The 72,089-nt window shown below is 44.3% G+C and overlaps 1 protein-coding gene across 1 annotated transcript; it reads right to left on the bottom strand.

Moving 5' to 3' along the window:
* Positions 1–20,220: 20,220 nt before the first annotated feature.
* On the bottom strand, positions 20,221–47,757 carry DGAT2 (diacylglycerol O-acyltransferase 2). Its single transcript, XM_082246662.1, has 8 exons — positions 47,653–47,757; positions 32,048–32,176; positions 30,634–30,741; positions 29,169–29,239; positions 25,934–26,138; positions 23,373–23,547; positions 21,483–21,685; positions 20,221–20,611 (listed from the first exon to the last, which is right to left on the bottom strand). Exons 1-8 carry the CDS (start codon positions 47,690–47,692, stop codon positions 20,457–20,459), a joined length of 1,086 nt encoding a protein of 361 aa, XP_082102788.1. The 5' UTR covers positions 47,693–47,757; the 3' UTR covers positions 20,221–20,456.
* Positions 47,758–72,089: the final 24,332 nt, after the last annotated feature.

Here is a 72,089-nt window from a genome sequence, read left to right as displayed (position 1 = left end):
TAGGCGATACCTCTGGTTCTCTGAAGGAGGCTATGGAGGTTATTACTACGTTTGGCTCGTTTTCGGGCCTGCTTATTAATTGGTCCAAATCCTCCTTGATGCTGCTCGATGATCCCGAGGGTTCCCAGGAAGTGGGGGTAACGGGGATTCCTGTCTCCACTGAGTTTCGTTACTTGGGGGTGCAGGTGACCCCACAGCCCTTAGACTTTGCCCGTCTTAACCTATCTCCCCTCCTCGCCCGCTTTAGGGATAAGATAAAGGTCTGGTCGAGGTTGCGCATGTCACTGGTGGGCAGGGCCAACCTCATAAAAATGATTCTCATGCCCCAGCTGCTCTACGCCCTTCACAACTCCCCGGTCGTGGTCCCCCTGAGACTGTTCCAGATTGTCAATACCATTTTTAGATCATTTCTGTGGCTGGGCAAGAGCCCTCGTATAAAGTTGGAGCACCTTCAGCGACCTAAAGAGCTTGGGGGTCTAGCAGTTCCAAATCCCTGGCTGTACTACTTAGCCTCCCAACTTCAGCATATTGCACGGGTCATGAGTGAGAAGGGAGAGGGGTCAATTGCAGGCCTTGTGGCCCACATTGTGGGCAGGGGAGATGTGGCTGCCCAATTGGAATCCTTGCGATTCGGGAAGTCTAGTAAGCGCTATCCGACCTATGTCCTTATGCAAAAGACCTGGAACAAGGCTCGTCAGCTGCAGCAGGTACTGGGATATACGGACTATAGCCCTATCTGGAAGAATGCCAGATACCCGGAGCTGGCTGGATTGCAGTACGGAGCTAAGTGGCTGGGACATGGCATCTCTCATATGACACATATATTCAGCGGTGGGGTGCTCAGATCTTTTGCTGCACTTCGGGAGGAATTTCGTCTCCCCAGGTCCATGCACTTTTATTATGTACAGTTGGCACATGCCGTTAAGGCCCAGGGGGGGGATGATCTTTGGACTCACTTTCCCGCCCCGATATTTCATTTTATGTCTACGGTTTCTGATTTTAGGGGGTTTATTTCCCATTGTTATTCTCTACTAATGAGCTCCTTCATGGATCGACACCCTCTTCGAGTGGTTCCCCGGTGGGAGGCGGATGTGGGGGTATTTGAGGATGAACAATGGGAGGAGGCTCTACAGGCTGTGCAGCTGAGCTCTCTGAATGTGGCTCAGAGATTGTCTCAACTATACATTTTGTACAGGACTCATTACACACCAGCCCGGCTGTTCAGGATGGGGAGGAGAGATTCTCCCACCTGTGGTCGATGTATGCGGGACCACGGAGACTTAATGCATCTTCTATGGCGCTGCCCCAAACTTCATGTCTATTGGAAGGGAGTACTCTCGACGCTCTCGGGGGCCTTCGGGGTTACGATACCGGAGGACCCTAAGGTTTGTCTGTTGGGTGTTCTTGGGGGAGTTCAGGCCCCGGAGCTGGCCCTGCAGGCCATCGGGCGAGCTCTGTTTCAGGCAAGGAAATTGATACTGAGGCGATGGATTTCACCAAGGGCCCCACTGGTTAAGGAATGGGTTGCGGCTATGGGTGACACACTTAGATTAGAGAAGTATATATATCAACATAGGGGCAGCGTGGGTAAATTTGACCGCCTGTGGGCACCGTGGCTGGCTGTGCCGGGGCTTGCCCCGGTGGAGTTGGTTCTGAACAATCTTTTGGCGGGGGTGAGGTGAGGCCCGGGGACCATTGTTACACGAAAGATCACTGTCTGCTCTGCTTGAGGTTGCTGTATCTGGTGGGGGTGCGGGGCAGTTGGGTCGGACTATTGTATGTTTTCCTGTCACATATGGGGATCTATGTTGGTAAATATGTATGCTATTACTGCAAGTTTTTTCATGCACTTGAGTACTGTACGTATTCTGGACTCTGTATCTCTGTTCTTTTTTTTTGTGTGTTGATGTTTTGTTTGACATCTTTAATAAAGTTTTTGCCTGATTTAAAAAAAAAGAAATGTTTCTAGGCATGCTAGAAGAATGGGGAATCACCAAAGACCAAGTGATGCTTGTGCTGCGAGACAGTGGAGCGAATATAGGCAGCAGAGTGGTGTAGTGGTTAGCACTTTCACCTAGCAGCAAGAGGGTCGCTGGTTCAAATCCCAACCATGACACTACCTGCCTGGAGTTTGCATGTTCTCTCTGTGCCTGCGTGGGTTTCCTCCGGGTACTCCGGTTTCCTCCCACACTCCAAAGACATGCTGGTAGGTTAATTGGATCCTGTATAAAAAAAAAAATTGGCCCTACTGTGTATGTATGTGAGTTAGGGGCCTTAGATTGTAAGCTCCTTGAGGGCAGGGACTGATGTGAATGTACAATGTATATGTAAAGCGCTGCGTAAATTGACAGCGCTATATAAGAACCTGAAATAAATAAATATGGTGAAAGGAATGAGACTTGCTGAAGTGTTAGACCTCAGTTGCATGGCACACACCCTTCAACTGGTGGTAAATGATGGTCTGTCAAACCAGAAAGCTTTGCCGGACATTATTACAATGCTGAAGAAGTGTGCAGGCCATTTCCACCATTCTGTTCTTGCCAAACAGCGACTGAGGTGCATTTAGGAAGACCTTGGCCTACCCAAAAACAACCTGATACAGGCTGTTCCAACACGATGGAACTCAACGCTACACATGTTACAAAGGATGCTGGAGCAGAAGCGAGCTCTCACTATATATTCTGGTGAATATGGACTTGGAGGACATTCTTGTTCTACCGCAGATCAATGGGACATAGTAGCCAACATTATAGAGACGCTCGTACCCATTGAGGAAGTGACACTGATATGCGATTGGCGAAATATCGGTATCGGCAACGAAAAACTGATATCGGTCGATCACTAATGTACTCAATCCAGACCCCTGCACTATGTACATTACCCAACCCAGACTCCTGCACTATGTACATTTCCCAATCAAGACCCCTGCACTATGTAGGTCACTCAACCCAGAACCCTGCACTATGTACATTACCCAACCAAGACCCCTGCACTATGTACATTACCCAACCAAGACTCCTGCACTATGTACATACCCAACCCAGACCCCTGCACTATGTACATTACCCAATCAAGACCCCTGCACTATGTACGTTACCCAACCCAGACCCCTCCACTATGGACATTACCCAATCCAGAGCCCTGCATTATGTACTGTACATTACCTAACCAAGGCCCCTGCACTATGTAGGTTACTCAACCCAGTCTCCTGCACTATGTACATTTCCCAACCCAAACCCCTGCACTATGTACATCAATAAACCCGGTCCCCTGTACTATGTACATTACCCAGCCAAGACCCCTGCACTATGTAGGTTACTCAACCCAGACCCCCTGCACTATGTACATTACCCAACCCAAACCTCTGCACTATGTACATTACCCAACCAAGACCCCTGCACTATGTACATTTCCCAACCCAAACACCTGCACTATATACATCATTAAACCCAGACCCCTGCACTATGTACATTACCCAACCCAGACCCCTGCACTATGTACATTACCCAACCAAGACCCCTGCACTATGTAGGTTAGTCAACCCAGACCCCAGCACTATGTAAATTTCCAAACCCAAACCCCTGCACTATATACATCATTAAACCAAGACCTCTGCACTATGTACATTACTCAACCCAAACCCCTGCACTATGTACATTACTCAACCCAAACTCCTGCACTATATACATCATTAAACCCAGTCCCCTGCGCTATATATGTTACCCAACCCAGACCCCTGCACTATGTACATTTCCCAAACCCCTGCACTATGTACATTACTCAACCCAGACCCCTGCACTATGTAGGTTAGTCAACCCAGACCCCTGCACTATGTACATTTCCAAACCCAAACCCCTGCACTATGTACATCATTAAACCCAGACCTCTGCACTATATACGTACATTACTCAACCCAAACCCCTGTACTATGTACATTACTCAACCCAAACCCCTGCACTATGTAGGTTACTCAACCCAGACCCCTGCACTATGTCTGTTACCCAACCTAAACCCCTGTACTATGTAGGTTACTCAACCCAGACCCCTGCACTATGTACATTTCCCAACCCAAACCCCTGCACTATGTACATTACCCAACCCAGACCCCTGCACTATGTACATTTCCCAACCCAAAAACCCTGCACTATGTACATTACCAAACCAAGTCCCCTCCCCTCCATTATGTACATTTCCCAAAGTGGACCCCTGCACTTTGTACTTTGTACATTTCCTAACCCAAACCCCTGCACTATATATGTTACCCAACCCAGACCCCTGCACTATGTACTATGCACATCACCCAACCCAGACCCCTACGAGTGTTATATACTTCTTGCTCCTTCACTTTGTACATAGGATCAAGTCTTAAGCCCAGGCCCGGATTGGCTAATCGGGAGCACCGGGACTTCTCCTGGTGGGCCGGTCAGTGCGAGGACCGTTCTGATTCTTGTTACTTAGTAATTCACAGCATAGTCTTTTAAGGCTGGAGGGGTGGAATTCATATGTCCTGGGTAGGCGGAGCTGGAGCGCAGAAGGCTGGAGGAATCTGGAGGGGCGGAATTCATATTTGCTGTGGAGGTGGGAGGCGGATTTCCGATCAGCTACCTTAGATTTCAAAATGGTCCCGCCCGGCACCAACATGTCACCGCGCATGTGTCCCGCCGCCGCTCGGGAAAGGCCGTACATGTTCGGCTATTTCCGGGAATAGCCGAACGTATACGAGCTTTCCCGAGCGGCAGCGGCACATACACAATGACATGTTGGTGCCGGGCGGCGCCATTTTTAAAACTATGGCACCTCTGGAACAGGAAAGTGAGACTCCTCCACAGCCGCACTACATGCCATTATGTGGGGCTGCATGCATACTACAAGAGATGTAGTGCTGCGGGCATGGTACACCTGTACCATGCCCACAGCACTGCATCTCCTGTAGTATGCCCATAGCCCTGCATTCTCCTGTACCATGTCCGCCACCCTGCATTCTCCTGTACCATGCCCGCAGCCCTGCATTTTCCTGTACAATGCCCACAGCCCTGCATTCTCCTGTACCATGCCCACAGCCCTGCATTCTCCTGTACCATGCCTGCAGCCCTGCATTCTCCTGTACCATGCCCGCAGCCCTGCATTCTCCTGTACCATGTCTGCCACCCTGCATTCTCCTGTATAATGCCCACACCTGTACCATGCCCGCAGCCCTGCATTCTCCTGTACCATGCCCGCAGCCCTGCATTCTCCTGTACCATGCCCGCAGCCCTGCATTCTCCTGTACCATGCCCGCAGCCCTGCATTCTCCTGTACCATGCCAGCAGCCCTGCATTCTTCTGTACCATGCCCGCAGCCCTGCATTCTCCTGTACAATGCCTGCAGCCCTGCATTCTCCTGTACCATGCCCGCAGCCATTGCAAACTTATATTCTGAGGTTTTAATTACATTATTTTAATATAGTCAGTCGTGAACTAAAGTGGGCCGGTCTAAGGCATGAAACTCCAGGGCTGAAAATGAGTCCCACTCCGGCCTTGCTTAAGCCCCTCCCACTGCATGCACAATTTTGCCACACCCACCATTCACTGTGGTGTACTATTAGCCCTGCCCATAACTCTGCTGCCATTCTCAGGAATTCTGATTTTGTAAAACTTCCCAGGTATGATCATCACCTGCTGCATGGCTACAGTCTCTGACAGCTTGCTGTAGCATTACATTCACTGAATATCCTGTGCAGTCCTTTGGCGACCTCAGAAGCCGCACTTCAGACCCCTTATATAATATCATGAAACCTGACTACCAATATTCTAACCTCTAAAATAATAAAAACAAAATTGGCTTTGGATATGCTTTAAATCTGTCATACAAACAATATCCACTAGATGGCAGCACAATACTGTAACACTCTCATTGCATAGACTGCCTGTAATATTCGCCATCTGAATTTGCCCTCATTTACTATTTCACAGTTTAATATCCTATATACAGTATACCTTCTGGTTACAAATATGTTATAGCTTCTCATATAGAATCTTGGAATCTTTTGACAATAGTATGTAATGTAGATGATGATATATTTAAAGTCTGCAATTTTACGTTGAGGAGCATTATTCTGAAATTGTTTGATCATTTTTAGATGCAGTTGTCACAGATTGGTGAAGCTCTGCCCATCTTTACTTTTGAAATACTCTGACTCTCTAAAGGCCCGTACACACGTACCGATCGTCGGCAGACAAGCGTCGGCCGACGAACGATCTGCCGATTGTACGCTTGTTAGTATGATGCCTCCGACAGCCGTCAGCGCACATTCTGCCGACAAGAATCTGTCGTGCAGGCATTAAAATTTTTGTATGCCGACACCAGAACGGCCGATTGTTCGCCAGTCAGTACAGATTTCGGCCGACAGACAGCAGATTTGCAAGACTGGGCATGCTCAGAAAAGGAAAAACACAGGGAAAGTTAACCATCACATGACATCACTTCTGCAGTCGGCTGTAGACGGCGGACAAAATTCTTGTGCAGTCTTTTTGACAAAAGACAGCCGATCGTTCACCGATGATCGGTACGTGTGTACGGGGCTTAAGATGCTCTTTTCATTCCCAGTCATGTTACTGACCTGTTGCCAATGATCCTAATTAGTAGCAAAATGTTCTTCCAGCTGTTTGTTAGTACCACTAAGACCCCTTTCACACGGGCTTTCTGATCAGGTCCGCCTGTCAGTTTTTCAGGACCGGACCTGATCGGATGCTCCATGCACCCCTATGGAGCAGCGGATGTCTGCGATGACATGTCCGCTGACACCCGCCGCTATCCGATCCTGTCTGTGAAATCCGGATGGATGGAAACCCTATTTTCCTTCTGTCTGGAGGATCGGATCGGATAAGATCGGATGAAAACAAACAGGAGAGGAGGAGAGCGGGGATCTGACAGGTCTGTGTCTGCAAAGTAAGCAGAGATGGACCTGTCATGTGCCTGCTCAGCGGGGATCGGTGGATCGATCCCTGCTAAGCAAAATGGAGTCCGCCGGGCGGAAAGCCCGTGTGGAAGGACCCTTACTTTTCCAGCTTTTTGTTGCCCCGTCCCAACTTTTTTGATACTTGTTGCTGCCATCAATTTCAATACCTCTTTTTTTTTTTTTTTTATAAATGGTACATTTGATATGTTTGCTATTTCCTATTGTGAAAAAATTATGGGTTTATGAGATTCTCAAATCATTGCATTCTGTGTTTATGTAGATTCACAACTTTTTTTGGAATTGGTGCTGTATGCAAAATCTCAAGGCACGCCAGTCTAATATGTAAAAAAACAGAAATGTTACTTATTGATGGGAAACCTGAGTCTGGGACAATGCAATCAAACTGCCTTGATGAAATTAATTGTTTGTTTTTGGCTAATATGAAAGTATGACAGTTCTCTTCATGGTGACTTTGGTGCAACTTTGATCCGACTTTACGCTTTCTGGCACCCAAGTAGCATCAAAGTAGCATCAAAGTAGTGCAGGAACCTTTATGCATTCAAGGTCGCATGTTAGGGTTAGAGTATCTTATCCCACTGAAATGAACAATGGAGTTTATTTTAGGCCTCATGCACACTAGACGTTTTTGCAGCTGGTTCTAGGGCCATCCAGGGTTTTTCTTTCCTGTCTTCCCTCTAGGGTTGCCACCTCATCCCTTTAAATCAGGACACATATTAATTACACAGGTTCTGAGGCTAATATAATGCACATAAAACACTAAGGGCTCTTTCACACTTGTAGACTGTCAAATGGACTCCGCTTTTCTCAGCGGGGATCAATCCGCCGATCCCCCGCTGAGCAGGAGGATGAAAGCTGTGTCTCCGCGCTGTGTGCGGAGACACAGCTGTCAGTTCCCCATGCATCTCTATGGGGGAAATCGGATGGGAACGGACCGTCGGTGCGTTCTCATCCGATCCCATCCGATCCGCTGGACGGATGGAAAATAGGGTTTCCATCCGTCCAGATTTGGCGGATCGGATCGGGTCGGATGTCAGCGGACATGTCTCCGCTGACATCCGATGCCCCATAGGAATGCATGGGGGGACCGTTCAGATCCGCCAAAAAAACGAACAGGCAGATCTGAACGGTCTGCCTGTGTGAAAGGGGCCTTAGTAAGTTTAATTGCCACCTAAGGGTCCTTTCACACGAGCTTTCTGCCCGGCGGACTCAGTTTTGCTCAGCGGGGATTGATCCGCCGATCCCCGCTGAGCAGGCGGATGACAGGTCCATCTCCGCTTACTTTGCAGACACAGACCTGTCAAATCCCCGCTCTCCTCTATGGGAGATGGGATGAAAATGGACCACCTGATCCGATCCTCCAGACGGATGAAAAATAGGGTTTCCATCCGCCCGGATTTCATGGACAGGATCGGATCGGATAGCAGCGGGTGTCAGTGGACATGTCACCACTGACATCCGCTGCTCCAAAGGGGTGAATGAAGCATCCGATCAGGTCCACCTGTCAGTTTTTCCAGCTTCTTCTATGGAGCGGTGGATATCAGCGGGCAAATGACCGCTGCCACCTGCTGCTATTAGATCCTGTCCGCCAAAAACAGACAGATGGTGGTCCTATTTTCCATCTCTCTGGCGGAGCGCATGGCATCTGATGGAAACAGACAAGCGGTCTGTTTCTATCCGATTGACCTAAAGAGGAGAGCGGGACTGTGCGGAGCGGACATGGTCTTGTCCTCCGCCTGCTCAGCAGGGATCAGCTGAGGTCCTTCATCCCCCTTAATCATTTTTGTTGTCTTTCATGGAACTCTTTCCAATTCAACATTGTCTTTCCTGAGAACTGCTGATTAAAACTGAACTGCAGTTTGAAGATGAGGCCAAGACCATGCATCTAAAGTAGTAGAGTTAATCTCTTGAATGCATTCCCTTTTAATGCTATGACAGTATTTTGCTAGCTTTGTTAGCTGTAGCTTGCTTTGCCAGGTCTGTGATCTACAAGCACCCTGAGATTCTTTTCCATCACAAATTCTCCCAGGGGAGCCCTCTTAATGTGTATTTTTGGAACCCAAGTGTTTAACTACATTTCTCAATATTGAACCTCATCTGCCCAACCTCTATTTTAATAAGGTCTTCCTGTAATGATGATACATCCTGTCCCGAATTTGGTTATCAGCCACAAACACTGAAATTGAATTCTTGATTCCAACTTTTATATCCCTGCGGGGGAGGGACTTGTGCTCTTGATGCCATTAGCAAGTCCCGTTACATGCTCATATCATCACCCTGCTTCCTAGTCATTTCAGTCTGTTAAAGGAGCGGAGACTTTTCCTCATCCGTTGTTAGAGGGCCTAAAACAAGTGTATTGAATTCAAATTCATTGAGAGACGGTCAATACAATGTTCTTCAAGCAGAGGTCCGAATCTCAGGTTTGTGCAATGACTCAAGTCCTTCGCATCACGGCTCCCCTCTAGAGGCATAGCTGGAACGATCAGGGCCCAGGGGCAAGAAACCATGAAGGGTCCCTAGGACCCCTGGCAGGAGCCCTTCCCTTCAAGCCTGGGGCTTTTCCCACTGATCCTGGGGCCCTTTATTACGGTCCCACAGCGGGACCCTTAAACAAGTTCTGCAGTGGTCCCGCTTCCTGCCATCTTGGGGCCTGCCAGGTGGAATGCCAGGGCCCGGTCACAAGTGTGACCTTTGCGATCCTGGAAGTTCACCCACTGGTGTCAGTTTTTATTTTTTGGTATTTAAATTGTATTATTTTTTATCATTTTATTTAATTTTTTTACAATGTCACTGACTATGACTCTGTCCATTCAGAAAAGGAAGGAGCTGGTAAATTACATATTTACTGACCCCTTCCTGGTTCTCTATTGTGACACAGGAAAGGGAGCACAGTAGGGGGGGGGGGCGGCAGGGGAGCACAAAGGGGCCCAGAGACAGCAGAACACAAGTGAACTGGATAGGAGCGGCGGGGGCAGCATACAGAGGATCCAATCTCCTCCATTTTCCTCCTGCAGCAACAGGAGAAAAAGGAGGACAGTGATTTCTCTACATGCTGCCCCCACTATCCAGGTGTACATGGGAGCCGCAAACCCCCCTGGAGCATGGGACCCGGTTGCAACTGCAACCCCTGAAGTTATGCCCCTGCTCCCCTCTCTTCTTATGCTTGGTTCCCACCACTGGAGCTGGGGAACACACTGGAAATCGCACATGTGCCTCACCTTCATTAGAACACTCTGCACTTTAGCCAAAGCACAGCGCTGCAATTAATTCTTAATGGCACCTCCACCCAACGGCACCTGTGGTGCATTCTCGTGTACGCCAAACTGCTTGTTTCAGTATGAAACAGAAAAAAAGAATAAGTGAGGTTTTTTTCCGTGTTTATAATGAATGTGCTGACCTACCCACGATGTGTGCAGCAAATGCACAGATCTGAACCCCTTCTTACATCAGTGTCCCCAGTCCCACTTCACATTACAGTTGCCTTCCCCTTCACATCAAGATCCCTTCTTGATAAATGTCCTCAGCTCCTCCCCCCCCCCCTCCCCGTCCAACAGTACTGTTCTCTGCCCCTTTTTATGCCCCCCCCCTACGTTCAGTCCTAATCTCCTTTTCACATCAACCCCCCTTCATACTAGTGTCCTTAGCCCCTTTTAACTCAGCTATGAGGGTCAATTACATAGGCATTTACTCTGGGGAAGAGGCCCTTACAGGGTGGGTGGATGGTTGAGGGTACAGGGAGGAGAATATGATTATATTGTAGAAATACAGCCAGTATATCAAAGGTGACTTCAGTAATTGTAATAAACTGTTTACTCTAAGGTTCCTAAAGAGGAAAAAAGGTCCCAATTCAAGGTTTAACTCTTCATTGAGGAAAGGGTTCTTCACTGTTAGAGCAAGAAAAACATGGAACTCCCTCCCCAGGAATTGCTACTGGCTAAATGTGTCAAAAGCTTCAAAACTTTTAGATGTTTTCCTCAGGACATAGACTATACAGGGCTATGGGAAACTGGAGAATAAAAAAAAAAAAAAAAATCACACAATGATAGGTTAAACTAGACAGTTAAACTAGATGGACCCATGTCTTTTTTTTTTCCCAACCTTATATACTATGCAGATGTAGCCAGGTGCTGCCTAACTGTGCCTGTATCATCATGGTATGGTCTGTAACATCAGCTGCAATGAGCCTGTTTTCCTTCTAGGGTTCAGTCTGGACATTGTCATCATCTCCTGATTGCAGAGCAAGCAGGGACCACAGCTGAGAACAAGGGACGTTGGGATATGTGTTCCGAGGAGACAAGATTTGCATTGGAGCCAGACTGCTGCAGACTACATGTTCCAGCCAGCTGTGAGAGAAGAATGCTGGGTGAGGGCATCAACAGCTTGCTCTGAGTGGAGTTCTCTCTCTTGGGACCATGGCCTTCAGCTGAGAGCAGGGACCCAGCCGCTTCAGGGAATGAGAGCAGGCGCCACAGCCTAGAGCAGGGGTCTTCAAACGATGGACCTCCAGTTGTTCGGTAACTACAATTCCCATCATGCCTAGTCCAGTGGTGTATTTAGGTTTTGTGCTGCCCTAGGCCTGGCTAAACTTGTGCACCCCCTAATTTACATATGACCCACCCCTTCCTGTAAAGGCCATGCCCTTTACTGTTTACGACCCACCCTGTCATCTGTGGACCACAGACCACAAGTCTATCAGTGCCCATCAGCATAGCCTCATCAGTGCCACCTCATTACTGCCCATCAGTGCAGCCTCTTCACTGACCGCTTTATGGGGGTGCCAGACCAATTTGCTTCCTGGACTCTGCCCTCTGGCCCAATTCACCCCATAAGACTGGCGCTATATTAAAAGTGTAGCGCAAGGCGGCGGAGATGCTTTTCATGCAGGAACCGGGAGGAGGCTGTTTTTTTTTTTTTGCTGCCCCCCTGCAAAGTGCCGGCCTAGGCCAAGATACAGCACTGGCCTAGTCATGTCTGAATGTTAGAGTTTTACAATGCCTCATGGGATGTGTAGTTCTGCAACAGCTGGAGGGCCGTAGTTTTTAGGATCCCTGGCCTAGAGTCTACAGCAACTGAGAGAGCAGATCCACCATTGCCAGCTCCCTGTTGACCTAGTGATTGTTGGAGGTCCCCATCATCGTCACCAGTCAACCTTCACTGGTTGCAGATACTTTAAGAGCCTGTTCCAGGACATCCCATTCCCTTGGTATCATCATGATTGGTGAGCAGGCAGAAGCACACCCTGTGTACACACTACAAAGACACTGCATGCAGACACCTTTATCCCATCTCTTTACTTGAAAGCTTTCAAAAGAAACACTTTGCATACATTATTCTTTATTGCTGGTCACCATTGCACAGCCATCCCCATGGGCCGTTGAGCTAGCTGAAGACTTCTACACTACAAGAATGCCTCTACTCCCCCTCAAGGGCTCAGTTCATAACATCTGCACACATTAAATGGGAACCCTATTCAGATATTCATTACTGCATTTCCTACAAATTGTGCTGTAATTGTAACAATTCTGGGCCTGTGGTACCAGGCTGACACAGAAAAAGGTCATTCTCTTCCCTTTTATACCCCCCCCACTACTGGGAAGCAGAGGCGTTGCATGCGACCACCCATAGACCTGAATGGCTGTACACCGGTAGGTCAGTACTCCCGTAAACCCATATATAGCATACAGACTTATTCAAACTAGAGCGTATGAAGCCTTAGGTGTCCCAGTTTGGTTTGGAATTGTTCATGAATACATTGAGAGCAGACTGTTGGGAATGCATTCCATTCTGTATAAAAATTATAGCAACACTTCAGAAACCCAACAAGCCAATCAAGGCCACTGAAAAATGTGCAAGTTTAATCTAATCTAATGATCCACAAAACTTGGCAGTGTGTCCTCATGGGAGTTGGGAGTTAGGCTGACCAGTGATGAATTGAAAGTCAGGTGGTTCAGCAGGAACCAGACCAATTTCCATGTATGGCCAGTACGGTTAATGAGAAACCAATCTGTCAAAAGACTTCTGACTGGTTCGCTGGAAAATCTCAGTTTGATCAGCACTGATCTGTGTTCAGACAGGAGGTTCTCCCATTGGCAGATTATAATGACAGCAGGCAGCAATCTCACATACACACCAAATGTGTGATGGGGGGGGGGGGGGGGGGGGGATAGGTTAAGCTGGATACACTATACAGCTTTTGTTGTCAGATTTCCTTTAGATTTACCTTTTCTATGTAGTGCAAGGGCGCCTGCCCGATTGCATACAAATTGAAAGCGTTTAGGTTTGACCTCATATTATATGGTTTTGGCAAGCAGGAAAAAAAAAAATCGAAAGAAAATTGTATAGTGTGTATGGCCCATTAGGCTTTTTCAGCCACCTAGCTAAACAGAAAAATCTGAACCATGTATTGGCAGCCTTCCATGATCCTTTAACACTAGGAATTGCATGTGAAATCGCACAGGAACACTGCGTGCTTCCTGTGCAGCACGATTTTAGCCCATTCATTTTGAATGGGCTGAAATCACACCACTACTTTTGGAAAACGCACTGCAACCAGATCGCACGGTACCTCAGTTACCATGCAATTTGGTGTAGGCAAATGTACTGCTTTGGGGAGACCTAAAGGAAAAGTATAGCCAAAGCTTGTTTGCTGAAACTGGGTCACAGGAGTGCAGAATGAAGTAAAGCCCCCTTCAGCCCAGCTGAAGCCCACTGTCGGCTGACGTCAGCCTGTCCTGGCTTTGGAAAGATCGCGACCAAATGGTTGCGATCCGCCTACATACCTGGACCGGTGCCTGGCTCAGACTGACCTGCTGAGAGCCTGAGCCGGTCGCTCCTGCACTCTCCACAGCCCAGCACTCCAGTGAGTGCAGGGGGGCAGAGCAGAGAGCCGGTGAAGTCACCAGCTCTCTGCTCAGGGAGCTCCAAGAACCGAGCAATCCGTGGTGTTTGATTGCTTGGTTCTCAGCTTTAGAGTCAGCGGGGGCCAGATTTAGCATGCTGCATTCACCTAGGTTTGTAGAGAAAAAAAAAAGATTCCATACTTTAACTGCAAGGGCAGTGCAGAAAACCAACTTCCTGCACGGCATTGTAGTGAAAACCGGCCCAAAGCCTCGTACACACGCACCGATTGTTGGCCGGCCGATTGGCCGTCTTTTGTCCAGTGTTGTTCTGTTGGTTGAAATGTGCTCTAGACTGCACACGAATTTTGTTGGCCAACAAAAACCAACTTCAGAAGTGATGTCATGTGCTGGTTTACTTTCCCTGTGTTTTTTCTTCTCTGAGCATGCCCAGTCTTGCTCAACTGATTTCGTCTGCCGAAATCTGTACTGACTGGCGAACAATCGGCCGTTCTGTTGACGGCCAACAAAAAATTTTATAGCCTGCACACCAGATTTTGTTCGGCCGAAAAGTCGCTGTCGGAAGCATCATACTAACAAGCCGATAATCGGCCGATCGGACGGCGGCCAAATTCACGGCCAACAATCGGTGCGTGTGTACGAGGCTTTAGGGTTAGTTAGGATACATGTATGATATACCTGGCAAAGTGACATTTCTCATTTATCCAGGTCATGATATATCGTCTCAAAACACAACTGGACTTTTTCTGTAATTACATTTTGTAGTTTTTCCAAGCCACTTTTGCAGTTCTAATGAATTAAAGAACCAATAAAACTAAAAGTAGTTGCTAGGACAAGCTACAATCATCAGTCCAGTTCAATGTGACTCAACTACTAGAGGACTCCTGTAGTATATAGAAAATCAATTTATTATTGCACCCATGAAAAACACGAAAAACACTTAATGGTCTAGAAGACATTTTAATATATATTTATTTACATAGCATTTACTTGTACAAAAATACAGTGATACATGAGAACAAACCATTCTGAACAGGGCAGGCTTTATAAATACAATCATTAATACAGCTCAAGGCACATTAAATAATTAAGATGAAATCAGATTAATAGATCACATTGTATCCTATTCAGAAAAAAAAAAATCCATGTAAACACTTCTACAAAAATATCACCAATTTTCTGTTAACCTTGCGTAGTCCATCATTGGTATATACACATTGTCAGTCCAGTATTAAAATATCTAGTCTTTGTTTTTACAATCATGCTATTAACAAAAAAAAAAAAAAAAGAAGAAGAAGAATTGCACTTTTCCCAGAATCCCCCCCCCCACCCAATATTTACATATTAACACTGAGATTAGGATTCAGTCATTAACTGAACGACATTCATACTGCTGAATGGTGGGCAGGGGAGGCGAAGAAAAAAAAATAAAGTTATGGTCTAAGACAGTAGTCCTCAACCCTGGTCCTCAGGGCCCAACAGGCCAGGTTTGCAAGATTACTGAAATAAATCCCAGGTGATATAATTTGCTGCTCAGTGATTGCAGTACTCCAGTCTGCATCTCCCCAAGGTAATACTTAAAATCTGGCCAGTTAGTGGGCCCTGAGGACCGGAGTTGAGGACCACTGGTCTAAGATACCTAATTGCATTGGTTGTGCTTCAAACATAATGGGAGGCATGACTCCTTGTGCTTAGAAGGGGTTTGCCATGAGCAGACAGAAGAATAAAATAGCACACAGTAGAATACGACATTTGCCAAGAGATTAGGTTAAAGAGATTCTAGGTACAACAATTAAACACAGCCGACATGTGCATACATTTGCGGTTTTACCCATCAAAAGGGTTTGAAACTGTTTGGTCAGTCTTTGGTCTACCACCACCACCACCACCACCTGGTTCACCTCCCCAATTGGGCAGAGACGGTTTTACATAAAGGCTCCTTCATATTTGCCCATTTTTTCACCATACCAATGTGCATTCAAGAGTAACTCCATTTTGTTTTTTTATTTATTTATTTTTTCTTTCAACCAGACGATAAGAAACTTTGTTGCAGATTCCTAGAAATCACCATTTCTCTATGCCCATGTGGGAAACCGAGTCTAATGGGAGTGGTTTCATCATCAATCAGCTCTGCACCTGCAGGGCACTAGTGAAAATCTGCTGGGCCTGCATCCCTTTAGATGTGTTCCCAATGGGAGTATCTCACCAAAAATTACATTTTTGTTCCAAGGGATGCCAGCAATCTGACTTGTATCTTAGTGCAGACTTCTGGGAAAATTGGTGAGCCAATCACACAAGCAGGAAATGATGTTTCTGGGGTGTGGTCAGTATACATTCTGTGTACAGAACACCTCCAGGTAGCCATATTGCATTTTTAGAAAATTGCCGCGCTGCAGATTAAAAAGGAAAGGTGGTTTTTTTTAATAACATTCAATTAAAATATGACTTCTCAGTTGTATGCTATATATTCTCTTTGTCATTTTTACACCCTCCTACAAAAGTGGAATTAGCCTTTAAGGCAGCCCATTCATTTTCATGGGGCTGCCAATCCACACCATGTGGTACGTTCCATGTGCAGGCCGGCCCTTGGGGACTACTGTGCAGTTTGTTAGCGTGTCATTCTAAAGTGGCGCTGTAACACACAAGAGTGCCATAGGTTTTGGTAATTACATACATTCAACTATAACAAGTGCTGAGGTTGAAATGGTCAAGGAGTTTTTCAGAGCAAGAAAAGCTTAACATTCAAGGAAACAAAGGACCTCCATTTATTAAAAAAAAGACTACACTGTGTGCATTTACAAGGCAGCCAATAGAAACATTCAAAGCTCTGAATTAATTTTATGGAAAATTAAGTCTTGGGACCGTTTGCAGCTTTGCTGTGCAGCCAATTGCTCTATTAGGACAAACACACAACCCCCTATGGCAGTGATGGTGAACTTTGGCACCCCAGATGTTTTAGCACTACATTTCCCCATGATGCGCAACTACACTGCAGAGTGCATGAGCATCATGGGAAATGTAGTTCCAAAACATCTGGGGTCCCAAGGTTCGCCATCACTGCCCTATGGCAACAAAGATTTTGCTGAGTTGCTGGACAGAAAATTAGCTATGCTGGATATAATCAACCTTTACGATATTGTATTTAAATATATCTACTGTTTTGGTCATTTCAAATGAGTTTGCTAAAAGCAGAAGTGTGCGTTTTTTTTTTTGCATATGGACTTATTCCTATAGCACTCCTGGCTTCACTAAACTGGTCTCCACTACAGGCTTCGGGATGGCTTGGCTTAAGGGAGGGGGGGGGTAGGGTTAGTCAAGAGTTTTTCCCCACTCCGTGAAACATGGCAGTGGATAGATGTGGCAAAGTTCCACAGTCTGGGTAATCAAGCCATTAGTAGCCAAAAGTAAAAACCACATGATGTAGGCAGACAAGAGATATTGGAGTCCATACAAATCAATTGGCACACCAGGGAGCTGCAGTAAAAGGAACATTTTATCATTTCATCCACAAGGCTAAAAACTCAGAAAAATTTGGTGTTTCTGCCCAAAAGGGCCTTAGTCATAATGATGAAGGCCCTTTTGGGCAGAAACACGCTAAAATTTTCTGTGAGTTTTTAACCACGTGGATGGAAAAAAGGGTTTACTGCAGCTCCCTGGTGTGCAAATCTATTTGTATGGACTCAAGTTTCAACAGTAGTTTGCTGATGATCTGGCACCCTCTTGTCTGCTTCCATCTAATACTGGCTGTCAGGTTGTAGCACCACCCCTCTCTTCCTAGACAAGAGATTACTAACACAAGTAATGGGCACCATGCACCGACTCAAGTCGGACTTTTTAAAAGGTTTCAAACAACTAACAGGCTATGTTACCAGATTTAGAAGTGCTAGGCCTTGGAAACCCATGGAAAGCAGCAGAGATTCTGATGGCGAGCAATGTTGTACCGGAAAAACCAAAAAGTTGTGCCAACTCCTAATTTTGTTAGCAAACCCAATCACAAAGTTAAAGATTTAAAAAAGGGATTACATTTTACTCATCCCCTAGTGGTCTTTATTTGTTATACAAATATGAAAAGCCATTTAACCCAAAATAAAAAAACCTTTAAAAACACGCTCTCAAAAGGTGTGCCCAGCCTATTGCATTAGGGTAGGCACCGTAAAGCGGAAGCACACAATCTCCTTCAGCACTCTGAAAGAGATGCACAAGCACATCCCTTATGGCAGAGTCGTTAGATGGAGATCTTTCCCATCTTCCTGCTGGCACACAGAGAATGCTAGTGTGCACAGACAAATCCACCCTGCGCACACCTATGCATGCTCTACATAATGGCCAGAGCTTAGTTACATTACTTTACAAAAAAACAGGTAATTTCTAGATTGCCTGTTCAAGGCCTGGTAAATCTTATTCTATGAACATTTGATAATGCAGCCTAAAATATGAAACCTACAGTTAGGATTACCATTTGCTGTGCAAAGGAAAAGCTCACTGTCTATTGTAGTGTCCTGCAGGTGAAGGCTTGCCACTGTGATTACTAAAGTCAGATAATTTAGTCTATAGCTTCACTATGTATATTGTAGGGTCCTGCAAGTTGAAGCTTGCCATGATAAATACTAAAGTCAGGTAATGCTACCCCAAAACTTTAATGAAACCTTGGAATGCAATTTTTGGTTTAACGGGTGTCCTTAAAGTGCCTTCTGTGGGGAGGTCTCAGCACAATTTAAAATCCCATTTACTCTTTTGGTTTCAGGTACTTAAGTCTATACCTTTTCATTAAAGTTCAGACCTCCTTAGGTTTGTAAATCTGCAGCTGCAAGGAAGTTGGGAAGCTACGGCTGGTAAGAACAGCACAAAAAACGCACATATTCTTCATTAACTGATGAATTTTCGAAAAAGAAAATACACAAAAAAAGGTTTTAAAAAAGGTTTTAAATAATTGAAATGGCATGCAAGCCATGATAGGGCCATTAAAGAAAATCATAGCAAAAAAAAAAATTGTTAATAGAGTCTGACTTTACTGAGCTCATTGCTAGTTGCTTGGCTCAAAATGGATACATCAACCCAGAAGCACACGCTTAATGTAGTTGGGAGAAATACCAGAACAAACCCGATCTGTGCACTTGTACCTGGTCACGGGGGAAAGGCATTTATGGGTTTGGATAAACAACTTGTTCCCAGGTCAGCAGCTAGTCTCTGAAGCACGATTAGGGAAATAACTACTTGGAGGTTTGGGCCAGTATCGAGCAAAGTATGCGACTTTTTGACCAATACAAAATGCTCATCAACCCATCAGCAGTGGCCCCTGTTCCAGATGTTCTGCAGCAAACTCATGCATGGATCAGTGCTGGTGTAATTTGGTTTCAAGACAGTTACTTTGATCACACATTGGCCAGACACTGCAGAATACAGCCCATAGATTCTGCAAGAACCACCTTCATCACCCATTCCTTTGTTCCTCATAAGTATCCTAATATTTTGTAGGATTGTGTCACTTCATCCACGAGTCAACTAGTCCTCTGTTCCTCATAAGTATAATACTTTGTAAGAATGTCTCACTTCTCTATTAATTTCAGACTTGATCATTCTCAACTATATCCAACAGGTACTCTTGAAAGCTTTTTGAAGGGCCATCATACCTTGCACAAAAAAAAAAAAAAAAAAAAATGAACTATTCCAAAATCAATGCCTCGTTTGAGCTTCATAAGACTGCCAAATTCCTTAAAGCCAAAGTCTTCTCCGCCCGCTCCCCCAAAACAATTCCAGCTTATTTGTAAAAAAAAATCTCCTCAAGACTCCAAAGTTAGGCACTTATATACAATACTGAATAAGTCATAACTACACAACTTGTGAGGATTGCGTGGAGATTACAAACTCCTTCAAACCTTTTGATGCCATTATCATAGATTTGGTCTACCAGCACCTAATCACTGGAGCTAGAAGGCCAAGTCCAGCCAGAGCAATCAGTGACAACTGACTTCTGGTAAACAAATCCACCCAATGGCTTCCTGTACATCTCAGGGTTTCAGATCCTCCTGGCAGGATTCCCAGCTCCATCCATGAGAAGATTTGTAGGAGCCTAACTCACCTGGCTTCATTCTAAACATATGGAAAAAATGGCAACTGAATCTTAAATAACAGCCACAGTAGGACTGCAGATCTCATTGCCAAAATCCCAGAAGGATGAAAAAAAAAAAAAACAGTAAGCAAGTCATCCCATCAGCACCAATTCAAAATATTTTTTTTAGTGGACAGACCCAGTGATCAGTTCCAACATGAACACTGTCCCACAATTAAAGCACTATGCAAAAGAAAATAACTTGTGCACGTTGAAGTGCTGCAATGACTACCTATATTAAGTACAGTCTGAACTGGTTTAACCAAAATGAAAATATACTGAAAACAGCCATGATGTAAAATGGTTAAGTGCCAATATTTTGGTGGAAACAGCCATTATGTACAATGATTAAGTGCCAACATCAGTAGAACTATAAAATGTAGTCATATTGTCATTGAGAGCTTCGTGGGCAAAAATCTAAAAAGGACAATCAGGCCTTGTGGAATGATGCAGAGCAACCTGGGATAAGATTCCCACATAGGAGGGCATCTTTCCAAGAAGCACAATCTTATTGCAGTCAGTGACTGACAAAACTTCAGTTGATTTCCAGAACCTCTGACTCAGAGAGGCCAACCTTGGTCTTGTATTTATCAAAGAGCTTCTGTAGGGAGGTCAGATACATGCTGTGGTAGAGGTCCACATCCTTCTGGCTTGGCTGTTCTATTTTGGGGACAGTAATGGGTTCTCCAACTGAAAGGAAAGAAGTTCTGTTAGTCATCCAATCTACTTTGCATAGGAAATACTGAGACAATTGAGTAGAATCCGTGATCATTTTTAAACCTCAAGCATAATGCCTTGTACACACGCATCAATAGTTGGCCGTGAATTTTCGGCCAACATTTTCAGGCTTGTTAGTATGGTGCTTTCGACAACCGACTTTTCGGCCGAATAAAATCTGGTGTGCAGGCTATAAAATTTTTGTTGGCCATCAACACAACGGCCAATTTTTTGTCAGTCAGTACAGATTTCGGAAGACAAAAATCTGATGAGCAAGACTGGGCATGCTCAGAGAAGAAAAAACACACGGAAAGTAAACGAGCACATGACATCACTTCTGAAGTAGAATTTTGTTGGCCGAGAAAATTCGTGTGCAGTCTAGGCACATTCCAACCAACAAAACACAACTCTGGACAAAAGTTGGCCGATAATCGTTGCGTGTGTACGAGGCATAAGAAATACTGAAAATTGCAAGCAAAGTGATGTCTTCAGCTAAGGAAATGGTCATTGGCAACCTTTCCTCCTGAAGAGCCCAACCATTTGTGATGGTCAATACTCTAAATCCACATCCAGATAAGACTTCGACTTCTTGACTTGTAGATTTATAGTGCAGAAAGTACCAAATCCAAAAGATCAGCTAAACATTTTGGGAGGAAATACTACTCCAGCTTCCCCTTTTGTGCTGGGCTTGTGCAAAAACCAAGACCGCTATCTCAGCTGTAAGATAACACCACAAGTGAAACCCTGCAGCAGTATTTCCCCAGGAAAGTATTTTTGCTCTAATATGCTATATAACACATTAGTTAACATTTGATTACATGTAGACTCATTTCCATGAACTTACCAACAGTGGTGATTGGGTTGGAATATGGAACCAACCCCCAGCTCTCCGCAGAAAAGAAACCACAACCATGGAAGACACAAGGGGCAAATCCAATATATTTCTGGAATTTCTTTTGAACCCAGCGGCCCCAGGAACCTTCTTCAAACACCACCTGCTTATAAACTTCATTCTCCCCAAATGAGTAGACTGGCACCAGATCAGCACTGTAAATAGAGAAGAACTAAGCATAAGAATTGTACAACTACTTCATGTTTATAGATCAGATCTCAAAAGATCAGATGATAAAACGCCCCTTCCTTTTCAGGAAGAGGCTTTACGAGATCTTAAAGTGTACTTTGTTAGACATTGTGTTTGAGTTTTCATTGGTGTCTTTGTCCCCATCTCTTTAGCCAAAGCTCCCCAGCTATTCACTTGACCAATACTGCAAAAATGGATTTCTGACAACTGTATGCATGTGCTTATTTTTAGTATATCAACTTTTTTGCAAGCCTCTTGTCTCCACATTTACCTGGAGATTAAACTGAAATGTGACAGACAGGGGTGTCATTTTCCAACTAGTGATCGACCCGATGTTTTTTTGTTGCCGAAACCGATATTTTGGCCAATGCATATCGGCCGATATTTTTGTACTTTTACTTCATTTTTTTTTTTTTTTATTTGACAGGTACTCTTATGGAGGGATCTGGGGGGGGGGGGAGGGGCGGAGGGGCAGGGGTCTAAAACCCTTCCTCTGAACTTAAAGGCATTTAAATGCTGCCATATTTTTTTTTTTTATCTGGCGCCAGTACCCAGAAGTGATGTCATGATACCACTTCCAGGTTTTTCCATGGAGACCCGATCAGGGCGAAATGCCGCTTTGATCAAGACCGACGGCCATGCAGTCTGGTTGCCCGGGTCTCCTGGTGGGAAGGGAGACCCGGGTGAGCCGCGAATAAATGTCCCCTTCCGCTCCTTGTAATGACAGCCGAGCGGCTTCTGAGCCGCATCGGTCGTCATTACAAGATAGCCGACCTTCGGCTATGGACGCTGGTACCTAGCTGCAGACATCACTCCGGTACTAGCACTTTCCCAAAATATTGGCCACCTTGGTGGCTGATTCTGATATAATTGGGGGGAAAGTGCAGATCGGCCCTTATATAAAATATATATCGGCTTTGCCAATAAGCAGTCACTCTAGTTCTAACCCTTCCACACGAACCATTTTGGCTCTCAAGGTCTTAGGGTTCACACCATAGAAACAGTTCAGATTTACCACGTTCCAATATGGGAAAAAAATAAATAATAAATGCGCAGCATGTTCTACTTTTTCCCAGAACTGGAAAGGAATGGTGTGAACTACACTAACTGAAAACTATATAACCTACTATCCACGCATTTTTTGTGTGTCAAAAAAAAAAAAAAACAAAAACAAAAAAAAACAAAAACACATTGGACTGCATGTGGTGTGAACTAGCCCTTCAAGCATATCAAACCCAAGATCGATCAAAAATGTTATATATTGTAACTTAGTCCTTGGGTCTGGTGCTGCATTACATATTTTAATTTGGAGCCCAATAAAACCTCCTGTTCTAGGATGACAATGCTTACTTGCTGTATGGTTTCTATTGGAGAGCATGGCTTTCATCCCAAAACAGGAAGTGAAATGGGAATATAGATATTAAGTAGTCCTAACACTTCTGGATAACATGGTTTCTCAGAACTGCATATTTAACTGGTATTTTTTAGAAGAAAGAAAGAAAGAAAGAAAGAAAGAAAGAAAGAAAGAAAGAAAGAAAGAAAGAAAGAAAATAATAAGTTCATTGTAAAAAGTATTCTATATAAATATATTTTAAAAAAAACTAGGAGTAAATAGTGATCTTATTACAGACACCTCATGCATTTTCTGCTTACCCGTGCTGAAGTGCAATCTTCACAAATCCTTTCCTCTGCTTTAGAGTCACCACATTTTTCCCAGGCTGGCAGTCTAGGGATTCTGCAGCACCACCAACAACTATCACCACAGCATTTCCGGTCCCGTTTTTGGAGAGGATGTAGTCTATAGTGTCACGGTCCACTGGGCAAATTCCTGGTGAAAAAGCATCCCAAGGTTTATGTAGGTGCCAACATTTCTCACATATTACGACCAATATGGGTGAATAGCATTACTCTTGCTTGTGCTTTGGTCCCAGCCCCATCTCTGTTCAGGCATTGGCCAAGCATATGATCACTTTATGACTATAGGACATTCATTTTTCTTAGCATTATGATGGATTTGGTAATAAGGTATGCAATAAGGTATAATTACTAAAAAGGCAAGTCTAGCAATCTTGATCCAGGTTACAAAGGTCTACTTCATGACCTTGGACTATGCAGCAACACAGATCAAAGCTGGAGAATGGCTGGCAATACTCCAAAGTTAAAATACTCTGGGAAACACTGGAGCAGAGCCACAGCTGAAGGTCCTCTGTTGACTAGGGCTGCAACTAATTATATGCCTCACTTTTTTTTGGATTATGAAAATAAATTTAGTTTAGAAAAAATTACTGTTTCTTTACAATTATGAAGAACAGTTCTTCTGTGGCTTTGCAATTGCGCTACTTCAGCGTGATTTTAAAGCCGCAGATCAGTGAAATTTGGACCTCCGATTACACTGAAGCTTGTGACTTCATTTAACAGAACTCCATGGAATCGAAAAAAAAGGTATCAGGTTTTTGCATTGGAGCACCCTTTCCAGCAATCTATACAATGAAAAACCGGGATATTTAGTTCACGTATGGTCCATACAGAATTTGTATTGTTAATATGTGGTCACACCCCTTTAGCACTTGATAAATACATGAACAAGCTTTTGGGGTTTGAGCACAGGTATATCTTTTCTCACTATATAGCTGGTTAATTGTATTTACCACTGCATAGAGAGATTCCAGAATACTTTTTTTTTAAAACCCAAAACACAATTTATTCTTGAATCTCTATGCAGTGGTAAATACAATTAACCAGCTATAGGGTGAGAAAAGATACCTGTGCTCAAACCCCAAAAGTTTGTACATTTATCAAGTGCTAAAAGGGCATGACCACATATTAATACAAATTCTGTATGGACTATACGTGAACTAAATATTCGTTTTTCATTGTATAGTTTGCTGGAAAGGTTGCTCTTATACTAAAAAGGATACCTTTTTTGCGATTCTATTGACTTGCATGGAGTTCTGTTAAATGAAGTCACAAGCTGCAATGAAATCAGGGAGATCCAAATTGTACTGATCTGCGGCTTTAAAATCACGCTGAAGTAGCGCAATTGCAAAGCCACAGAATAACTTTTCTTCATAATTAAAACAGTAATAATTATTTATTTTTTTTTAATGAAAGAAGAAGTCACGACAATAAAAATAGGTATCAGTAATTGACATCGGGAGTGCTTGAGAAAAAGTATCAGTACTCGCACTTCTCTTCTGGGGTGCCCCGTCGGCGCTTCTTGCTCCTCCTGTCCTAAGAGTGCCCCTATAGCAAGCCACAAAGTATAATATAGAGTTCCCCTATAGCAAGGTAAAATAAAACTGCCTTTAGAATCACTTCCTTCTTGCCAGGACTACTTGTCCCATGAGGCATTGCTCCTCACATTCACAAGCTTACCGACATGTATGGAGGGTAGGAATGGGCTCGGGCGTGTTCTGGATCCCGCCAGGATGAAGACATTGCACACGGCTAATCGTAGGCAGTGAGACAGATCCTGATCCACAGCTGCACAGATCGGGAAAGGTCTCACTGCTTGTGACTAGCCGTGTGCAAGGTCAGCTTCCTGGCAGGATCCCGAACACGCCCGAGCCCATCTCTAATGGAGGGTGTACTGAGCTGTATGTGTGCTACACTGTGTATACCGACTTGTATGGATGGTGGTGTACTGAGCTGTAGGTGTGCTGCACTATGTATACTGACATGTATGGTGTACTGAGCTGTAGGTGTGCTGCACTATGTATACTGACATGTATGGTGTACTGAGCTGTAGGTGTGCTGCACTATGTATACTGACATGTACTGAGCTGTAGGTGTGCTGCACTATGTATACTGACATGTACTGAGCTGTAGGTGTGCTGCACTATGTATACCGACATGTACTGAGCTGTAGGTGTGCTGCACTATGTATACCGACATGTACTGAGCTGTAGGTGTGCTGCACTATGTATACCGACATGTATGGTGTACGGAGCTGTAGGTGTGCTGCACTATGTATACTGACATGTACTGAGCTGTATATGCGCTGCACTGGATTTTCTGATATGTAAACAAATAATGCATTCTGTATGCAGGTCAACTAAGCAATTGTGAAAATCGTTGACAACCATTTTCATAATCAGTTGTTGCAGCCCTGTTGACTTAAATCTTATTTTATTTTCAACTCTTGCTTAAAATTAGAGAAATTGGTTCAAAACCTCTAGGTAATGGCTTGATCTAAACACTGAAGTCAGGCTTACCTCCAGACATCAGGTAGTCTCTTAGCACTGGCATTCGGAAGTTACCAGCTAGCGTGGCAAGGTATGGCCTTATCCCAGGGAACTTCTTGGAAACACCAGTAGCCTCTGTGCCGAAGTTACAAAATGCACTCAAACACATGATACCATGAGGGTGATAGCCAAAGATGTAGTTGCGGCTGGGAAGAAGATTGTGAGTTTTCACAAGCTGAAAAAAAAAAAAAAAAAAAAAATTATTTATTATTATTATTATTATTATATTAATTATTATTATTATATTAATTATTATTATTATTATTATTATTATTATTAATTATCATTTTTATTTTTATTATTATTATTATTATTATTATAATATTCTTTAACCAAGAAATCAAGATAATATAAAAGTTGGAAGAGTAACTTTGCTACAGGAGTGATCCTGGTGCATGAATAAAACTGTCATTACTCAGTGTATGCAACATTTAGCAAGTTTGGATACGCTTTGCTACCCATAAGCCATAACCAACTGTTAAAATCACAATACAGTACAAGAATACAGTGACCACTAACCTAGCCTCTTTCACATGCTAAGAGTAATGAAAAAAGCCCTCTAGCAGTAAAAAGCAGAGCCTTAAAAGTATTCCTGGCAAATAATAATTGTGCCCTACAACCAAGGACCCAAATCGGTAGCACCTAGATAAGGACACATGTGAACCATTCATGGCCAAGTGGCAAAGGCACCTCTATGGAACCCTATTTAGCAGCATCTGTCATCAAGTGACAAAGTTCAACATCATAAAAAAATAAAAAGAAAAGCTTAAAAACAAGATAAGACAATTGCTCAACTTGGGAATTTCTGCCTTGTCCCGATAAAGTGCCACTGCTATTACACCCTATGTAGCAAGATGATGGCACCCAATATACAAAGTAGTAAGATGGCATCCAATATACAAAGATCAGAATTGACCACTTCAGCCGAAATTTAGATCTATTGGGCTGAAAAACACTTTCACTGCAGTTGTGTTGCAGTAAATGTCACATTAGACTATTACAGCTCCAGCACATGTTTTGCATCTCACCACCGTGCACGATGTTGCGGAAAATGGTGCGCATGCATTTTGTGATGTATTGGTGCATTGCCAGCCTATTCATTTGAATAGACTGCCTTAATGAAACATGTTTAATACATTTAAAAAAGACCCCAACAATACAAAAAAAAAAAAAAAAAAAACTCACCCTAGGTAAATGCTGCATCTGTCCCCCACCACTTCGAAGACTGAGAACTGAGCAATCAAAGATCACTGATCACTCAGTTCTTGGTCTACTCTTCACTGAGCAGAAAGCTGGTAATTGTCAAGTCACCAGCTTTGTTCTACCCCTCCAGCACTCACTGAATCACCGGGCTGTGCAGGGGGCAGGAGTGAATCGTGACTCAGACTGTCACACTGCAAAGACAAAAAAAAAAAGGAACATAGCCCTTTTTCACAATGTACACTACATGTGGTCAGGGCCAGCGCTACCAATAGGCGAACTAGGCAGCCACAACCACTGGTTTCCCCAAGACTGGGACGGGGGACACGTTGCCCTGGACGCAGCAGTTTCATTGGGAGGAAGGGGCCAGTGACCATAGGAGGATCTACCACCGGGGCTCCCCTGCCATCATTTGTTTCGCCTTTGTCAAGGACAAATCCGGGAGTAGAAGAGGCGTCCTCCCTCTCCAGCCTCCTCGCATCACAAGCAGCAAAAAATCCAGTCTGTTGGATCACCTGAACCCAGCACCCTGACAGACATCTGGTCTGCCCATACTGTGCGGTACGTGCCAGGGATTGGATGGGACGTCACCTGGGGAATTTTTATCCATGTGTGGAAATGAGGAGCTGGGACAGCTGTCACTCAGCAGCCTGCTGGATCCCCCATCTGGAGATTTGTCCTGGAGCAGTATGACACCACTCATGTCCCACGCTTAATTCATCACTCCGATGGATTGGAGCCTGCGTGAAGCTAGGTAAAGTCTCCATACACCAACACATCTCCCTGCAAGAAGGACACATGGCACAAGGCTTCACCATGGCTGCACGTGAAGTGCTGGGGGGGGGGTCACCTTTCATGTGTACTGCTGGGTGATCAGAGGCTGGGGACACCTTACATGTTTTCCCATTTTAATATTTTCTACAATTTTTTTGTGGTGTATGGTTGTGTGTTGGCTGCTGCATACTAGGACATGTGTTGGTGACCACCAGGTTATAGAACATTTTAAAGGCTCACAATAAATGGACCAGCATAAGAAAAAAAAAAAAAAGCTTCCAGATTAGAAAACTGTTCAGTGAACCTTGGTTACTTCCCCACCAGGCTAGTAGACCTGGGATGTATTGCAGTTACTTTGGGATGAACATGTAGAAGGAAGAGGTCACCTCCATAGCTCCCTTTTTCCACCCACTTGAAACCAAATCCCTATGTTCCTCCTAGACTTTGAAAAGGGGTTACTTGTTTGTTACACTACACCTTCCATCCAACCTCTGAAAACCAGTATTTAAGAAAGAAATTCCTCTTTGCAACATAAAGTGAAAAAGGAAAAAAGCCCTTGCGGGTTTAACCAACTTTTTTCCAAATTTAAGTCTTCATGGTCAACATAGCTAAGGGCATGGAAGAGATGTCCTTCACCTACATACATTGTGCTGAAGAGGTTTTCAAACCTCAAAGTGGGGGAGTTTTGCCACCAAACAATCCGTGATTAAGGCCAGTATTACCATTATATGCTGGAGGAGCTCAATGGGAGTTTTTGCCATGTACAGCTGCATCTATCAAGGCCAAAGATGATCAAATACAAGGATTTCTATTTTACTTTACACACCACACCCGAATCCCCTTATCTAGAAGCCCAAGGCCAAAGCAATTAAAAAAGGAAGCTCTGTTTACACTTCATTCTTTATCATTTGGATTAAAAGGTCATTATCACTCCTTGTGGAAAACAAATTCTCACCCTGTAAGAACAACGTACAAAGTACAAACTGACACGGAGCTATGCATTCAATCTACAGACACAAAACACTAAAGTATAATGAGCAACTACAGTGCGTCACCAACTTGACCTGATGACTCCTATCTTATGTTGCAAGTGAAAAACCTCCACCTTTATTGCAATTCTCCATATCACCACTTTAGGGTGCCACTGAGAACCACTAAACTGTCCAATCGGTGTGCTGCAAGTGCAAACTGATGCATGCGAAAGGGAGTTTAGCACAAGACATCAACCTACCCGTATTGGGAAGTAGTCTCGAAAATACCTCCAGACTGCCCAATTCCTGACCCATGTGGATCTTCGGCCACCTGTGAAAATGAAATGGTATTTGTTTTAGCTGCAGAATACACAGGAAATGCAAAAATATGCAGTTTACTACAATTACGTGTACGTCAGACATTTCCCAAATAAACACCCAGACCTCACCTCCCCATCTAAAGCATGTCCAATATATATTATATACCTTATTTTCTTGAAGAAAAAAAAATGGCTTGCTACTGTTACTTCACCAGGTTTAGAAAATTATTGCAGGGGTAACGACTAGGAGTTCCGTTTCCATTGACATAGGTGCTGAGTGAGAGGTAGAGAATAGGTGGAGTTCTATAGTCCAGAGGGCAGAGCTGCCAACATGGCTAAGAATTTCAGTGCAGCAAAAAGCCACTCTCAGCCCAAGCAGAGGTTAGGCACACAATGGATAAGTCAAGAGGCATTTCTCCTGTACTTGCAGTATTTTATAGGGATATGTACTGAAGTGTAATAACCTGGACCTAAGGTGCCACTCCTTCACTGGCCAAGATGCCACAGAGTCCCACCAGCAACAGAGCTAAACTTCACTTTGCTGATGAACTAGAAAAAACAAAATGCAGCTATGCTACCAGTTATACATGATCTACAAGGGCAAATACAACAGTGTTTATTACTTTAAAGTGGTTCTAAAGCTTTAAGGTTTTGTATATAGGTGCAAAACTTTCTATGTTGCAGCTGCCCCCCCAGACCCCCTCCCACTTTCCTTACTGGAGCCCATCCAATCCAGCGATGTGCACAAGAGCATCGGCTCCCGCAGCTGTCTCCTCACTGGACAGAATGATAGGCCAATCCAATGACACGGGAGCAGGGCAGAGTCCTGCTGTGTCAATGGATGCAGCAGTGGGACTCGGGAGCAAGCATACACTGGTGTCCCCCAGGGAAAGATTGAGAGAGGCCTGGAGCACCAGCGGGGGACCCCAGAAGGATTGGGGCTGCCTTTGTGCAAAACCGTTGCACAGGGTAAATATAGGCAGGTTTGTTTGTTTTTTATAATATAAACTGAAGCTTTAGGGTTCATTCACACTAGCGCGACTTGTCAGGAGACTTGGTCGCCTGACAAGTCGTGGTCGGTCGCCTGCCATTGATTATCACAGGACCCGTTCTAATAGGAGCGACACAAGTCGCTCCGACTTAGAAAAAGGGTCCTGTACTACTTTGGGGCGACCTGGAGGCAACTTGCATTGACTTCAATTATATGAATTCACAGGTCGCCCCAGCAAGTCGTGTCGCCCCTGTCTGAATGGGCTCTTATAACCACTTAGACTAAAACTTTAACAGCCAAACATTTAATAAAGGTTACATTCATGATCAGCGTGCAAGTCATGACAACTAAGCATGCCAAAAATAAATTTTTATAAGCGATTGAGCCCCATTTTCATTTGACAAAGGAGCTTACCTTTGTTGGGGGTATTCCAGTCAAACACCAGCCAGGAGACATACAGGGCAGCAATCAGCCAACAGTCAGTGCAGAAAATGTAGATCAGGATCACAGTACAGGCAACCCCTGGAAGATGCAGAACAGAAGAGTTAGGATACAAAGATGGTGAAACCATTCTCAGGCCCTGAAAATAATGGGACATTCGTAAAAACGGTTCCTCACTAATTTATTACTAACTGCACACAGGGGAAAAAAAAAAAAAAAATGAATTCATTTTTTTCTTCCCCTAGCCTTACCTTCCTCTAACTTTCATCTAATGACCCTGCCAGTTACACTTCTGGTGACAATCCCTACTTAATGTTCTGCACAGAAATGAATCATTGTCACCCCATCTAAAATTATAAGTGTTGAAAAAACTAACACCCTAGGACAAGAAGTGTTAGGCTACAGAACACCTCCCCCTCCTATTTTCCCTAGGGTGAGGGGTGGTGTTCTGTAGTCCCACTTAGATAACTGGGATTACTGCTAACTGATAAGATTTCTGGCAGGCAGGCAGGATCAACTATTCATTTTACAATTTTCAAAATAAACACATTTTTCAAATTGTATATTTTCCAGCCAAAGGGAGCAGTAAGGGTAGTTTATGGGTAAGTAGAACTAAAAGCAATAGGAATATGGGAGGGTTACAAGTTTGACATCTGTCTCTTAGGGGACCATTTCCCTTCACTTCCTGTCTCATAGCCAAAACAGGAAGTGAGGAAATCCCAGGGTGGTGCCAGTAGTCGTGTCTCCATTGGATTTACCCTCTGACTGTTCTGGTGTCAACCTAAAGGTTACAATTCATTTACCTTCCCTTAAGTCCCCTGCAGAAAAAGTATAGGAATTCCCTACAATGTCTTTATACAGAGATGCTTCATGCCCACTGGAAGTTAATATTAGGCTTGCAGTAAAATTGGCTCACAATGGGCATGAGTAGGAATGAAGCAATGGGGTTGATTTCCTAAAACTAGTGTGCAAAACCTGGTGCAGCTCTGCATGGGAGCCAATCCGCTTCCAACGTCAGCCATGACAAAACCTGGAAGCGCTTTGATGTCTATGCAGAGCTGCACCAGATTTTGCACGCTCCGGTTTTAGTAAGTCAACCCCAATGGATCCTTCCTAATGCATTGAAGGCTTAACCTATGGTCACTATTCAGCCATATTAACAGCAGGGTGAGAATGTAGCATGGGTAAGGCCACAATCCTACAAGACCATTCCTGCTGTACATACATATCCCTACTGCGCAATTTGGTTGCAGCTTTCCATTTACAAGCATACCATTAGAAGGCTACACAAAAATTTTGATGGTAGCTTTTATCAGTACACCTTTTTATAATGAAAACTTGTTACCCAGAGTACTTTGCTGCTAACCTCAAAAAACCAACCTCTTACCCATAATGAGGAAGCTGATGACCCATTGTAAGACTGAGATGATCTGAAGATGTCTTTCCACCTGAGACTTTGAAAACCAAGGAATGGTCGGCAAGTCCTGCACAGCTGAGAGGAGGCTGGATCCAGTCCCTAGAAGATGAAGCCACAATTAAATACACCCAATATTTTAAAAAAAGGTGCAGTTTTACACTCTAAAAATCCTAAAGAAAAGGGTCACCCAAAAAAAAAAAAAAAAAAAAAAAAAAAAAAAAAAACTTTCCATATTCCATCATCAAGTCACCTCCACACGGAGGACCCAAGTGCCGAGAATCTTTCCGACATTCCCTACTGTGCTGTGTACATGTTGTGAGAACAGCTTTATGGACATTAGAGTGTAATACTCCAGGACCAATATGATCCTTCAGAATGGTCCTATAGGGCTAGGGACCAGTATTGATGGTTCATTGTTGTCGTCCAAGGCCATGGGCCAACAGGATAGTTCAGTGTTGTCCACTTTGTGCCATTCATTGGTCAGTAGAATACAAGTTAGAAAATAAATAAAAATGTGTGGTTGTTTATGGTCAGTTGTACATCATGTTTTTCATGGCAACCAGATACACTTGGGTTCTGATTAAAAAGAGAAAAAAAAAAAAAAAAAAAAGTAAAATGAACACCTTTTCTAGCTTTTGCCCAACCTGCAGCAGTTAGTTGCTGATCTGTTCAATGGACTTTGCAGAAGCAACTACAATCAGGATGGTGTTAGACGGGGACATGGCTCAGTCATTAAACCAGTGGGAATGTTTCACAAGGAATAAACAGAGTCCCAGACTTCACACATTGGACTCTGCCTTCAAGCCGCTCTGATCAGCTTAAGTCCTACATAGTTCCGGCTCCACCATTTCATTGCCATACAGCAACAGTCTACTGTCACTGTGTTGCGACATGTTTAGAGCTTTTTTTGTAGTTACTGAAAACGTTTTTTTTTTTTATATAAAAGGCCTTTCAAATATAAATTTCTAGATTTCTAGGAACTTGGAGAATATGCTGTCAACACAGACTAATAAGAACATCTGTCAATGTTTAACAGTTGTACAACTCAAGTTGTCTGTGCAACAGGGGATTTCTAAAGCCTCGTACATACGAGTCGAAATTCGGCCGGGAAATTTCGTCCAACGACCGATCTGCCGATTTTCGGATTGTTCGTATGATGCTTCCGACAACCGACTGACTTTTTGGTCGAAAAAAATTCTGGTGTGCAGACTATAACATTTTTGTCCTCCGTCAAAACACGTCCGATTTTCGTGCAGTCAGTACAGATTTCAACAGGGAAAAATCTTATGAGCAAGTCTGGGCATGATCAGAGAAGAAAGAACACAAAGAAAGCAATCCAACACATGACATCACTTCTGAAGTAGAATTCTGTCGTGCGGGAAAATTCGTGTGCAGTCTAGAGCACATTCCAACCAACAAAACACCACTCTGGACAAAAGACGGACGACCGGTCGGCGGAAATTCGTTGTGTGTGTGTACGAGGCTTTAAGCTTTCAACACACCAAGAGGACAACTGCTGTGGGAGAGGAGCCCAATTTATGTTGAATTGCAGCAGGGGTTATAAGTTGACAATTTAATGCCAATTCGTACCCCTAAACTTAACCCTCCTAATTTTAGCCAAGGATGCTGGCATCTTGGCCTCTGATCTTCAATTGCCTTGTTGCTGCATATGAGATTAGTTGTGCCACCAGCCATTGGATAGTTTGGTTGAGAGCACCAGCAATGTAACAGGTACATTGCTGGCATGTGTCGGTGTTCTGCTAAAACGCCAACTTCGCCAAAATCTGCAACCACGTCACTTCTGGTGACTCTCCAGCAGCAATAACTGGAGATTGACAGTTGGTGTTTTCACAGAACAGGCGGCATCGTATACACTACGGTTCATGCTATAACCAGTGGACATTGTTAGTCCGCCCGCTGGTAACCAACATGGACACATACAAGGCGGCGACAGCTAGCGGGCAGACTAACAATGTCCACTCAGTGTATATACACTGCCAGTGTTCTGTGAAAACACCAACTGTTTGAAATCTTCAATTATTGCTGCTGTAGAGTCCCCAGAAGTGACGTGGTTGGAAATTTTGGAGAGCTGAAGTTTTCGGCAGAACACTGGTAATGTAACAGTTTATTGAATCTTAAATCAATGGGTTTAGTTGTCCTTTAGTTCTCTTATGACCGGGTTACTTTACAGACACCATTTACCAGAGGATGAGAGCCAATAGGACCAGGATCCCCCATTGTTCTCCAGATTTGTAGTGGGAAGGTATACCCTATATGTTTCTGCATATACATTGTACAGGTCATCTATCCTTTGCAGACGACACCAATTACAGAGAAAATTCCTTTCTGGTAAAGTTTGGTGCAGCAAACATGGGGCCCCCAGCTGAAGGTTGGACTCCCCTGGTACAAACTTTTTGAAATATTGCCAAATGCAAACATGACCTTTATTAACTTCATAAATATCACTCAAGCGTCTCAAATTGGCTTTCGGTGCCAGTAAGTGTCAGGGAGAAACTTTATGGTGTACAGCCGCAGGCATGGAAATCGTGTTCATTAACCCCCCCCCCCCCCCCCCCCATGGGCACAGCTACAGTATTTCTGCACACAGAATAAGCAATGAATGCTGTCAAGTATCACCAGAAGAATTAAAAAAAATTGGACCCTGAAGACGGATTCATAGAAGCCCATAAAGGATCACTTGCACAAGTAGGCATCTTGGAAAGAGCAAACCGTTCAATTGGGCGTGAAGGAATAAGTGCTCTTATACTGTTTAAATGAGCTAAATGCAAACAAAAACAGGTGTGCAAAGTCTTAAAAGTTATTTACTTTAACAAAAATCAGCCACAACCCAAGTAGAAAAGCCTGTTCCCTTCCATTATTCTGCCTTACTCTGTGGGGAAGCAGTGGCCTCTATGCAGAGGTCAGACGCACCCCCTGCCAGCAGTGTCCAATCAGCAGGAAGTGTGAGCTTTGTGGAATGCAGAGCTATAGGTCTGACCTCTGGACAGACCACTCCTCCACACACAGAGAATGAGGATCCCATTGCAGCATGCTGGCAGGTGACAGGCTTTTCTACTCTGGCTGTGGCAGCCTTAGAAAGAAAACCAATAGTAAGATACTGAACAGCTTTCGTTTTGATTCACCTGAAATGAATTTAGCGGATTTGATTGAACAGGTGACTGGTCACCAGACACAGATGCACTAGTTTCATTGTAGGCTCTCTGCGCCAATATCAATGAGCCCTAAAGACTTGTTCACATCTATACAATATGTTGTACTTGTATATTCAGGATTGCACTGAAGAAACATTTTAGGTCTGCATAACATTGCATGCATTTTATATATGATCAGATCTCATGGCGATCAGACCTTCCATTGGCAAAAATGCATACAAAAAGCATATGACAGTCTTAAGCCTCGTACACCCGATCAGATTATCGGACGAACTTTTGTCTTTTTTGTTGCATGCTAGTCTCATATGGAAAGTGAAGGTTACTTTCATACGAAAATTCTCGTACGACAGAATTCAACTCCAGAAGTGATGTCATGTGTTGAATAGTTTTTTATGTGTTCTTTCACTTGAGCAGTGGCGGCTGGTGCTCCATGTGCCGGGGGGGGGAGGGGGCAGCAGACAGACCACACCCTACCCCCACCCCCCCCCCCCCCAGACCACACCAGCTCCAGCCCGCACATCATGCCTCCCCCTGACCTGTGGAGGGCGGGCAGTGGCGGCTTCCCCCTCAGTCTCCTCCGTGGGTCAGGCTTCCCCTGCGTCTCCTCCCTCCTCCTTCGCCAATAGGATGGCTTCTCCTTTCGGCCATTCAGGAAATGGGTATCAGGACCCGCTTCCTGATGGCCAGGAGGAGAATCGAGGACAATAGCGAATACTCATTCGCTATTGTCACACAACTGGGTGGGCTCAGGGTGCAGTGCTCTGCGCCCCGAACACACCCTTTGTTGAAGCCCATTAGAGCCTCTGGCTCTAATCACGTGCTTAAAAAAAAAAAAAAAAACAAAAAAAAAAAAAAAAACACCCATTGGAATCCATGTGTCCAGCGCCCTGCATGTAGATTAGGGGGCTGGATGCATGATGGGGGCAGCGCCCCTGTGCCCCCATTGGACGGGCCACCACTGTTTATGGACAAAAACTGTACTAAAAACAAAAATCGGATGTTGGGTATACGTACGATAAAAATTTTATAGCCTGCACCTTCAGCTTTTGTCGTACAAAAATTTGTAATCGGCTGTCAAACGCACCATACTAATGATCCGAAAAAAAAAAAAAATCGGCAGATCGTTTGGACGAAATTTTTAATATATATGTGGCTGTCCTGCAACCATGTGTAAAGCACACTGTTGCAGTGCAGTGATGCAGCATTTACAGGGTTAAAGCAGCCAGTGAAACGGTGACAGACATATTGCCTCCTCTTGCCCGATAATGGCTCCGATATGCCAGGGATTGCATTTTAGGGGGTTGGAAAGGTCTGCCGTATATGAAAACGAGCCCCAAGGCCTACACTAGGCATGTATGCCTTCATACAGTTTTCCTGTTGCCATGGCAACACTGGCAGGCAAACGTAAAAGCACAGCTAGGTACTGCAGGCTCCAACACCTCAGAACAACCCTGAGGTTAGGAAACTCCATCCCCGGTCTGTATTCACAGTGGTCTGTAGTGAAAACAGATTAGGGCAATAGCATTAATTTCTACCAGCTTCAGGTAACATTCCCAATTTCATATGGTCTTCTGCAGCATATCCCCAGCTAGAAATGGATCCTGTCCACACTGGCCGTCATTTCCTCTATTAGGTCTACAGAGAGTCCTCTCAAGTATGCCATATGCATTATGTAAAACCCTTTGGTGATGTCAGGGGCCATATTTGAGGCCCCCCCCTTTAGTTCAAAGGTTGACAACCACTGATCTAGAGCAGTGGTCCCCCTATCCTTTCAGACCTCACAGACCACTCAACTCACAATTTCGAATCCCGCAGAACATGAATTTTACACACCTCACACACTGCTCCTGGTCTCTGCCCCCTTCCCCCTGGAGCACGCTGCTGCCATAATACATACTGCTCCGCCTTTCTGCCCCCTGGATCACACTGCTGCCTTCTACACACAAATATGCTCTAGCTCCCTGTTCTCTTGCTACCTGGATCACACTGCTGCTACACAGTGCTCTGGCTCTCTGCCCCCTTCCCATCTGGATCACACTGCTGCCACACACACAGCTCTGGCTCCCAGTTCTCTTCTACCTGGATCACACTGCTGCCTTATACACACACAGTGCTCTGGCTCTCCGCCCCCTTCCCCCTGGATCACACTGCTGCCTTCTATACACATTCACAGTGCTCCGGCTCTCCGCCCCCCTTCCCCCTGGATCACACAGCTGCCTTATACACACACACACACACAGTGCTCCGGCTCTCCGCCCCCCTTCCCCCTGGATCACACAGCTGCCTTATACACACACACTGCTCCAGCCACACACACACACTGCTCCAGCTCTCATCTTTCCCACCTGAATCACACTGCTGCCTCACACACTGCTCTGGTTCTCTGCCCCCCTCTTCCTGGATCACACTGCTGCCTTATACACACATTTCTTGCACTTCCCCTGCACTCTGCATCACACTGCTGCCTTATATAAACTCACCATTGGATCTCACCTTATCCAGCCATGTGCTTGAGCTCCATGCTCCCTCCCAGTCTAAATCAGCGCTGCCATTGGAAGTCCTCTCCCATCTCCCGCTCTCTGCACCTCCCTCCGAGTTCCCCAGAACTACAGAGGAGGCATCAGGTATTAATGCACGCTGACAGTATTGACTGTCAGCATGCGTTGAGAACACTGGAAACATTTGGCGGTCTACATCTGCAACAATGTTATTTGTGGCAGAACCCCTGGGGACCACCAAAACTTTCTCATGGACCGTCAGTGGTTGGCGACGGCTGTTTAATTAGAACCAAGTCAGGAAAAGTGTCGGTTGGTAATTTCAGAGCAGCTTAAACAGTGAGAACAAGCGAATAGCTGCCCCTCTTCTACAGCCAACTTTACTTTTTCTGCTTACTTCAGAAGGAACTAGAAGCAGATATTATATAAACAGTCCCCAAATACATGAATTCACCAAGCACAAATATATCAAAGCACGTGACACAAGCCACATTTTACACCCATATCCCTTCTGCGAGGTTGAGGAAAGAAAATAGAAAAATACTCATGGTCACTCTTTGACTAGTAGCTGAGCAGGCCCAAAGCAAAAATAAAAATGGCTCCCAAGTGCAATGGGGGCTTTTCTGCTTATACAGAAGTGGTTGTGTAAGTCCGCAGTATATAGCAGATAGATGACAAATGTTAGGCTATGCTTACAGTTGTAAGAAATATATGTAAAGCCAATGCATTATTTGGCTAGAGTAGGAAGGGTTAGAACCCCAATCAGGGTAATTTTTACTGCATGTTTTCATGGAGAGTTCCCGTCACATCCTGTGTAACCACTTCTGGACCGGAAGATTTTTCCCCCTTTACCAGGCCATTTTTGCGATTCGGCACTGCGTTTCTTTAATGGACAATTGCACGGTTGTGCGGCGCTGTACCCAAATAAAAATGGATATACCTTTTTTTCCCCACAGGTAGAGCTTTTTTTTTTTTTTCAAATATATATTTTATTTTAAAGATTGAACAAAAGGCAAGTATAGTACAAGGTAATCAAAACAGTCCAATAACAGTAGAGCTTTTTGATGGTATGTGATCACCTTCACTTTCTGCTATAGAACATTTCCAATAAAAAAATAAAAATCTAATTCTCGTTTTAGGCCAATTAGTATTCTCCCACATTTTTTCCCCCACAAAAAAAAATCCCAATAAGTGTATATTGATGGGAAAACTTGAGCAAATCAGTCTACAAACAAATGGAAAGATTTGTCATTTTTTTCTAGTAATGGCGATGATCAGATTTTTAGCAGGACTGACATTGCGGTGGACAGATCGGACCCCTAACTGACATTTTTGACACTTTAGGGGGGACCAGTGACATTACTACAGTAATCAGTGCGAAAAATATGCACTGTTACTGTAATAATGACACTGGCAGGGAAAGGGTTTAACACCAGGGGTAATCAAAGGGTTAAGTGTGTCCCTAGTGGGTGTTTTCTAACTGTGTGGTGGATGGACTTCTGGAACGAACACAGAGACCTGTGTTCCTACATAGCAGGAACACAGGATCCCTGTGTTCATTGCTGACAGATCAGCGGTCTGCCGTGTTTACAACAGCAGACCATCGTTCTGTCTCCATGGGGAGCGATCGCGGGTGCCTGGCAGGAGTTGCGGCCGCCGGCCCCGCAGATTAGCTTCCCATCTATTGCCCTTTTTCCTAGAGGTGAACGCGCACCCCCACAATAGCTCCTGCAAAGCGACGTATGGGTACATCCTTTTGCAGGAACCTGCCGAACTGCCGCCGTATATCTGCGGTGGCTGGTTAGCAAGCAGTTAAGGAGGCACATCAGGGAGTGAGGAAATCCCGTAGTGTAAAAAGCGCAACCAATCAACATCAACTATTTTTAATTCCAAGGCCCCTTTTTACACAGAGTGGAATCACTCGGCGGACTCTGCTAGCTCAGTGGGGATCGCTCCGTTGTTCCCCCGCTGAGCAGGTGGATGGTGATCTGTCTCCGGTCGCTGATACGGACCGGTCAGAGCTGGGGCAGACTGGCAACTTTCAGCCCAGGGGACAAGTACAAACCAGAGGCACACGGTGCAGAGACTCAGCCCCCCTTCCACTCTCCCTCTCTTCCCGGCCTCCTTCTGACCCCCATTCCAGGCTGAAGCTCCGCTCCAGGTACTCTCTACTCACTGGCCGAATCTGGTTTCCCCACCTGACCAGCAGGGGCGGTTGGGGGGGAGCGGGGACAGTTCAGTCAGGGCTGGCTGGAGGAGGAGAGTCTCCAGTGAGGCATGGAACCGGCCTCTGCTCGGACATAGCTTACACCATCCATGCTGGGGGGGGGGGGCAGCAATCTGTCCTTGTCTTAATCCCACCCTCAGTAGGTCAGCGGTGGGGACTTTTTACTTCTCATCACCAGGAATCCTTTAGGCATGTCTGTGGCAGAAGCAGTGCAGCCTTTTTATGGGGCATCAAGAGTGGCCCAGGTGGCAATTGCCCCCCTGCCACCTGGCCCAGTCCTCCCCTGGGTCAGAGTCCCACTCTCCTCTATGGGGAGATCGGATGAAAAACAGACAGCATGACCATTTTCATCCGATCCGAACCGCTGGTTGGATGGTGAGCGTTATCACTATGTCCGTTTTAAGCGGATCTTGTCGGATCGGATGACAGACTGGTGTCAGCGGACACATCTCTGCTGACATCCTCCTCCCCATAAAGGAGAATGGGTGGCCCGATCAGGTCCGTCTGAAAAACAGATAGGCGGACCGGATTGATCCATAAATCAAGAAATGGTGACCGAACACCAAAAACTGAAATCAAAATGTAGGAGTAATTTTATTCTTCATCACAGGCATCAATACAGGACTGTTAAGACATGGGACAGGTAAAAGGGTTACGCGTTTCACAACAAGTTGCTTACTCAAAACCATACCAACCCGATTGGTCTGTGTGATCGTGTTTAAGGGGCCTAATGCTGCCAGCATTAGTAAAATTGATAGGAAAGCATATCATTTATTACATAGTCAGGTTGAAGACACAAATCCATCTAGCCCAACCAACAAAAAAAAAAAGAAAAAAAAGGAAATTAGGAAAAAAAGCGCCTTTTCCCTCCAAAATCGTGCGCAGAGGCAAACGCATACGCAAGTCACGCCCACATATGAAAACTGTTCAAACCACACGTGTGAGGCATCACTGCAATAGTTTGAGTGAGAGCAATAATTTTAGCACAAGACCGCCTCTAACTCTAAACAGGTAACCTGTAAAAAATTTGAAAGCGTTGCGTATGGAGATTTTAAAGTACCGTAGTTTGTCGCCATTCCATGAGCGTGTGCAATTTTGAAGCGTGACAGGTTACTTCAATTTACTCTGCGTTTCATTATCTTTCACATTATACAAAAGAGATAAATAAATTGGGCTAACTTTACGTTTTTGCATTTCTAGGACCGCTGGGCAAATATGGTGCGAGAAAGTATTGCAATGATCGCCATTTTATTCTCTAGGGTCTCTGCAAAAAAAATATAAATGTTTTGGGGTTCCAAGTCATTTTTTAACAAAAAATACTGGTTTTAACTTTTAAACAACAAAGTGTCAGAAATAGGCTTAGGGCTCTTTCACACGGTCCGCTCCGTAGGCGGATCCGTGTTGCTCAGCGGGGATCGATCCGCGATCCCCGCTGAGCCGGGCTGATGACAGCTCAGTCTCTGCTTGCAGAGCGGAGAGGGAGGTGTCTCAGCCCCCACTGCCCTCTATGGGGGATCGGATGAGAGAGGACCGCTTGTCCGCTCTCATCAGATCCGATCACTGAACGGATGGAAAAATAGGGTTTCCATCCGTCCAGATTTCAAGTACAGGATCGGATGCGGACGGCAGCGGGTGTCAGCGGAGGTGTCTCCGCTGACACCTGCTGCCCCATAGAGCTGCATGGAGGATCCGATCATATAGACCTAAAAAACTGACAGGCGGATCTGATCGGATCGCCCATGTGAAAGAGCCCTTAGTCCTTAGGTGGTTAAGGAAAGGCGGTATGGGATCAGTTCTATAGCGCTTTCAGCACTTCAGTCTGAAAATGCAAACTGCCTGGCTGGGGCCAATTCAACTACTTTTTCAAGTCACTGACTTGCAGTAAGCATGTCACCAGGGTTAGAATGCCAGAAGTACTGAAGCTACTGGACCAGCAGGACAGCCAAGCTACAAGCATTTTTGCTAAACGGCAGTCTACATTTGCACATTGTACCTACAACATGTACGCTTATGTGTAATGTGAACATGCATTCTTAAATGCACTGCCCCCCCCCCCCCCAAATGTAGTCCTATGTGCTGCAGTGGGTTGTGATTCATTACGAAACACTACACAAAAATGCAATAGGTCTTTTTTTGTGCTGCATTGATGTGAACCACGGCCATTGGACATTTTAGCACATCCCCTTGCTCTTGCGCTCGGCAGCGCTGCTGGTGTGAATGAGTCTAATAGTCTACACATCTCATTAGACCGTAGTAATCTCTTTAAGCCTCGGTTTCCACTAGTGCGGCTACGAAGTCGTGCTACTTTTAGCACGACTTCGTAGCGAAAGTAAACCGCGGCTTCAGTTAGACTTGTCGCGCTCAAAAGTAGTACACGATTTACTTTTGAGGGCGCGGCAACTGAAGCCGCGGCAGTGGAAATGGGCCCCATTGAAAACAATGGGTTTTGACTTGCTGTGCGACTTGACATGTGTCAAGTCACACCGCAAGTCGCAGTAGTGGAAACCGAGCCTTACTAGACCTCCACTGTTTATTTCATGAGGTCTCATTAGCTGAAGAACAACAACTTTATAAATATTTATAAGCTGGGATACTTTTACTAAATGTGTCACGCTACCCAAGCCGAGCGACTGTTGTAGCTGTCAGATGGTAAGCTGGCTAACTGTTTATCCAAGTCTAGAAGAAAACAAATTTTTATTAGACTGTTAATGCAGAACCATCTCCGCTCCTCCTGTTTGTGCAGAAGGTTTGTCCTGGATGCTCAACCAGCAGAGAAGGTGGGAAAGTAGGGATTGGCGTAATCCATGCACACTCTTGACAGGAAAGCTTCATAGCTGCAAACACTAGTGTGGTGGCTGTTTAAATAGCCCTTACCTGAACTTTGGGCTAAGTGAAGACACTTTAGAGCAACCATTGTCAACCAGAGTTCAGTGGAACCCTCGAGTTCCTCTAGAGCACATCTGTCAAACACAAGGCCCGGGGGCCAATTTCGGCCCTTCACGCCATTTCATGTGGCCCTTGCAGCCAGGGCTTTTTTTTTTAGCCAGAACGTGGTGGAACGCCATTCCACCACCTCTGGCTCTTGCCCCCTGCTCACCACTATCACTTGTAAACAGAAGCCTTCCTTATTTAAAAAAAGGACAGCTTTCCTCTTGGCAGCTCTCACAAATACCTGCCTGTCCTGCATGCACTCATGGCGTGGACAGGTGGCAAACAATTATCTCCCTGCTAGCACACTCCTGAACTCTGCACATAGCACACTCCTGAACTCTGCACACATATATTACAGATATCACTGGCCCTTTGAGGGAAACCACAATGCCAAAGTGGCCCTTTGATGAAATGGAGTTTGGCATCCCTGCTCTAGAGCGGTGCTGTCCAAACGGCAGTCCTTTGTTTGCCTTTATCCAGCCCTTGGGGCACAATTCACCGACACCAACAATGGGCCATTATTGCCACTGGGCACTACTCCCACTCCCCTAAAGTCTAAAGGACAGTAAACTGGCTCTTTTTGACCAATGCTCTAGGAGGTTGCTAGGGGAACAAAACTGCCCAAAAAAAAAAAAGGAAGTTATACTTTAAGTGACTCGTTCCCCAGCTCCTCTTGCACTAATTGGCACTTTTGAGGAGCCTGGGGGTGCAGGTACCTGAGTTTGATGGTACCCACTTCCATTCTGAAAAATATATAAATCAACGAACCCTCAGGCTTCCACCAAATTCAGCCCCCCCCAAAAAACACCCCAACTAGGGTTCTAACCCTTCCCTAATCTATCCAAACAAAAACATTTTGGATTGAGACAAACTTTATGAACTGTAAGCTAAACTCCCTGGAACGTAAGGGATTCAGGAATCACTCACTTATTGCCCAGTGGGATAAATCCTCCTAAGGACAGTCCCTTATTCCAGTGTTTCTCAACCTTTTTTAGTCAAGGCACCCTTTCAAAATTATGGACGGTCTCAAGGCACCCAATTTCAAAATGTAAAAGCTGTTCTAATAGCTTTAGAGAGGGCATCAACATCCACATGTCCAAATAGGACACCCAAGGTTAGAGGCGATTTACAAAGTAAATACACTTTTGCAAACTGGTTCTGACTAGTATTCCGATGTTACTCTTCTCCATCGCTCAGCTAATGTGACTCCAACGCTGATGGGAGAGGGGCAGGGGAGGGTCAAACAAGGATGCTATGCAGGTGACTGACACCCTTTTTATCAACTGATGTGGTCATTGATTGTTATAATGCCGACAGATAGAAGGTTGTAATGGTGCACAATGAACACCTGTGACTTAGTGTAACTAAAAAGGGAGCCTTCATCCACAAACCAGCTTGTATACAGTTTTTTGGCAATTTTTAGACATTTTGCCAAAGCACCCCTGAATAAAAAAAAAAAAAAAAAAAAAAAAAAAAAAAAAAAACCTCAAGGCACCCTGGCTGAAAAAGGCTGCCCTATTCTGTCCCCAGTTACCTCCACTGCTGCACACTGTACCTTGGCAGGGATGAGGAAAGTCACAAAATACCCTGCGTGAACAAGACTTAAGAGGGAAAAAAAAAAAACCCATACACTGACAGGCTACTGAAGGTTCAGTGCTCCTTGCTTGGACTTTATATGAACTTTGATTTTGTGATGTTCATTTAAAATTGAACTCTAGAAAAAGTTCTGTTCATGTAAACACAGGGAAAAGAAGTCGTATTGTACATGCCCTTTGCAAGCTGATGAACTTTCTGGCAGAAGAACGCATGCTCCACTCTCACCCGGAAAGGACCAGTCATTATATTGTTTGACTGGTTACAGATGGGATACTGCCTGTCCTCCTGATTTGTGAACGGAACCCCGAGACATTCTGACCACACGCCTCCCACCAGAGGGTAACAGACCGACATTGATGAAGTGAAGTAGGTGTAAACCCAATCACTAAAACCTCATAAGTTAACATTTTAAAAGTTATACTCAATGTTTTTATACTGGGCACAAATTAAAATTTCTGGTGATCCTGCCATTATAGGCTTTATTTAGGAGCCCCCTGTTTTAAAAGGATAACGGTCTCCCAATTGCTCTCCTACAATACCACGTTCACAGATACCTGTGGTGTGGAGACTAAACATCCAAACCAACACATGACTGTCCAGGGTTGGTCCACTGTTGTCACCATCAGGAAGCTGGATTAGTTGGTTTGGAGAAGCCTTTCTCAACCCTATTACACTAGAAGAACCCCTAAAATAATTTTCAGGAGTTTGAGAACTTTTACTAAAAAAACTAATTCATGGGGTGGGGGGGTCAATGGGAAAAATGTCCCTTACGTTGGTGGCAAGTAGAAACAATGCAACCATTAGAGACAGCTAAAAGGATCATGCTGCTGGCTTAGCCAAGTGGCACTGGCTCTGGAACTATGCAGGCACCATCATATGGCAGGTCAATGGGTCACAGTTCAAGAACTCCTAGCTACCTCTCAAGCAACCCTGGTTGAGAATAACTGGTTTAAGAGGAAAGAGATGCAACCAACAGTGAATTTGGACAGGAAGTAAATGTGGTTGGAGAAAGATGAAGGACGAAATAGCAGTACAACTGTCACCCATTTAGGGTTTAGAGGAGCTATTCTCATTCAGTGTTCCATGGTTGCTAGGAGTGTCTTCAGCTGTGGCCAATGGGCCTCCCATAGGAGATGGATGCCGGAGCTGTGGCCGATGGGCCTCCCATAGGAGATGGATGCCGGAGCTGTGGCCGATGGGCCTCCCATAGGAGATGGATGCCGGAGCTGTGGCCGATGGGCCTCCCATAGGAGATGGATGCCGGAGCTGTGGCCGATGGGCCTCCCATAGGAGATGGATGCCGGAGCTGTGGCCGATGGGCCTCCCATAGGAGATGGATGCCTGAAAAGGTTCAACGGCCAAGACCACTTGGCAAAGTCAGAAGCATGATGCCACTAATGAAAATTTTAGCTAATTGTAAGGGTAGCATTCTTCCCACTGACCACCAGTTTTAGCATGTGTTCCCCTGCACAGCTTTAAAAGAGGACCCCCCCCCCCCCATTAAAAAAAAAAAAAAACCCCACACACGTAAAAGGGGAACAGACAAGTACTCTTGCCTAGGTGACTTCATTTGTACCAGTTTTTACCTGTCTGTTTTGCCTGGGATCCTGTTCCATTTTGAAAAATGTACTTCATACTGCATGAGAGGCTCACCTTGCACATGCATAGGTTGTAAGAAAAAGAACCCACCTCAACCTCCCAACAGAGTAGCAGGATAATATTAATGTAATGCCATAAAGCACATACGCTTCATTATGCGCATGCGCAGTATGACCATACTCCAAAATCTTGCAGTTTAGGTACGAGATTTCCCTGAAGGCATTGGGGACATTAACTTCCCAGAGGGCCTCAGCCACAGATTGCCTCTGGGAAGTCAATGTCACCACTGCCTTCAAGGAAACCAAAAAAAAAAAAAAAAAAAAAGTTTAGGAAAGCAGTAATGAGGATTTCCTATTAGCACGCAGAGATGCACGCTGGTGTCAATTTTAGGGAAGATGCTGGAATGTCCATTTTAAAACCCAACTTCGAGAATGAGAAAATCTACCTTTGCCCCCCCACCCTTGTACTACTATTGTTAAATGCTCATACCTAGGGAAAAGGCGATTTATGTACCCTAATGCCTGCTCCTGCGATCTCCTCTGAAGCTGTGGGCGATCTCTCTGTATCATTACATACAATGCAGGGATAATAACCCTGCATTGTATGTAGAGAAGGCAGGGGTGCGACTGGTCTGGAGGAGTACCTTAGAGGGGAGGCTTTGTGGAATCAGCCACATTGCTGGAGCGCAGAATAAGGGAAGAATTACACTTGCGATTTCATTGAGCTCCCTTAATACATGAGTGTTTAACATGCATTGCATTAGAACACAAATGGAAACGGCCCCTAATGCCATGGAGTCATTGACCTGAAAGGATTAGGCTATTAGTTTTCAAACCCAGCAACTAGCATTCTTATAAGGGATCAGCAATGGCCAACTTCTGATCTCTTTCCCTTAACAAAAGCAGATCAGAATTAGCACACAAGACATTGGGAACTGAATGCAACCTATTAAAGCAGATAGCCTGGACTATAAATAAAAAGGGGTAATAAAAGCTACAAGTTGCCCATCACCACACTTTATCAGGTCTCTGCTGCCCCTGGTTTTATATGCCAGGCTTTGCTGGTACTTGTAGTGCAACACAGACAGTTACCTGCAACTAACAAGTGCATCTAAAATGCCTGCAATACACTCCATGCATCTGATCCCATCCCTGTCACCCAGCACCCTCTCCAATGGAAGAGTCTGCACACCAGCAACAGAACGCAGACTCAACCAATAACACAATCTGGAGGCCAATGATAGAAAGCTCCAGAGAGTCCACAACCAGCTAAAAAAAAATGCTCTCTAGCAAATCCAATGACATCATCATGTAAGAGGGAAAAAAAAAAAAAAAAGTCAGACTATAGCACACCCCCCTGCACCTGCATACTGGTTATGTAATAAAAATGCAGATGATTAGAGTATTACAAGGCTTGAGCTCTGTGGCTTAATTGCTAATTAGGAACTGAAAGGGGGAATGCAGTTAACCTGTTCACTGCCAAAGCAATGATATGGTGCAAGCCATGGATTCATGCAGGGGTACTAGATGAGAGTATCTTGCTATAGGCTCTTACCTCTCAGGACCCCGGAGTAGGCAGCAATGATGGTCTTCATGGTGGAGGAGCTTCTGCTGGTGGTGGTGGTGGTAAATGAGCTCAGCTGTCACTCTCCTTTCCCCTGCACTGTGCAGCACTGAGCCCAGAGAACAGCACCGCCTTATATATAGACAGGGGAGCACAGCGACATCTACTGCCCGCTCTGGGGAAGAACTGAGAGCTGAGGCCAGCCTGGCAAGGTTCCAGGCTTTGTATTATTCGATCAATGCACAATGACACTGATACATTCATATTTTATTTTTCTTTATTTTCTTAGCACCTTTTAAACATGTTATAGTCATTTGGCTAAATTTTTTTCAAGTCTCGGCTTATTTATTTATTTATTTAATTATTATTATTATTTTTTTTTTTTTTTTAAGAATATAGTTTTCACATTCTTTTTAAATAAACTCATAAAATGTCAACAATCTCTAAAAATGTATCCATATATGTTGCTTTTTTAAAAACCGTATTAATCCCAAAAGCAAACATTTATTATATTGCAGATTACTGATTCTACAGTGTGGTGACTGCATTTTCTTTCTTTCTTTCTTTCTTTCTTTCTTTCTTTCTTTCTTTCTTTCTTTCTTTCTTTCTTTCTTTCCATTCCTTCTTTCTTCATTGGTGATCCTGCCTTAAGTCTATCCTGAAGATGTAGCAGTTACAGGAATGAGAAAAACCATTTAGCATTGGCATTTTCTTTCTTTCTTTCTTTCTTTCTTTCTTTCTTTCTTTCTTTCTTTCTTTCTTTCTTTCTTTCTTTCTTTCTTTCTTTCTTTCTTTCTTTCTTTCTTTTCCTTTCCTTCTTTCCTTCTTTCTTTCTTGGTGATCCTGCCTGTAAGTCTGTTGATTTTTAACGGAGCAAGCTGTCCTGCAGATGTAGCAGTTACAGGTTACTGGGATGAGACAAACCATTTAGAATTAGCATTTTCTTTCTTTCCCTTTCTTTCTTTCCTTCTCTTTCTTTCTTTCTTTCTTTCTTTCTTTCTTTCTTTCTTTCTTTCTTTCTTTCTTTCTTTCTTTCTTTCTTCCCTCCTTTCCTTTCCTTTGCTTTTCTTCCTTTCTCGGTGATCCTGCCTTTAAGTCTGTTTTAACGGTGCAAGCTGTCCTGCAGTTGTAACAAACCATTTAGCACTGACAGGGGTGCTTACACAGATCAGCTTTTATTTATTTATATTTATTTATTATTGTAAAATGTTCCCAAAAGGAAAAATAAAACTGTTTGCTGTAAGTGCCGGTTCACACTTGTGCGGCTGCGGAGATCGCATGTAATTCGGAGCGCACTCACTTTTAATTGACACCCCCTGCGTATCGCATATGGCAGTGTGAACTGCCAGATGTGCGGATGCGATGCTTTCCCGCATCGCACAAGTGTGAACCGAGCCTAACTGCTTATGAAGTATTAGCTGGGGTTTGGTATTATTTTGTTAGTGTATTTAAATTGGCTAACATTAACAGTACCCTCCCCGCCAGATTGACAATACTGCTGTCTGCTGTACCCCCTGTGCTCCTTCATCCAGAGTGAAGGCACTCTAAGGCTCTATGCACACCTAGGTGATTTGAATATAGAATTGTGGCAAAACGCTGGATGGGTTTTCAATGCCATTACTTGTTAATGGCATCCCAATCGCGCTTCAATTTTGCAGCGGTTGTTGCGCGATAAATCGCGTCAGAATCACAACGCGCGACACTGTTGTCCAAAAGAAGCTAATGCTCCTGCATTAACAAGTAATGGCATTGCAAACGCGTTTTGCCACGATTCTGGAATCGCAGGCAGAATTGGATTTTGCAGCTGGCGGTGAAAACGTTCCTTTCCTGAATGTGATTCTTCCATGTTTAGGAGAGGGAGGTTGAACCTCCCCTAACCACCACAGCTCCTAAACGATCCTAAACACCTGTGTGTACATTGACAATAGGCTCCTAAACTCAAGTTTCGGAGCTGTAGTGTACATGAAGCCTATTACATCAGGTGTGTTACTGGCCAGATCACCTGGTGAAAACAGAGGGAAAAAGCCTAAAAAAAGAAAACTAATGCAACCACCACATCTAAAGATTGCGAAGATGCAACATATTACATGTTTGGTTATGGGTTTAGTACCACTTTAAGTGCCAGTTCACAATATTTTAGTAACATGTGGAAATTACATTAAATGCATTGGTGTATTCTGAATGGCACATGCCAATGGGCATGCATTGCAGGACAGCACAACATGTGACAAGACATTAAAATGCGTTGTGATGCCAAAAAATGGGCATGCACCTTTTCCTGGCAGGGTATTGCAGAATGAATGCCAATGCATCGCACCAGCACATTTGGCACGTTACCACAATGAGTTAATGTGGACAGAAGCTAAAAGATACCCCTTTGTATGTATAATTTATTATATACACTATATTACCAAAAGTATTGGGACGCCTACCTGTACACACACATGAACTTTAATGGCATCCCAGTCTTAGTCCCTAGGGTTCAATATTGAGTTGGCCCACCCTTTGCAGCTACAACAGCTTCAACTCTTCTGGAAAGGCTGTCCACAAGGTTTAGGAGTGTCTATGGGAATGTTTGACCATTCTTCTAGAAGCGCATTTGTAAGGTCAGGCATTGATGTTGGATAAGAAGGCCTGGCTCACAGTCTTCACTCTAGTTCATCCCAAAGGTGTTCTATTGGCTTGAGGTCAGGACAATATTGAGTTGGCCCACCCTTTGCAGCTATAACAGCTTCAACTCTTCTGGGAAGGTTGTCCACAAGGTTGAGGTCAGGATTCTGTGAAGGCCAGTTAAGCTCCTCCACCCCAAACTCGCTCATCCATGTCTTTATGGACCTTGCTTTGTGCACTGGTCCAAACCATTTGGTGGAGGGGGAATCAGTGGCGGCCCGTGCATAGGAGGCGCCAGAGCGCCGACCCCCCTAAAAAAAAAATAAAAAAGAAATAGAAAAAAAAATGACAAAAAGAACAAATAAAGTTTTGAAAAAAAAAATCGTGTTCGCAGGCCTATGCGCTGGGCCTGGTGGCTATGGGGGGGTGGGGGGGGGGGGGTGGGGTTTACGACCCAGAAGAGGCGCCGGTTGGCTGCCTTCTGGGGGCCTAACCTGGGCGCAGGAAAAAGCGCTGAGCCACCCCCACCTTTGTGATATCCTGGCTGTGATTGGTCCAGTCTCCAGCCTGGACCAATCATCATCCAGCACATCGCTGACTCGCAATGGGGGGCGGTGCCGGTGCGTGCGTCAGTCACGCACCGTCACCGCCCGATCTCCTTCCCGCTGCCCGGACCAGAAGACAGAAGATTGAAGCGGAGGACGTCCACGGCGCTGCTCGTCTCGGTTCCCGGAATCCCGCCGCCGTCAGAAGGTAAGTGATTGAAGCCGACCTGTGCCCTCACCTGTGCCATGCCTGTACCATCACCTGTGCCATCACCTGTGCCATGCCATCACCTGTGCCATCACCTGTGCCATGCCTATGCCATCACCTGTGCCATGCCTATGCCATCACCTGTGCCATGCCATCACCTGTGCCATCACCTGTGCCATGCCTATACCATCACATGTGCCATGCCCATACCATCACCTGTGCCATGCCTGTACCATGACCTCAAAGTCATGCAATTTTTTTACCGCGTTTTTTGCCGCGAAGCAATACCTATTACATTTTTCTTTTTGCGCCCCCCCAAAAATTTGGAGCACCAGCCGCCACTGGGGGGAATTATGGGGTGGGGTTGTTTTTCAGGGGTTGGGCTTGGTCCCTTGAAAAATTAACACTGGTGTGTTGTTCTCCTCTTAGGGGGAGGGATTTTAAAGGCAATCAAAAATAGGAAATAAAAAAGAGCAAAAGAACAATGTATATAAAAGAAGATAAATATTTATTGTTACATAATTAAAAACTGACAGTATGCCAAATATACACAGCTAACATAGTCTCATCCTAATCCCATGGCCAAAAGCGGAAGACACCAAAGTTGGTCATGGGCAATAAGGACCAAAAGTGCTACACAATAATAGCAAAAGGGGAAGGGATGGGGATACACAACTCCCACCCTGGGGTATTGCCCCTAGGGGAGGGAAAGTATTTGATCCAACGCGTTTCGAAATACTTGGTGAACTTTTGAGTTCATATCTTCATCAGGGATATATACATGTTGTGATCCCCTTTCGAGTCTCCCGTCTTAGCTTGATTCATCCATATCTTCAAAGTCCGAGTATTGGAGTGGACTGGTAGCAGAGAAAAAAGGGAAGGAAGGCCAGGGGCCAGTCCAACCCCGGTACAGACTTGAAAAAGACCCTTAAGGTGCGGTGCAAGGAAAAACATATGATTGCATCCTGGGCCAAAAATGTGGCAAGCTCTCACAAAGCAGCAAGAAAATCAGCTCCGATCCACGGACTCAAAATGCGGTCCGCATTCAAAGGACAATCCGCCTCCTTCCTCAGAGGAGAGCGGAGAGTAATGGGCTTGGTCCCTTAGTTCCAGTGAAAGTAACTCTTAAGGCATCAGCATACCAAGACATTTTGGACAATTTCATGCTACCAACTTTGTGGGAACAGTTTGGGGATGGTCCCTTCCTGTTCCAACATGACTGCGCACCAGTGCACAAAGCAAGGTCCATAAAGACATGGATGAGCGAGTTTGGGGTGGAGGAACTTGACTGACCTGCACAGAGTCCTGACCTTAACCCAACAGAACACATTTGGGATGAATTAGAGTGGAGACTGTGAGCCAGGCCTTCTCGTCCAACATCAGTGCCTGACCTCACAAATGCGCTTCAGGAAGAATGGTCAAACATTCCCATAGACACGCTCCTAAACCTTGTGGACGGCCTTCCCAGCAGAGTTGAAGCTGGTATAGCTGCAAAGGGTGGGCCAGCTCAATATTGAACCCTACGGACTAACACTGGGGTGCCATTAACGTCTAACGGCAGGCGTCCCAATACTTTTGGTAATATAGTGGCTGTAGTTGCTGGGCAGTCATATTGGCTCCTTACACGCACTGCTGTCTGCTTTGCAGAGCTACACAGTGGATGTGCTTTACTGCTCTTTCTCACAAGGAAAGTCTATTCATTTCAGCAGCTTCCTCAGAAATTTAGACACAGTTGTTTAATTAATACATGAATTAATAATTATTTAGCTAATGAATGCCCAGTTATTCCATTTCAATAAATTGGGCATCTTCATGACCGGAGATCTATGGTTCAATGATCATTGATCTCTAGCGATATAAATGTAAAAAGTAAGTGGATCTAGAATCATATATATCGTTTCATGTCACGTGTAGCATGCTTCATAATGTGTAAATGCTATTTAACCCCTAGGCGCTGAGCATATGCAAATATGCGGCTTCTCAGCGGCTGGGCCTTGGAGCCGAGCGGCCGCATATTTGCGTGCCAAGAGCGCGCGCCCTGTGGGCTCCCTGCGTGCGCCCTGCGCGCTCCCTGTGCGCTCCCTGCGTGCTCCCTGCACAGTGATTGGTGGCTCATAAAAGATCCCAATCGCTCCTTGCAATCGGGAGTTTTCAGATCATATGACCGCCATGACAGCCAATAACAGCAGTCACATGGTCACAAGCCCCGGCCCCGCAAATATTCATTCGCTATTGCCACACAACTGGGCCCACCCTTTCTTGAAGCCTAATAGAGCCTCTGGCTCTAATCGCGTGCTCCAAAAAAAAAAAAAAAAACCCCATTGGAATCCATGCACCTGGCGCCCTGCATGTAGATTAGGGTGCAGGCGCATAGATGGGGGGGGGGGGGGGCGGCCCCCAATGCACCAGCCAAAAATGGTCAAAGGGTTAATACCTTTCATAGAGATTACAGTACTCCTCCTGGCAATGCCTTCATCTACTTTTCTTTCAAGAAAGATGGATCCATCTTTATTCAGACATCATCCAAGGTCATCATCTCCTCCCAGGACGGAGATGCCGGCTCGTAGATGATATAATCATGTTCATTCAGGTGCCTGTGCAGTTCCTGGCTGTGTTATTATACAGGATTTATAGAGCGCCAACAGTTTGTGCAGCGCTTTATAATGTTAGGGCAGACCGTACAGTTACAATACAGTTCAATACAGGAATAACCTGAGGGCCCTGCTGGTTAGAGTTTACAATCTAAAGGGCCATACACACTACAAGATTTTCTGAAGACTTTTTCCTTCAGATTTACCTTTTCTATGTAGTGCAAGGGCCTGCCAGATTGCATACAAATTGAAAGTGTTTAGGTTTGACCTCATATTATATGGTTTTGGTAAGTCTAAAGGAAAAAGTCTTCAGAAAATCTTATAGTGTGTATGGCCCATTAGTGTTCACAAATGCCTGACATAGAACAGCCCCTGCTGTAGCTTCTCATCTTGTGACTTGATGCAAGTTACAATGTTACAGTCTGATCACTAGGCAGTGAGGAGACTAAGGAAATTCTTCCTCCTGGTTGCAGCAGACTGATGAAATGATCTCAGCGTAGGCAAAGGCACCTGATTGGAGCTCAAGTAGTGATGTTTAACCACTTCTGGACCGGAAGGATTTGCCCCCTTAATGACCAGGCCATTTTTTGTGATACGGCACTGCGTTATTTTAACGGACAATTGCGCTGTCGTGTGACACTGTGCCTAAATAACATTGATGTATTTTTTTTTCCCACAAATAGAGCTTTCTTTTGGTGATATTTGATCCCCTCGGCGATTTTTATTTATTGCACTATAAACAAAAAAAGAACGACAATTCTGGAAAAAAAAATAATAATTTTCACACTCTGCTATATAACATTCCCAAAAAAAAAATAAAAATAAAAAAATACATTTTTTTAACATTTTAGGGCAATTTGTTTTCTGCTTCATATTTCTGGTGGAAAAAAAAATCGCAATAAGCGTATTTTGATTGGTTTGCGCAAAAGTTACAGCGTCTACTAACTACGGAAAGATTTATGTCATTTTTATTGTTTTATTTTTTGAATAGTAATGGCGGCGATCTGCGATTTTTAGCGGGACTGCGACATTGCGGCGGACAGATCGGACCCCTGACATTTTTTACACTTTTGGGGGGGGGGGGGGGGGGCCAGTGACATTACTACAGTAATCAGTGCTAAAAAATATGTGCTGTTACTGTAATAATGACACTGGCAGGGAAGGGGTTAATACTGTGGGTGATCCATGGGTTAAATGTGAGCCTAAGGGAGTGATTCTAACTGTGGGGGGCGTGGCTTGTGAAATGATCATGGAGACCTGCCATCCTATATAAAAGGTTCACAGGCACTCTGCGATCATTCCAGGGAGAAGAACGGTCACCTGGGTTTACAACAGCCGACCATTCTTCTCTCTAAGCGGGGAGCGTTCGCGGGTGCCAGGCCGTAATTGGAGCCGCCTGCCCTGTGTATCTGAGTCCCCGCTGCCGAGTGGGGGCGGGAGCGCGCGCTCGCCCCCTAGCTGCAGGCACGCGACCAATGTATACCTACGTCGGTTCACTCAGGAGGGGCTGCCTGCCGCAGTAACCTTAAGTGGTTAATGACAAATCAGAACTCTGACCAAAATCATATGATAAAAATATATAGCTCATTAAAAGCTAAAATAACAAAACCAACTTTTCCTGTAATATTCAGCTTCAGTCCATAGATTTCTTTTAGCAGTACTTTATTCTGCCACTAGATGTCCTTAGTCAAGAAGGCCAGTTTTATTCAACCCACTTCCCCTGAGCCCAGGCCATACTGGACCCTCCCCAACATGTGAAAGGAGAAGCAGCACAGTGATGAGCTCATCTCCCTGTCACTTTTCTATCTCTCCTCCTATCAGCATGCTTCTTGTCAGCTGATTCTCCTTGTGCTGCTTCTTCCTCTTACATTTAATCTACATGTATATGGACCGCAAGAGGCTAATCAGGTCAAAGTCCGATACTTACACCGCTTGCATAAAAAAAATACATGCAGTGATGTTTTAATGATATAGCTACCTTGACTAGAGTTCACCTTTAACTTCCCAAAGATACTCATAAGCCCTTTAGATGCCAAAATAGAGGAAGCCCTTTAAACCACCAATCTTTAATTTGCATTGTAGAGGAAAAGTGAGGTTCCTAAGCCTTTCACTGTGACATTGTCCCAAACTGGGGTGAGGAAAAAAAATTGTGACCAAAATCACCAAGGTCAGACAGACTGACAGCCTTCCAAGTGATATAGACAGGCGTTTGTCCTTGATTGGATTTCACTGTCTGTCATCACCGATGGCCACAGATGCCCCCTGGCACAGCACCCACCTTGGATGGAATTTTTGTCTGCATCAGAGAATGGAAAAACTGGATCCCACTCAGCTGGAACAAAAGTGCCACTTGTCATTGTATAAAAATAAATACACACCGATAGAAGTGGTTGAGAAAGGAGGGCACAAGTAACTTGATGGCGACATAATTAGCTGCAATATTCCTCCTGGTATGTGCCAAGTCACTTAATAAAGGAACGCCTATGTGCCAAAAAGGGTTTTGTATGTTCTACAACAGCACTTAGAATGTGACGAAATGAAAGGGGGAGAAGAAGTGTGTCCCTTGCCATTGTTTCTTAACTTGGTCTCAATACATAGTTGGTGTACATGCACAGCACAACATATTTTCTAAACGGAGTAAATGGCTTTGTAAAAACAAAAAGGTCACTCCACCCAAAATATTACTACATGTATGGATATATTCCGCTGGGCTGCTCTTCAGCTGCAATATACACTGCCTGGTCAAAAAAAAAGTCGCCACCAAAAAAAAAAAAAAAGTCACACACTCTAATATTTTGTTGGCTTTGATTACGGCACGCATTCGCTGTGGCATTGTTTCGATAAGCTTCTGCAATGTCACAAGATTTATTTCCGTCCAGTTTTGCATTCATTTTTCACCAAGATCTTGTATTGATGATGGGAGAGTCGGACCACTGCGCAAAGCCTTCTCCAGCACATCCCAAAGATTCTCAATGGGGTTAAGTTCTGGTCAATCCTTGTGGGAAAATGATGTCTCATGCTCCCTGAACCCTCCCTCACAATTTGAGCCCGATGAATCCTGGCATTGCCATCTTGGAATATGCCCATGCCATCAGGGAAGAAAAAATCCATTGATGGAATAACCTGGTCATTCAGTATATTCAGGTAGTCAGGTGACCTCATTCTTTGGGCACATCCAATAGGATAGTTGCTGCATGCTTAGTTTACATAGTTACATAGTTACATAGTAGTTGAGGTTGAATAAAGACAATAGTCCATCCAGTTCAACCTGTGTAGGTGTGATCTTTTCCCATACCCCTGAATGTTTTTATCCTTGAGATATATGTCCAAAAGTCTTTTAAAAGTAGCCATACTCCCCGCAGTTACTACCATTTGTGGTAGAGAATTCCACAGTCTTGTAGCCCTTACTGTAAAGAACCCCCTGTGTAGCCTGAGGTTAAAACGCTTCTTCTCTAATCGCATTGTATGGCCTCGTTTCCTCATGCATTCCTTGCGACTGAATAGTTTTTTTTCTATGCTCTGATCACCGTTGAGGTATTTGTAAATTGCTATCATGTCCCCTCTCAGGCGTCTCCTCTCCAGGGAGAATAAATCAAGCGCTTTTAAACACTCTTCGTAATTAAGGTCCTCTAATCCCCTAATCAGTTTTGTTGCCCTTCTCTGTACTCTCTCCATCTCCAACACATACCTTCTGAGGACTGGTGACCAGAACTGGACAGAATACTTCAGATGTGGTCAGACCAGTGATTTAAAAAGTGAAAGGATTATAGTTTTGTCTCTGGAATACATTCCCTTCATTATGCATGCTAAGATTCTGCCGGCTTTGGCAGCCGCAGCTTGAAATTGCATACTATTGCTAAGTCTATCTGCTACTAAGACTCCCAGATCTTTCGCCATTTTTGATACCCCCAGAGGTTCCCCCCCAGCATGTATTTTGCCAATTCGTTATTAGTCCCTAAGTGCAAAACCTTGCAGTTCTCCACATTAACCTCATTTGCCATGTAGTTGCCCACTCTGTTATTTTGTTCAGGTCATTCTGCAAGATTTCTGCCTCCTGATGTGAAGTTATTGCCCAATGCCCTGCTCAATTTTGTGTCATATGCAAACACTGAGATCGAGTTACTGATCCCGTCCTCAATGCTATTTATGAATAAATTAAACAAAATTGGACCCAGAACTGAGCCTTGGGGGACCCCACTTGCCACCTCAGACCAGTCCGAGTATGCATTATTTACTACCACCCTTTGGACACGCCCCTTTGACCAGTTCCGTATCCAAGAGCAAACCTTTTGGTCGATGCCTGTGGACCTTAATTTATAAACCAACCGTTTGTGGGAAACTGTATCAAACGCCTTAACAAAATCCAGGTACACCACATCCACTGGTCTCCCACTGTCTAGCTCACTGCTAACCTCCTTGTAGAATGTTAACAGATTGGTCTGACAGGAACGCCCCTTTGTAAACCCGTGCTGATTACTGCTGATGATATTATTGATTTTAGCAAACTCTACGATATAGTCCCTTATCATCCCCTCCAGAAGTTTACATACTATTGATGTCAGACTGACAGGCCTATAATTTCCCGGGCTATGCCTCTGCCCTTTTTTGAATATTGGTATCACGTTAGCTTTTCTCCAATCCCCTGGTACAGTTCCTGTCATAATACTGTCAGCAAAGATCAGGAACAGAGGTCTAGATATAACCTTACTTAGTTCATTAAGTACTCTCGGATGTTCACCATCCGGGCCTGGTGATTTATTTGTGTTAATTTTATCCAGCCTTTCCCTGATTTCCCCCTCTGTTAGCCATAGCGGCAAGTCTTGTGAATTACTGTTAACCATACAGTCATGGTCAGTGTACCCTCCCTTTTCATGTGTAAAAACTGAGGAGAAGAAAGCATTAAGCACAGTTGCCTTTTCCTTGTCCTCTGTGGCCATCCTCCCATTATCGTTAATTATGCGTGCAACATGCTCTGACCTCGTTTTTTTGCTGTTGATATATTTAAAGAATTTCTTAGGAGTCTTTTTACTATCCTCTGCTATTTGTCTCTCGAAGTTAATTTTTGCCATTTTGAATTTGTATTTACATTTCTTATTTAATTCCTTGTATTGTTTGAAAGCCGATAACACCCCCTCCGATTTATATTTCTTGAAGGCCATCATTTTTTCTCTAATAAGTTTCTTTACATTACGGCTAAGCCAGCTAGGTTTGGCTTTGGCTCTTTTAAATTTATTTCCCATAGGAATGCATTGCGAGATGCATTTGTGTAATATATTTCTAAAGCAATCCCATTTTTCCTCCGTGGTCAGTGATCCTAGGGTTTTGTCCCAGTTTATTTCCTCCATCATTGAGCACAGTTTGGGAAAGTTTGCACTTCTGAAGTTTAGGGTTCTTATGTTGCCCTCCTGCCTTGCTACGTAGTGATTTACGCTGAATGTGATCGCCCTGTGATCGCTATACCCCAAGTTGTCCCGGACTCCTACATCTGAGATTAGATCTGGGTCATTAGTAATTAATAGATCCAACACTGCATTCATTCTAGTAGGAGAATCCACCATCTGAGACATGTAGTTGTCCTGTAAGGTTTCCATGAAGAGACAGGCCTTTAGTGAGTGTGTAATCCCCTCTTCCCAGTTAATGTCAGGATAGTTGAAGTCCCCTAATATGATGACTGGTCCCAGCTTTGCCACTTTACCCAACAGTGCCATAAATTCCAACTCTACCTCCTCCCTTTGGTTGGGTGGCCTATAGCAAACCCCCACAATTACTTTCCCCTTATCACCATCCCTATGGAGTTCTACCCACAAGGATTCCATAATATCACTCCTCTCCACCACCCTTACATTATTCTTGACATAGAGACATACCCCCCCTTTTTCCTTCCCTGTCCTTCGGATACACAGGATACCCTTGGATATTGGCCAACCAGTCATTTAGTTACTTGCTTCGTTAATTCCAGGTGGCGACTTTTTTTTTGGGCAGGCAGTGTATCTTCACTATGTAGTCTCACTCCCACTGTAGAGATAGCCCCATCCTCCTTAACCACTTAAGGACCGCCCGCCGCAGTTATACTGCGGCAGGCAGCTCCTCCTGCACAAACCGAAGTAGGTATACGTTGGTCACGCACCAGCAGCTAGGGGGCGAGCGCGCACCGTCGACACCGCGCTCCCACCCCTTACTCGTCAGCGGGGACTCCGATGCACAGGGCAGGTGGCTCTCCGATTGCCGCCGGCCACCCACGATCGCTCCCCGCTGAGAGAGACGAACGGTCAGCTGTTGTAAACACAGCTGACCATTCTTCTCTCTGGAATAATCACAGAGTGCCTGTGATCCTTCTATATAGGAACACAGGTCTGTATGATCATTTCACAAGCCTCGCCCCCATACAGTTAGAATCACTCCCCTAGGCTCACATTTAACCCTTGATCACCCACTAGGTTAACCCCTTCCCTGCCAGTGTCATTATTACAGTAACAGTGCATATTTTTAGCACTGATTACTGTAGTAATGTCACTGGTCCCCCCAAAAGTGTTGAAAATGTCCGATCTGCAGAAATGCAGCCTCAAACTTGCAAGGAACATCCACTATGCTTCACTGTTGCCTGCAGACACTCATTATTGTACCGCTGTCCAGTAAAGCCCGAAGCAAAAAAAAAAATAAGCGCAGGGCTAGCATGACTAGGTAGACAGTGTAAGCAGGAGAGATAGGGTTAAAATAAGTTCAGTAAAGTTCAGTAAAAGTTCAATCAGTCTTCCACCCAATTAGGGGTTTGCATTTAGCCTGTGGGAGCCTGGGAGGGACTGGTAGGGTGGTCTTGGAGAGGGCAGCACATCGTCCCAGCATTCCGTGAAGTACATGGGGAGGAACATTCCCACTCGCCCACCCATATATTGGATTTATGCTTCTGTATGTGGTCTTCAGGATTTGGCGGTTGGGGTCTTTGGAGGCGTTAAAAAATCTGCTGTGCTTATCAGTTTAGGGACCCATCTAAGATATGGAGTCACCTGTGGAATGCCAGTTAATGGTGGTTTAACTGGTAGGTTAAAATTGTGAGGTATCTGCAAAATGTTGAGGTCGTCCCTGAGCCGGTGTGGTGCAGCGGGGGACCATTTAAGTAGTTACGCAGAAACAAAGTGGATAATTGATACTTGGTGCCTAAATAGATTGGCAACCTCATGTTTCTTGTTATTGTATTATTTTTTTTTGGTTCCTGTTTTAAGGAATTTTTTGCTATATTTTGTTTGGTTTTAATAAATGGCCGTTACGGGCAAATTTTAATCCAGTTGGGGTAAAAAGGGGGTTTGGTCGGTTAGAGGTTAAGAAGAGTCTGGGGATTACATCTGGGGTGCCTTAGTCAAGCCCTTCACCAACAAACTGCCTCCTGCTACAGCCAAATATTTCACATTTTGACTTATCAGTCCAGAGCACCCGCTGCCATTTTTCTGCACCCCAGTTACTATGTTTTCATGCATAGTTGAGTAGCTTAGCTTTGTTTTCACGTCAGAGGTATAGATTTATGGCCACGATTCTTCCATGAAGACCATTTCTAACAATACTTCTCTGAACAGTAGATGGGTGTACCTGGGTCCTACTGGTTTCTGCCTGTTCTGTGCTGATGGCACTGCTGGACATTTTCTGATGTTGAAGGGAAGTAAGCATGATGTGTCTTTCATCTGCTGCTTTAACCACTTAAGCCCCGGAAGATTTTACCCCCTTCCTGACCAGGGTTTTTTTTGTGATTTTTTACTGCCTGATTTTAACGGACAATTGCGCGGTCGTGTGACGCTGTACCTAAATGAATTTCACGTCCTTTTTTTTCCACAAACAGAGCTTTCTTTTGGTGGTATTTGATCACCTGTGCGATTTTTTGATCATGCGCTATAAACAAAAAAAGAGCGTAAATTGTGCAAAAATAACAATATTTTTCACTTTTTTTTATATGAAATTCCCCCCCAAAAAAATGTAAAAATCTAAATTTTTTAACATTTTAGGCCAATTTGTTTTATGCTACATATGTTTGGTAAAAAAAATCGCAAAAAGCGTATTTTGATTGGTTATCTCGTTTACTAACAAAGGGAAAGATTTTTGTCATTTTTGGTGTTTTTTTTTTAACGAGTAATGGCGGCGATCTGCGATTCTTTTTGCGGTACTGCGACATTGCAGCAGACAGATCGAACCCTTGACTGACATTTTTGACATTACTGCAGTAATCAGTGCTATACATATGCACTGTTACTGTAAAAATGACACTGGCAGGGAAGGGGTTAACTGTATTGGAGAGGGAGGGGTTAAGTGTGTCCTAGGGGCGTGATTCTAACTGTGATGGGACATGTCTACTAGTGTAAAAACAGAGATCAATGGTCCTACATAGTAGAACCGTCTGATCTCCATTTTTACACAGGGGAGAATGACAGGCGGCTTGTTTACATAAGCCGTTCCGCCTTTCTCCCGCTCTACCGACGATCGTAGTGTGACATCGGGTCTGCCAGTCACACGCCCGGACTCCTCTGTGAACGAGCCGAGGCGGGCACGCGCCTCAGCGGGCGCTCGCTCGCCCGCTATTGGCTCAAAACCCGGTGACAGGCTAGCGACGTAGATCTATGTCACTCTGCCTGGCCGGGGCTGACTGCCGCAGTAAATATACTGTGTGCAGTCGGCAAGCAATTAAAGAGGTTGTTAAAAGAAGCTCCAGACTCAATCAGAAAAAATTTAAAGTCACCAGCTATAAATCCTGTAGCTGCTGCCTTTTAACCACTTCCCACCCTTGGACATCATATAACGTTGTGGATTTTGAGTGGAGATATCTGAATGATGGGTGCAGCTGCAGGCATCATTTGGATATCTTCTTTTTATTCTGGCGATTCCCTGCAATGTAAAAGTATTCATAGCGGCTATTCAGCCGTTTGGTTGTTTTTACAGGCAGCGAAAGGGGCGCCCCCCTCCCGCCGCCCTCCGGTATGATCGGCCAGCCGAGAATGAATCACCCGGCGGTGCCTGTTTACCATAGAGCCGACCGAGGACCAGATGATCCCCGTTTATCTTCTATGACCTTCGGAGGCCAGGCGCGACATTATGACGTCATGTCCGGCCTCTGCAGATGTAAACACTCCCGTTTCTTCAGCTGGGAAGCCGAGATTGTTTTGTTTTTTGTTTGTTTTTTTAATCTCAGATTTTCCAGTTTAGAGGAGAGATGTGGGGATTTATAGACTCCAGATCTCACTGTAAAGAGGACCTGTCACATGTCCCATTCCTTTTACAAAGGATGTTTATATTCCCTGTAATAGGAATAAAAGTGATAAAAAAAAATTAAAGGGAAAGTGTCAAGTATAAAAATAAAAGTAAAATAAACAAAAAAAAACTAATACATTTAATGCGGCCCCGTCGCCGCATGCCTGCATGCAGATGCGAATGCATACATAAGTCGCGCCTGCATATGTAAACGGGGGTTCTGAGAATTTTCTAGCAAAAAAAATTGATGATTTTTACATGTAGGAGAGAAGTGTCAGAATTGGCTTGGGTGGCAAGTAGTTAATATTAGGACACTGATTTCCCCAGTCCAGGGATACCGCAATGTCTTCAACCCAGCCAATTTTTCCATCAGCTCTCGGGTGCTGCCCCTGCCATTGCTTATATTGGAAACCTTATAAGCTTTGTGAATGTCCCGGCAGCGGGGGAAAAAGGAGGGGGGCTGAACTCAAAACCAGGTACACGCTTCCCCCTGAAAGGTGCCAAATGTGGCACTGGAGTGGGGGAGGAGACAGATCTGCCTTGTTTACATCTGCAGACGGCTGTTCTGTCTCCATGGGGAGAGATCGTGGGTGCCAGGAGGACATCACGTCTGCTGGACCTGCTGATTGGCTCCCCCTCTAGCGTGCACCCCCACTACCTGCTACACGAAACGATGTACATGTACGTTGTTTCGTGGAACAGAGCCGACCTGCCACAGTATAACTATGGCGGCTGGTCGCCAAGTAGTTAAGTATATAATAGACAAATGGTTAGCTTAAAGTGATTGTAAAGTCTCGTTTTTTTTTCCTATACAAATAACAAACATCTTATACTTACCTGCTCTGTTGCAGTGAATTTGCACAGAGCAGCCCGGATCCTCCTCTTCTCTGGTCCCTCTTCTGTGATTCTGGCCCCTCCCTCCTGTTCAGTGCCCCCATAGCAAACTATTTGCTATGGGGGCACCTGAGCGGAGACACAGCTCCCTGTGTCCATTCAGACATGGAGCCTTGTCCCTGCCCACCCCTCTCTCCTGATTGGCTAGCTGACTTTGATTGACAGCAGTGACAGCCAATGGCACCGCTGCTGTGTCTCAGCCAATCAGGAGGGAGAATCTCAGATGGATGAGACAATCGTGGACATCACTGGACAGAGAGGGACCTCAGGTAAGTGTTAGATGGCCGAGGGGGGCTGCTACACAAAAGTATTTTAATCTTATTGCATAAAATCCATTAAGATAAAAAAACCTTCTGGCTTTACAACTCCTTTAAAGGGCTTGTTATACCAACATTTTATATTACTGATATGTGGCTGCTGTACCATTTACTTGTTATCTTTTTATTGCTTCCTTTGTGTAAAATCCCTGGTGTTCCTGTCAGTCCCTCTGCTTTCCTATTAAAAACTGACCACACTAAGCAGAACACACCGTGGTCATTTCTCTAGCTGTTCCTAACCTTTTGCGTCCAGTTAAGCATAATCATTAGTAAAGCCAACTCAACTGCAGCTACTGAGTGCTGAAACAATACCGCTAGAGCACATTTGGCGGTGATGTTAGTCCTAGACGAACTGGGTATGTATGATCCAAAAGAAAAGGAAGATGGTGGGGGGGGGGGGGAACAAAGGGGAATTTAATAATTACATTTTATGGGGAGGGGCAGTCCTTTGAGAGGTTCTTTTGGTGGCTATCTTTGGGGGGGTCCTTTAAGAACGATGGTGCACTTAATGACAGCCCCAGTTAACCTGCATGCAGTATAGGTACATTATATGTATTGTATAGTCTGGTCCCAGGTGCAAGGTAAATCTCATACAGATGTGGTAAAGCTTCGGTATAATGCGGAATAGGGTCGATATAGGTGCAGTCTAGGTTTGGAAAAAGTGGGGCATAGGGTGCAGTATAGATTGAGTACATTTGGTGTCCGGCTCTCAGTGGATCAGTCCCTGCTAGCAGTATCAGCAATGAGCAAATAGCCCTCCCACCAGTCACTGGGATACTGCAGTGACCTCTTACTGTCTAAGAGGGTGTCCCCTTGGTCTTTCCCGGAACACCACCTGTGATCAGCGATGGAAGCAGAGGATGAGTGGATGCTCCAGTCTCCCTGCGGTGGTGGTGCAGGTGCTGCAATGTGCGTGGTGCTGCACTGTCCCCTGAGGTGTCCTCACTCCCAGTCTCACGCTCGGAACTCTGCTGGTATGGTCTGCCATGGCAGGTGAATATTCAGACAGAGGTGCTCTCTCTCTCTAACCCCTTCAGAGCCAAGAGGAAGAACTTTCCCGGGTAGTTTAATAAAAATTATACCATACCCATCCTACTGCACAATGCCTATTGGGATCTGTAGTGTAAGGAGTCAATTGGCCACATTATATGGCTGCAGTCCCAAACTACAAATCGCAGGATTCTTAGTGCTCTGCAAAGAAGTCTTTGTGCTTTCTTGGCTTTATCTCTCCCCTTGTGGGCCAGAGAAGGATGGTGCAGCACAACATCAGAATCTCAGTGGGGGGAGAGAAGAATAAAAGACAATGTCTCCTTCTCCATATTGCTGTAGCCTAGCACCTGGCTACATATGCATTCTCTAACAACTTTTTTTTTGGAACTCAGCAATAAAAACAAACATTTGATCATTACTGTTATGTAATGAGAACAGTTTTTTTTTCTTTGGTCTCACATTGTGCAAAACTGAGGTAAAATTGAGATGTAACGGTGCCATTGGAGGTCAGACAGACTGACAAGCATCCAAACTTTAGAGAAAAAAATCTGGCCTTGGCTGGTTTGCTGCAGATGGGCTCAGACTTTCACTGGCTCAGCATCTTGGAAAAGAGTTTGGTGCATTGGGTGGAAAATGAGGACATTGGGAAAAAGGGTGGCAGATGTCAGTGTCCAATGAACTAAACACAGAGATACAAAGGTAACTAAGCCAGAAGGGAAGAGTCCCTGTTTCGTAATGTTATTAGCTGCAATACTCTTCATGTTCCATACTTAGGCACTTGAAGTGGAGCCAAAATCAAAAAGTGAATAATTGCAATGTTATAATGTTATAGGAAACATTTAAAAATGCTGAGGAACATTTCAAACTGTTGACTGTATCAGGAATACGTATCAGAAAACAGGTTACAAAATGCATACACATTGGTTTAGAGTTTGCACTACTCTCCACACATTCTACCCTTCCATAGCAGCTACCTGCTGGCATTGTGCAGAAGATGAAGGCACGTTGTTGCACATATTCTGGGGGTGTTCAAAGTTATAGCCTTCATGGACCACGGGGCTTATCTTTACCCAAAAGTTCACAAACCAGATTACTTCTTTCTCCCTCACAACACCAATCCCTACTTATTTGCTTGGTTATTGCTGCCCAGGCATGTGTTCCATAACTATGAGAACATCCAAACCACCATGATATAGCCATGACTTGCCAGAGTCAATGATATTGAACTCATGGAAGGCCTTGCATCCATGATAAAGGGAGGAAGCCTTCAGAAGGATATAATCCCACTGAATAGAATTTACAATTAAAAATATATTGGCCTATATCCTTGAGTAAGGTAATGCTTGTGGGACCATCTTCTAGTTTACTTCCATAATGGAGTGGAGACTCTCAATTCCCACAACAGCCCATCTTTATTTCTTTCTTCTTAAAGTGTTAAGGCCCGTTCACACGATACGAAAATTGGAAGGGAAATTTCATCCGACGAACGATCTTCCGATTTTCGGATTGTTAATATAGTGCTTTCGACAGCCGATTACGGATTTTCGGACGACAAAAACTGGATGTAACGGCTATAAATTTTTTATCGTATGTCAACACAACGTCCGATTTTTGCTTAATTAGTGCATTTTTCATCTTAAAAAAATCTTAAGAGCAAGACTAGGCATGCTCAGAAACGAAAGAATACATACAAATCAATTCAACACATGACATCACTTCTGAAGTAGAATTCTGTCGTACAGGAAATTTCGTATGAAAATAACCTCTTCACTTTCTACATGAGACTAACATGCAACAAAAAACGGACGACAGATCGTTCGATAATCTGATCGTGTGTACGGGGCTTAAGTCTCCTTTCCCAAAAAACTGCCTATGCACATAAGGGATGTCTGTAAATAAAATTAAACTGTACACCTCTGACTAAAGTTGAATAATGCCATTGCTATAGGTGTAGGCCATCTACATACCTTCCAAAGCCTGAGTGGAATACTCCCAGGACATTGCTAAATGAGATCTTGGCATTACTGCTCACCTTCCCCATCACAGGAGTGAGCTTTTTCTCTGATTCTGACCCCCTCACATGCTCTCCCCCCCCCCCACATGCTCTCCCCCCCCCCCCCCCCCCGATGCATTAGCTCTGAGCTCAGCTTTTGAGAGCTTACTCCTGTAATGGGGGAGGTTAGCAGTAATGTTAGGGCCTCATGTAGCAACATTCTTAGCAACATCCTGGGAGTATTCCAGTCAGGCTTCGGGAAGTATGTAAACGGCATACACCTATATCAATGACCTTATTCAACTTTAGTCAAAGCTGCACAGTTTGTTTTTATCTACAAACACCCCTTATCTGCATAGGCAGTTTTTTTTAGTAAAGGGTAACTAACCCTTGAAGCTGGCCATGCACCAGTAGAATTTTGTTGAAAATGTTTTGTTTTCGGAAATTTCATTTGATTTTTCAAAGATTAGTGGGGGTCAAACTGATGTTTGATTTCAACTGTAGTGAGAAGAAAACTCACAGGGAGCAGGATGGAAATGTTTTCTCAAAAAAATAAAATTATAATTGTGAGTGTAGTTCTTTGTTTGGGAAAAATCTTAAAAATTATGATAAAAATGTGTCCACTTGCCGCTAAATCAAGTACCTCTACTTCATTTGGTTTCAAGTGCTTGTACCGAGGTGATACCTGCAGCTACAAAGGTCGGCTCTCCTGTAATAACAACCGATGTGGCTAATCAGCAGTTTGGCTGTCATTACAAGCAGCGGGAGGGTCCCCTCCCCCCCTCTTCCCGCCGCCTTCCGCTGTTCGCCTGGGCTCTCCCAGTGTGCACCCAAGAGACCAACCGACATGTCCTCCGGCTAGCTGAAGACCAGAACAAAGCTAGAATCAACTTTGATCAGGTCTCAGATATGGTAACCTGGAAGCGACGTCATGACATCACTTCCGGTTTACTCGGGAACCAACAGCACCAGTTTTCAAAAATCAAAAGTATTTAAAAATGCCAATCTTGGAGTTTCTAAATACTTTCAAGTGTGGAGGAGGGGGTTTAAGGTCTTATAGACCCCAGATCCCTCCATAAAGAGTACCTGTCACCGCCTATTACTGTCGCAAGAGATGTTTACATTCCTTGTGACAGCAATAAAAGTGATGTAAAAAAAATAATATATATATATAAAGTGCCCCACTTCTCCGTGCTCGCGCGCAGAAGTGAACACATATGTACGTTGCGCCCGCATATGTAAACAGTGTTCAAACCACACATGTGAGATATCGCCCCAATCAATAGAGCGAGAACAATATTTCTAATGCAAAATCGCCTCTGTAACTCTAAACAGGTAACCTGTAAACATTTTTAAAGAGTTGTGCATGGAGAGATTTTTAAGTACCGTAGTTTGTCGCCATTCCACGAGCGTGTGCAATTTCGAAGCATGACATGTTGGGTATCTATTTACCCGGCGTAATCATCTTTCACACTTTACAAAAAAATTGGGAAAACTTTACTGTTTTTTTTTTTTTTTTCTATTTATTAAAGTGTATTCTTTCCAAAAACACAAAAACATTGCATTTGAAAGACGAAATTCTCAAGGGTCATTGCTAAAATAAATAAATAAATAAATAAATAAATATATATATATATATATATATATATATATATATATATATATATATTTATATAATATTTGGGGGTTGTAAGTAATTTTCTCGAAAAAAATACTGATTTTTAAGCAACAAATGTCAGGAAAAGGCTGGGTCTTCAAGTGGTTAATTACTTCCCACCCAGGCCAATTCTGACAATTCTCTCCTGCATGAAAAAAATAATCTTTTATTTTTGTTAGAAAATTACTAGAACCCTCAAACATTATATATATATATTTTTTTAAGCAGAGGCCCTAGAAAAAAAAACTGGTGGATTTGCAAATTTTTATTTCACACGGTATTTACGCAGTGGTTTTTCAAACGCATATTTTTTGTAAAAAATACACTTTAAAAAATTTCAGTGCACACAAACACAATATAATACACATTTTTTGGTAAAATAAAAAAGACCATGTTACACCGAGTAAAAAAGAAACATAACGTGTCACACTTTAAAATTGCATACGTTCATGGTACAGTGCCAAACTATGGTACCTAAAAATCTCCCTTGGTGATGCTATAAAAGCATTTACAGGTTACTAGTTTAGAGTTACACAGGTCAGGCGCTATAATTATTGTTCTTACTCTCACATTTGCTGCGATACCTCACATGTGTGGTGCGAACACAGTTTATATATGCATACAGGACTTATGTATGTGTTGGCCTTTGCGTGCAAGCGCGGGCATTTTCATTTTTTTATTTCTATTAATTATTTTATTTACTTTTTTTTTATTTTTTATACTGTCTCTTTAAATATTTATTTTGACTATTGCTATCTGAAGGGATGGACAACATCCCTTGTGATAGCTGGAGCAGCGGCAGGTTCTCTTTACTGAGACATCTGGGGTCTATTAGATCCCAGATCTCTCCTCTGCCCTTAAACCATCTGATCAAACTGAGATCAGATTGATCAGATGCTTTCATAAGCCAATAATTGCTTGTTTACATCCTGGGAAAAGCAGAAGTGACAAAATACTTCCGGTTTCTTAGACCACACAGATGATTGGGGACGTTCCAGTCCTCTGTAAGGTAAGCCAGAAGAACCAAGTTTAACATGAAAGAAATCCCATAAAAGGCCTACATTAAGATAGAACTAAAGGCAAAACTTATTTTCTTTCTATTTTGGATAGAGTAAGAAAGGATTATGACCCCTGTAAGGTTTATTTTTGCCATCTGTGTTCCCTTGGAAGTGGAAGTGAGAGAAAATCCCTCTAAAGTGAAGGGATCCCTGGTTATCCCTGGGGTCACCAGAACTAATGTCCCCATTGAAAGATATTCCCACTATTCCTGTTCTGGGGACCACACGAAATTTGGGATTTTCTTTTACATTCACTTTTGGTGATAATGGTAAACGGGACAAATAGAGAGGTTGAATCTCCCTAACAAGGGCACAGACTGCAATAAAAACCTGACCGGTGTTCTAATCCCTCTCCACTCTATACAAACCTAAAAAAAAACGTTTTTCCTTTAATTATACTTTAATTTAGAGCATTTTAGGGTTTTCCGCTCTGACAAAGTAAACTTTATTTTCCTTCTCTGGCTTAGTTATTTGCTTTTATCCAACATCCAACACAACCTCATTGCGGACACCCTGGGTCAGGTCTACGACTGAGCTCAGGCAACCCTTATACTGTATAGTTGAGGACTGTGTAGATCTGTTAAAGTGGTTCTAAAGGCTGAAGGTTTTTTACATTCTATGCATGAATGTAAAAATCCTTCGGTATGCAGCTCCCCCCTCAGCCACCCCTTAGGCCCCTTGCACTCCAGCGGACCAATCAGGTCCGCCTGTCCATTTTTCAGACGGACCCAATCGGACCACCCATTGTTCTCTATGGGGCGGTGGATGTCATATGTCCGCTGTCAACCGCCGGCATCCGATCCATATCGGAGACGGATGGGAATGCTTTGGCCAATTGTCCGGCAGATCGGATGACCATCAGATGGAAACAGACATGCAGTCCATTTCCATCTGACCGCTCTATAGAGAGAAGTGGGCTGTGTCCATATCCACTCTGCATAGCGTAGGGGACACAGACCTGTCATTCCCTTGCTCAGTGGGGAGCAGCAGACAGATTCCCTACCAAGCAGGCGGATCCACTTGGATGGATTCTGTCCCGTATGAAAGAGGCCTAATACTTACCTGAGCCTGATCGTAATCCAGCAATGTGCATGACAGCAGCTTCTCTCCCGGGTCTCTGCCTCCTGATTGGCTGAGACAGCTCACAGCCAGTGAAGAGGGAGCGGGGGGCGGGGCTGAGTCCCATTCTGTGTGTCTTCCAGGGCCAAGCACACACAACTGCCCCCATAGCAAGCGGCTTGCTATGGGGGCATTTGGAGAAGAGGAGGGGCCAGGAGCGTTGGCAGGGGACCCGAGAAGAAGAGGATCAGGGCTACTTTGTACAAAACCACTTTACAGAGCATGTAAGAATAACATGTTTGTTATTTAAAAAAAAAAATAATCAATGTATATACTGCATTACTTTCCACCTTTTCTCAGTAACAGTAAAGTAAACTAAGTGTGCGATCATTATCAATCTGCCTGATTAGATACAGGAATAGTACAAGGACATGACAGCTGTAAAAATCAATGCTACATTCCTGTAAAAAAAATAACCAAATGAGTATACAAGCAGGAGTCCCTGGCAGATGACGCAGAGTCACTTGAGGTGCGGGGTCTAAGCACTAACTGGTGTTCACCAGAGCTCCTGATGGTGTTTTGCTGCATGTTAGTACCAGGTCGCAGTCCACAGGATCGCCCCACCAGAAGGTGAGCAAGCCAGGGTCCTGGAGCACATGTAGCAGGTAGGGATCAAGCAGAAACATATCCAGTAAGCAAGCCAAAGGTCAGTAGGAAGGGGTTTCAGGTTGGGATCAAGATGAAGCGTAGTCAAGGAGCAAGCCAAAGGTCAGATACAGACAGCAGCAGGAATAACATGAGCAAGATATTGGCTGGAAAGAGCACAAAAAAATCTGGCAAACAAGAAGTGCAGAGGTATGGCTTAACCACTTAAGCCCCGGAAGATTTTACCCCCTTCCTGACCAGGCCCTATTTTGCGATTCGGCACTGTGTGACTTTAACGGACGATTGCACGGTTATGCGACGTTGTACCCAAATGAAATTGACGTCTTTTTTTTCCTCACAAACAAAGCTTTCTTTTGGTGGTATTTGATCACCTGTGCGATTTTTACTTTTTGCGCTATAAACAAAAAAAGAGCGACAATTTTGAAAAAATAACAATATTTTTCAAATTTTTTTATATGAAATTCCCCCCAAAAAAATGTAAAAATCAAAATTTTTTAACATTTTATGCCATATGTTTGGTAAAAAAATCGCAATAAGCGTATTTTGATTGGTTTGCGCAAAAGTTATTGCGTTTACTAACTAAGGGAAAGATTTTTGTCATTTTTATTGTTA

The sequence above is a fragment of the Pelophylax lessonae genome (genome assembly GCF_965119305.1).
Source record: "Pelophylax lessonae genome assembly, chromosome: 2".
Taxonomy (NCBI): domain Eukaryota; kingdom Metazoa; phylum Chordata; class Amphibia; order Anura; family Ranidae; genus Pelophylax; species Pelophylax lessonae.
This window is presented reverse-complemented; position numbering and strand designations above follow the sequence as displayed.

Excerpts from the sequence above, each read along its gene's own strand:
- DGAT2 (XM_082246662.1), bottom strand. The coding sequence starts at position 47,692 with ATGAAGACCATCATTGCTGCCTACTCCGGGGTCCTGAGAG. Across the intron at positions 30,742-32,047 it reads CATCAGCTTCCTCATTATGG|GGGTTGCCTGTACTGTGATC; the intron begins GTAAGAGGTTGG and ends TGCATCTTCCAG. Across the intron at positions 26,139-29,168 it reads GAGACTACTTCCCAATACGG|CTTGTGAAAACTCACAATCT; the intron begins GTAGGTTGATGT and ends TTTTTTTTTCAG.